General features: G+C 46.6%; 2 protein-coding genes across 2 annotated transcripts; both read right to left on the bottom strand.

Moving 5' to 3' along the window:
• Nucleotides 1-2,302: 2,302 nt before the first annotated feature.
• IGBP1 (immunoglobulin binding protein 1) lies at nucleotides 2,303-21,763 on the bottom strand. The gene is made up of 6 exons (XM_090264687.1): nucleotides 21,461-21,763; nucleotides 20,776-21,069; nucleotides 9,215-9,410; nucleotides 7,596-7,675; nucleotides 6,759-6,871; nucleotides 2,303-2,737 (listed from the first exon to the last, which is right to left on the bottom strand). Exons 1-6 carry the CDS (start codon nucleotides 21,652-21,654, stop codon nucleotides 2,589-2,591), a joined length of 1,026 nt encoding a protein of 341 aa, XP_090120813.1. The 5' UTR covers nucleotides 21,655-21,763; the 3' UTR covers nucleotides 2,303-2,588.
• Nucleotides 21,764-53,581: 31,818 nt separating this feature from the next.
• Nucleotides 53,582-54,460, bottom strand: OTUD6A (OTU deubiquitinase 6A). Its single transcript, XM_090265224.1, has one exon. The coding sequence runs from the start codon at nucleotides 54,458-54,460 to the stop codon at nucleotides 53,582-53,584; it is 879 nt and encodes a 292-aa protein (XP_090121350.1).
• Nucleotides 54,461-60,948: the final 6,488 nt, after the last annotated feature.

Here is a 60,948-nt window from a genome sequence, read left to right as displayed (position 1 = left end):
GGAGGGAGAAAGAGAGGGAGAGAAACAGCGTTGTGTGGTTGCCTCTCGCGCGCCCCCAACTGGGGAGACCTGGCCCGCAACCCAGGCGTGTGCCCTGACCGGGAATAGAACCGGCAACCTTTTGCTTTGTGGGACAATGTCCAACCCACTGAGCTATGCCAGTCAGGCCTGCCGCATCTTTTAAAGCAGCCTTAAGATATAACTAAAAGTACAAACAGTCGGGAAGCACTTGGAAAATGCAAGGAGCACAGCTTCTTCCTAGCGTGAACTTGAGGAAATCATTCAGCTTCTCTGGGCCTGTTTTCTCGTCTGTAAGATGGGGACAATGCTACGTCTTTTGCAAGGTCACTGTGAGTATTTAATATATGTGAGAGAGCTGGGTCCAGTGCCTGGTCTGCAACCGAGGCCCAACACCTGTCCATTTGCTTTCTCTCCCCAGGGGACAGACTGCCATCATTCAGCACTGGCGAGCAGAAAGCACTTATTCTTCAGTTGCCCCGTTCTGGTATAATGGCAGCCATTATTCTTTGAATTCTCACAACCCCAATGGGACACCTCATCTACAGACACCCCAGAGACAAGGGAGCGGTTCTGAGAAGTTTTATTGCCCAAGGTCACACAGTTTGGAATTCTTTTTATCCTCACCCTAGGACATGCTTATTGATTTGAAAGAGAGAGGAAGGGAAACATCCAACCGGGGACTGAATCTGCAACCCAGGCATGTGCCCTGAAAGGGAATCGAACCCACAAGCTTTTGGTTTACGGGACAACACTCCAACTGATTCACATGGGCCAAGGCACACAGCTTGTAATTTTTAAAGCCAGGATTCACATCTCCTTCATCTAGTTTGCTTTTTAGATAATCAAATGTATGAGGGGGCTTAATCATACTGGATCTTCTGGAAGGCTCATCTTTAATAGACTGGAACCAAGGGGGGAAACAGCAACCAGGCCCATTTTGATAATGAACTCAGGGTGGAGCTTCAAGGACACAGAAGAGGCCATTGCTGGAGGCAGCCTGGCAATAATCAAAAAGAGCTAAAAAACAAATGTTTGCTTCCCAAATCCCTGGGGAGTTTAATCTGTGCTCTATGCCTTTCGGGAGCTTATGTAGGGAGGGTGAGAGGGGTCCTTTATTAAGCAAGATACAAATATGTAAGCAGTAGTCTTCTGTCATCTCCCACTAAACACGACCTCCTACTTATCGCCTGACAGCCGCGCACCTCCCACCCTAAAAGCACATGGGAACCGGGTCTCCTTCCCCAACCCCTAAGCTAGACTGCAGAAGCTAGAATAGGCACGCTAACTCATGTTCCTCTTAGAAAATCTAAGTGTACCAAAGGCACATAGAGCCAAAGTATGTTTTTAAATACATATCTTTGTTTCAACACATGGCTGCTTTTTAAGGTATCAACCCAAGAGCTGAGGACATGCCCTGTCACTACTGCAGAAAGCAGGTATCTTTCAGTGTCACCTGTGCTGCCCCGCCTCCACACCTGGTCATCAGCACCTCATTAACCAGCAAAGTGACTGCCACAGCAGTGACCACTTCAGACTGTGCCAGGTATTGCACAGCATGCGCAAGGAGGGCCCAAATGGTAAATGGAGGCCCCTTTAAGAGCTACACGCCCTGGCTGGTGTGGCTCAGTGGTCTGAGCTCTGGCCTATGAACCAAGGAGTGGCTGGTTCGATTCCTAGTCAGGGCACATGCCTGGGTTGTGGGCCAGGTCCCCAGTTGGGGGCGTGCAAGACACCACCACACACTGATGTTTCTCTCCTCCTCTTTCTCCCTCCCTTCCCCTGTCTCTAAAAATAAATAAATAAATAAATAAATAAAATCTTTTTTTAAAAAATGGCAGGGGGGGGAGCTATGCCTGAGTGGCTCTTCTGCCCAGTTAAGAGTGATGGCAAATCCTTCCTTAAGAGTCAAGGCCCTGGCCTCAGATGCATACACAAGGATGGCTCTCACAGCGCCTGACCTGTCTGTCATCCCTCCTGGCCAAGATGAGGAAGAGCAGCTAGACAGGATTGTTATGACCCATTCACTTATAGCTGTAAACCCTGAAAATGCTGGCTTTGGCGGCTCGCCCCTGGTAGAGCTGTGTAGGGTCACTGTACAGTGCTGAGGTATAAGAGCGAAAGCCCCAGCTCGTCCGTGTCTACACAGCTGAGGCAGGGAAATTCACTGATGAGATCAAAGGAAGACCACCAGGAGCTCACCATAAGCCCACGGACCCACAGCTGACCCCATTCCCCCCACCTGCTCCCCAACCCCCAGACATGATAACAGTTAATGCCCATATTTCTGCCTAGGCCTGTGTAATAGAAAGGACTTTTATTTCTGAAGAATTCATATAGCCATTGGCAATACAGAACCACCTCTCGGTACTTTTTGTTTTTGTTTGCACTTAAGAAACCGAAATACATGACTGGGATAATGCCAAAACGAGAATTGCTGGTTTCTCATCTAGGATACGAATACACACTTAACTCCTTGACACTTTACTGCCTTTGTGGTACAAAGCTAAAGCCAGAACCCAGGTGGGGGAAGCGCTGCACCCCTGTCGTCTGGTCCAGTCGTGGGAAGACTAACCCATGTTCTTTCGGTTGCCATAGCCCCTAGGGTGGGTGTCCTTCCAGTCATCCCACTCCCGAGATCGGTGGAGTGCTTCCTCCTCCTCCTCCTCCTCCTCCTTTTGTTCTTGCTCTTCTTGTTGCTGAGCTGCTCTTCTGACCTCTGCCCAAGGAGAAACACGAGAAAGCGGGCATGAGAGACCGAGGAAACACCAGGGCCTCCGCGGCGCTCCGCGCACAACCGCCTAAGATGAGAACAAGGAGCGCGGCCAGCCACCGGGCCTGGGGCCAGCAGAAGCGGGGCAGGAACTCACACACCCAACAGAGGACATGTTAAATAATAGGAAGGGTGCTCTGAGTGGCTGGCGCATAAAACTTGCCCCTCAGAATGCACTCTATTTGGGGAAAGAATTATTGCTAAAATGGCTAACCGCCCCCCAAAAGGAAAACCCACAAAAAAACAAAAGATTGACTGACCAACGAAACCCCAGCAAACCAAAAAACACTCAAGTAAAAGATATTTGATTTTTTTAAAGATTTTTTTATTTCTTTATTTTTAGAGAGGGGGAGGGAGAGAGAAAGAGGGAGAGAGATGTCAATGTGCAAGAGATACATCGATTGGTTGCCTCTTGTATGCACCCGGACCCGGGACTTGACCCACAACCCAGGCATGTGCCCTGGCTGGGAATCAAACCAGTGGCCTTTTGCTTTGCGGATGACACCCAACTGAGTCACACCGATCAGGGCCAAAAATACTTATGATTTTATAATTTGTGATATGCTAAGGACCAGCAACTGCAGGTGACTTCCTCTCCTCTACCCATTTCCTGTTATATAATTTTGTACACATTTCTTTTTAGAGAGGGAGGAAGGTACGGAGAGACAGAAATATTGATTTTTTTGTTCCATTTATTTATGCATTCATTGGTTGTTTCTTGCATGTGCCCTGACCAGGATCGAACCTGCAACCTTGGTGTATCAGGACAACACTCTACCCAACTGAGCTACCAGGCCAATGTGTCAATTTCTAATTTGTCTGACAACCTGATTTCTAATTTGAAAGTTTATTGTGTTTACACTTAAGATAATTACTGATATGGGTAGACTGGGATCTGCCATTCCACTATTGGGTTTCTGTTCATTTTTGTTGTTGTTGTTGTTCCTCTGTTTATTCTTTCTTGCCTTCTCCCTTTTCTCAACTGACTTTATATCTTTGTTCTGCATTATTTTTTAAAAATAAACTTTATTACTTAGAGCAGTTTTAGGCTCACAGCAAAACTAAATGGGAAGTACACAGTGTTCCAATAAACCCCTGCTTCTACATAGCAACAGCCTGTCCCACCATGAACATCCTGACCGGAGGGACACTTTTGTCACAAGAGATAAACTAAACCTACACTTATCATTATCACCCAAACTCGCTAGGATGCATGAGGGCTCACTCTTGGCATTTACGTTCTGTGGATTTAGACAAATGTCTAACCACACACATCCACCGTGACAGTACCTACAGCACACTTTCACTGCCCTACACACCCTGTGCCACATCTTCATCCCTCCTTCTCCTCTGACCCCTGGCAAACACTGACTCTTCACTGTCTCCATAGTTTTGCCTTTTCTAAATGTCATATAGTTGGGATCATACGCGGGGGGAACCAAAAAAACCCGGAATTACCTCCTGGAGGGCGGGCCCTTGTAGTACAGGCTTCCCCCGCTAGGCAAGTGCTCTAGGAGTCCATCTGTATTGGTGTACCAGCTGGTGTCATTGTGAGAGGCTGCACTCAGCTTCAGTGAGTTGTTTTGAACTCTTTCAACGCATGCGCCCATTTCATGATGGGTGATTTACGAGCGCACCTGCCCACACCGCGCTGAGTGTCCAGCAGTTTTTGATCAAAAACAGCATGACCCCTGTGCCCCGCGCTCCCTATTCAACTGATCTCAGTCTAAGCGACTTCTTTTTTGTTTCCCTGGATGAAAAAAGTCCTCAAAGGGAACCATTTTGCCGATGTGGAAGAGGTGAAACAAAAAACGGCAGAAGCACTGAAAGGCATCAAAATTTACGAGTTCAAAACTGTTTTGAGCAGTGGGAAAAAAAAATCTCAATAGGTGTATTGCATCAAATGAAGAGTACTTTGAAGGTGACTGAAGTTTAATCAGGTAAGAATAAATACACAATTTTTTATAAATAAATTCTGGGGGTTCTTTGGGTCCCCCTTCAAAGGCTACTGTATATAGCCTTTTCAATACACATGTTAATGTGTATTTAAGGTTTTTCCATGTCTTTTCATGACTTGATAGCTCATTTCTTTTTAGCAAAGAACACTACTCCATTTTCTAGATGTACCCCAGTGTATTTCTCCATTTATCCATGGAGGACATCTTGATTGCTTCCACCTTTTGGCACTTAGGATTAAAGCTGACATAACACTTTTTGCACAGCCCTGTTGTTTTCAAATCATTTAGGTGAATACCAAGGAGCACAATTGCTGGATTGTATGGCATGAGCACCAGCCTGCGAATCAAAGGGTCACTGGTTTGATTCCCAGTCAGAGCACATGCCTGGGTTGCAGTCCAGGTCCCCGGTTGGGGGCACATGCAAGAGGCAACCACACATTGATGTCTCTCCCTCTCTTTCTCCCTCCCCTCCCCTCTCTCTAAAAATAAATAAATTTTTTTTTAAAGTGTATTGATTTTTCATTTTAGCAGCAAGTTAAATGATCTAAAACCAGAATTCCAAATTCTATTTCCTCTGCACTGGGCAGCGGCTGCACTCCCCATTCAGCTATGTGAGCCCTCCCTAAGGTGCTTGGAACCTATCTTGTGCTTATGTAGCTTAAGGGTGAGTCTGAGAAGTGGGCAGGATTTTAGAGAGAATTAGGACTCCTCTGTGGTTCTCTCCTTTCTGAGACAGTCTTCACTTTTTGGTTGCTACAGTCCCTCTGAACTCAGTGCTCATTCCACAACCAATAAGACCGCACGTTTCTAGCCATGTTTTAGCTCCTCTCACATCATAGCACCTGCAACCTGCCCATGGGGGAAGAGGAAACCCTTTCAAAGGACCACACTTCTTTTCTCTCTGCTACATTTGAAACAGCACTGGAACCTGGAATATTGAGGCCGGAGTCAAATTCTAGCCTAGCCCCTTTTTCGGTATGTTGACTTTGCCTAAGTCCATTCTCAGACGCCATTTCCTCATCCTAACATGGGGTTAAAAATGTCTGTTCTTTGGTTTTATTACCATCAAATGAGCTAATACACGAGACAAGGAAACTGAGGCTCAGAGGGGCCAAGTGATGTCCTATCAGGTGGTAGGAGCACTGGGCTACCCCAGCTCTGCTTGCGCCTTTTCGGTCAACACCACACTGCTTCTATCTTTCTGATGGCTGCCCCCTTCTCCATCTTTCCCTCCCAAAGGCACCTCCAAGTATCTGCTATGATCTAATGACCAAGTTGGGCACCAAGAAAGAATCCAGTAAGTCAAAATTCCTGCCCTCAAGAAGTTCCAAATGCCACCCCTTTCTTGTAAGGGTTGACTGCCCTCCAGTCTCTGCCTGCTTTCAGCTGCCGCCCAGTGCCCTCAGGTAGCTGTTCTGTTATAGTCTGTCCAGTTTGTAGTTGTTAACCATAGGAGGGGTTGACCCAATCCAAACTCCTCTGCCAATACTATAACGGAACTGCTCTCTGTGGATTTTTGGTTTTGCTATCTAGCTGCGCAGTGTTTTTATGCCGTGATAGTTGGAGAGATTTGAAAACTACACTTCTCCACTGCCATTCTCCCAGAATCATCTGCTATTTATTTTACTAATAAATGAAGTAAAATACTGTCTTGAGCCCTGGCTACTGTGGTTCAGTGGATTGAGTACTGGCCTGTGAACCGAAGGGTCACAGGTTTGATTCCCAGTCAGGGCACATGCCTTGGTTGCAGGCCAGGTCCCCAGTTATGAGACGCACAAGAGGCAACCAGACATTGATGTTTCTCTCCTTCTCTTTCTCCCTTCCTCTCCCTCTAAAAATAAACAAATACATAAAATCTTTAAAAAAAAAACAGCCCAGAGTGTTTCTGTTACTCAGAATCTTTGTCCAGATTACTTCTGCTCCTAAAGGACAGCAATACTTGGTCAGAACTGAACTGCTGAGGAGTAAGGATCCCGTAATGGGACCACCGTCTTCCCAGTCCTTCATACCTGAATTTGTCTTCGGTACTCCCTGATCTGGTATAACTCCCAGCTTCCGACGTTGGTCATACCAGTCATTCACTGTCATAGTCGCCAGACCTGGATAACCAGCTCCAAATACTCTGCAAGAGTCACACAGTATTAAGAACACTCAACATAAATAGCACTGTTCAAAAGCCTCTTCTCTTGAGTGACAGAGCCGTGTTCAGTTCACCCTCCTGCCCCTAACCAGCCAGCTGCTGGGGATCTGTGCGAACCCCTATGACGATATGTAAAAAGAGGCATGTGAGAAAGGGCATGCAAGTCAAGAGCTTTCATGACAGATCAAGAACCCCGGCTCATCTCCCGGTAAGCAACCCCGGAGGCCAATGCCCCCCAGAGCAGTGTGGATGCTGTGAAAGGGATGTTTGTAGTTAGTGGGTCTAAAAGGTTCGCAGAGAAAGGAGACTCTCCTGCCACCCTATGGGAATGTGTCTCAAGAACCCAGATGGGCAAACATGTCCTTTGGAGAACTGTCACTGAAGGCCGTGATGGGGAACGGTTTTAAAGGGTCCAATTCTCCATTTGATTCCTCTCTTTGTTGTTTTTAATTGCTCAACAAAGTGACTAATTTTCACTGGTTTCCTTTGGAGCCTCTTTTTAAGCTCATGTTTGTGAGAGAAATGCCTGCTGAAGACAGAGAGAGATTCCTAGAAGAGACAGTATCCCTTCGATGAAAGAACAGCCTCCCAGGTGAAGCCATGATGATCTTTCAACAATGCCCCACTGTGTCCATTACCATGCACTGCAAGTGAACTGCAAAAGCGAGGTGCTTGCAAAGGCACCCCACTTTTCAGCGCTACCTACTTGGCTTGGGCGGCATCCCGAGTGAGAATAAAGGGTTTCATTGGAGGCCTGTCCTGAGGAGTTGAGCGAGAAGTTGACGCCTAAAAAGGAAATTAACTGTCAGAAGTGTATCTGCCTTTTGCCCACCCTGCTCTGCAGCCTTTTAGGACTCCGGGTGCTCAAAAAGCCCTGGGTTCAAAAGGCACTTACTCCCTCCTTGTCGGTGCCTGACATACAGCAGCAGAATACTGATGATGGGGATTGCTTAGCTTTGCTGAGGACACCAGAGTACCTTGCTGCGAGAAAAAGAAAGCCCTCCCGGGAATCATCTTACCATAAGGGAAAACGAACTTGGCTTTAAAGTGCCTCCCCAAAGGGGCTGCCCAAGGCTTCCTCCACGTTCCACCTAAATCCCTTGAGCTGAATGGTAAGCCCCTGTCCTCAGCCTGGCTTTCAGTGTTGCCGTTCATCTAAAACTCCTTCCAACTTTAATTCTGTGATTAACTGTCAAGAATCCCCGAGGGGGCTTGAGAAATCGATGTTGCTAAATGCAGAGGGGAGAACGAGCTAGTACTTTCCACGTGTAGGTGTACAGAAATGTTCCCAGGAACCCTGGCTGTCTGGGTACGCAATGAAACAAAGTCCGCTCATAGGAAACACCATCATTTAGTTGGAGCTCTATCACTTCCAGAGTTGATCTCAGCACTAAATTGAGAGAGCGTGGGGGAAAAAACCCAGCAACAGAGATGGGGCAGGGGAGGACCGGACCTCACTAAGATCTGCTCCAGGGGCCTTATGGCTTCTAAATACCAATTGCTCATTCTTTGACCCTTTCACAAGAAGAACTAGGTTGATGTTACCCTGAGGCAAAAGCTTCTGGGATAATTAGTACAAGTCAAATTGGGAGGTTTCTCGGAGGACAAAAAGGAACGCCCATGACCAGCTGATCGATTCCATTCAAATCATGTTCTATCAGAACCAAAAAGTAAGTGGCAGCAGAGCCTCATCTTTGGAAGCAGCGGCTCCAAAGCAGGGTTATGGTCTTTGCAGACGGCTGAAGAAGCTGCGGCACAGCCCGTTTTCTTGACCCGCATGTGCAACGCTCCGTGCACAGCGTCCTCGCCGTTTCTCACACTTGGGTCAGCTGAAGGCGGGAGAGTGCATCGCTGCACGGGGTTAAATTGGGAGTCTTCCCCCAAGCCACACTCATTCTTTGGCTTTACCATCTTTCTACTCCTCTCTTTCCTCCAGGCCCGCTCCTTTCTTCTCCACTCCCATCCTATTCCGCTTCCCCTTTGTTGATCATAGGCAAGCAGATTTTAAAAGCTTATCTGCCTGTGCCTTCCCATACCCAAAACCAATTTCTACTTCAGAGGACTCTCCCCCCCCCCCGCCACTGCATGGCATGTCACAAATTTACAAATGACCAACGTGTGTTACAGGTTAGAGCGCACTGGGGGACGCTACTGTGAACTGGAGAGAAAGCCACCCTGGCGAACCTTCAGCCTTCTTCCACTGATCTTAACAAGGACAGTGATTTTATGGAGACTTAACAGGATTTTGGTTTGATTGTTGTCCTACAGAACATTCAAATCTCAGACAGCTGCCTTCTGAGCTACAGAGGCAGTGCCCAGACTCACCTCTCTGGGGGCGTCTTTTCCCTTCAGGATCTTTATCTCCTGGTCAATGCTGTCGATCTCTTCTAAGCTGATGCCGACCCACCTCCGCAGGTGCAGGAGGTAATACTCACGAACACGCTCATCGTCCGCTCCTTCACTCTCCACCGCAGCTTTCATTGCAGACAACCGATGTTCCAACTCCTTCTTCTGCTTGTATCTGGGCCATGGGAAAGCATTACCCGTGAACTTAAAAATAAAAGAGGGAGTCCTTCGAAAGGCCACAAGATTTTACCTTTGCAATTTACCAGGCCGGTCAGTACACTGACTTCCACTTTGGCAAAAATATAGATTCTTTACCCCAGAACTTGCCAGCGAGGCAGTTCTCGTGAGACTATAAGGCAAGGAACGGATTGGCAGGGACTGAGAAATACACCTGAAGCCAGAAAAACAGACGCAACCTGATCTGAGGAACTCCTCCCATCATCTTTAGAAATGGAGTGCCTTCGTACTTTAAATCAACCTTTACTAGCTTGGGTGCTGAGTACCACACCATGTCCATTTTGGAATTCTAGCGTCAGAGAAATACAGAATCTCAGGGGTCGCTTACCTGCCATTGATGCAGGAATTCTTTGTGAAACAGCCTAAAGAAATGACCATCTCTTCTTTTGTCCCGGGCAAAACATTCTCAGCTCTTCTGACTCATCTTAATATAATTTAAAGTATAACCACCCTGCCTACCTTTTTCAGGATGCATTCTAGTACCTCATGTATCATTCATTCCACAAATATTTACTGAATACCTGCTGTATGACAGGCACCGTTCCCAGTGCCAGTGACACAGCTATGCATACAAGAGTCCTTGCTCTCCTGAAGCTTTCACTGTAGGAAAAGACAGAAAAAAAACCAACAGCAACAGATGAGGACTCGGTTGGTGATAAGTGCTATGAAGAGGCAAAAATCAAGGTAATATGGATAGAACGGTGGCACAAAAGTAGGGGTGCTGTTATATACAGCGTGATGAGGCGAGACTTCTCTGAAGAGGTGACATTCAAGCCGACTTCAAAGAAATAGGGAAGCAAGCAATGCCAAGATCTGGGTCTTCTTGTTTTATTTTTACAAGAGAAAATTGACGTTTCATACATGCACATGGGGAATTCAGATACACATGTAAATTCCAAAGATGGTGAGGCGACATTGGGTATATAAGACATGTTTGGAGGAAGGAGAATGGAGGGGGGACAAGGTATTTAATTCCAGAAGTGAGAGCGAGCTATTTACATGTAGTTGAGGAAGAGCGAACACCCATGGCAGGAGAATCCCCCTGGGCGACTCAGAAACCATAAGACACAGCAGAGGAGCTAGCCAATAGGCCCTGCCCGAAGCCCTCCTATTTACTGTACTTCATTCAAATGAGGCTAAGGCAGCATGCTCGGACCTCCTTCCTGAAGCAGGTTCTCTGTCTGAATCTCTTGGGCAGGAAAGGTGGGAGGGCCAGGGTGGAAGGAGGCAGAAATCAAAGATTCTGGGTCTTGTTTCTTAATACACAGCTTAAAATCAATACACCCAAAGAGGCAGCTTCAGAGTGGTGAAACTTTGCTTCCCTGTGAGGGTGTTGGTTCTAACGGGGGAAAGCAAATACGGAGGTCCTGGGTGGAAGAGGGCCTGGCCTGCCATGTTTGAGAAGCAAGCAAGGAGGCCAGTGTGGCGGGTGGGCAGGGAAGAGCCCTGACAGGCAATGGGGTCAGACAGAAAGCCAGGGCCACTGTTTGCAGAGCCCTGTTAAGGAAGAAGACCCAAGACATCAAATGCCATGACATTCTGAGTGCAATGGAAGAGCCGTCAAGAGGCTTTTGGACAGAACACATGACAGGAATACTGGCAGGAAACCTGTTTTACGTGCGCCTCTCTGGCTGTGTGTGGACTCGAGACTGAGGGGGCTGGGAGGCAACGGGGACGCAGGGAATCAATTCAGAGGACACTGTCACAGTCCAGGTGATAGAGTGACTTGCAAAAGGGAGTTGGTGAGATACAGATGTATTTATAATATAAACAACTTCCGGCCAAGATGGAGGCTTAGACGGACATGCTCAGTCTCCCTCTACAACTAGAGAGGAATACAATTACTTCAAAACAAAAGATAACTAGAAATTCCAGAAAATAAAAATACACGGAAGTCCAACGTACAAAGTTATAAACCAGCGGCGCCCTTTGGGCAGATAAGAGCGAAAGTAGGCGGTGCTGTTTGCGGTAGCACCAGGGAGAGCAACCCCAGCTGCAGTCGAACCCCACCAGCTCCCGACCCCAACACTGGGAAAGCAGCCACCACATCGCCGAACAGTGAGGCCCAGAAGGTGGGAGGACGGATCCCAGTCTCCTAGCGGAATAACTGCAGGAATCCATCTTGGACCCCCGCCCCCACACAAAGCGCCACAGCGCTGCGAAATACGTTGCTGGTCCGCCGCCGGTCGCTGGGGAGTGACGACAAAGTGCCACAGCGCGGCGAAAAAGGTTGCGGATCGGCGCTGGTCGCTGGGTCGTGACGAGTACACAGGCACTGCCCCCTATAGCCGGCCCAAGAAAACAAAACGCATCTGTCAAAATGAGGCAGACAACTATAGAAATCCCGGTGGCACAGCTCACCAGGCAACAGATGAGGAATCTGACAGATGAACAAATAAGAAACCTGTCAGAGGCTCAGTTCAGGGCCATTGTTATCAGGTGGCTTACAGAATTAACAAAAGATCTGGATAAAGATGAGAAAGAACTGAAAAACACTCATACTGAAAGGAACAAAACCACATACGAGACAGATGGTGAGGAAATAAAATCCAGAGTTCAAATCAACAAACCAGAACATAGAGAAGGAACAAACAGTTAACCAGTGCAGAGAGAGGAAACGGGAAGCAAGGATGAGAGGATCAGAAACCTCTGGGACAGCTATAAGAGCTCCAACATACAGATGGATTGGATTACCAGAGGGTGAAGAAGAACTAGAAATTGAAAAATTAAGTGAAAATATAATAAAGCAGAACTTCCCAAACTTGGGGAAGGAAATAGACTTACAGGTCCAGGAAGCACAGAGAGTTCCAAAACAACTGGACCCAGGGAGAACCACACCAAGACACATTATAATCAAAATGTCAAAAGTTAAAGATAAAGAGAGAGTCTTAAAAGCAGCAAGAGAGAAGAAAAGAATCATGTACAAAGGGGTCCCAATTAGACTATCAGCTGACTTCTCAAGGGAGACCCTGCAGGCAAGAAGGGACTGGCAAGAAATATTCAAAGAAATGAAAACCCAAAACCTACAACCACGAATACTCTATCCAGCGAAATTGTCATTCAGAATAGAAGGGCAGAGAAAGTGTTTCCAGGACAAAATAAAACTGAAAGAGTTCATTAGATCCAAACCACTATTATATGAGATGTTAAAGGGACTGGTTTAGAAAAAGGAGGATCAAAACTATGAAATCTAAAATGAAAACTGCATCACAAGAACCAACAACAGAAGCCAGGGAATTGAAACAGAGGCGAACTAAACAGGCAGCGAGAGTGGAAAAAGAACTACAGGTATGGGGAGCATATTGGGGGGAGGTCAGTAGGGAAGGGGGAGAGGGAGGGAGATGGTATAGGAATTAAGAAACATCGTAGGAGGGAATGGAATAAACAGAGAGAGGTTGAGAAGAACTATATGCACAACCAATGGACATGGACTAAAAGGGGGAGACAAGAAGAGGGAGGGGGGCCACCGGGTGGAGGGGAGCAGAGGGAAGGGAAATTGGAACAAATGTAACACTGTAATCAATAAAACACATTAAAAAAATAAAAATAAAATAAAATATAAAACAGGATTTGTTGGTTTATTGAATGCCAGGGCTTGAGGGAAAGAGAGGAATCCAGGGAAAACTCCTTGGTTTCCAAGAGAAGTATCCTGAAATACCCATGTCTGGAACCCCACTCCAGACACCCAGAATCGGCTGCTCCTCTGAAGGTGCTCACCCAGATCTGGACCTCTTAACCTGAGGTCCATGAACAGAGGGATTTTTGTGGGGTTTTTTTTGGCCGGGATGGGGGGGGGTGTTGAGGGGCAGCAGTGGTCCTTGAATTCCCTGAAATTTTACATAGAATTCTACAGGTATGGCCCTGGCTGGTGTGATCAGTGGGTTGGGCATTGTCCCACAAACCGAAAAATCTCCAGTTCAATTCCCAGTCAGGGCACATGCCTGGGTTGTTGGCCAGGTCCCCGGCTGGGGGCATGAGAGAGGCAGCCAACTGATGTTTCTCTCCCTCTCTTTCTCCCTTCCTAAAAATAAATAAATATAAAGAAAAAGGAAAAGAAAAGAATTCTATAGGTATGTGTTTTTCTTTCCCCCCAGAAACACTTTGTAGTTTTTATCAAATTATTTAATGAGGTCCTTGACCCAGGACCAGTCAATAACCACTGCTCTGGAAGCATTCTTTATTATAAAAACCTTTAGGCTCTTCTGCTCCACTTACCCAACGAGTGGGCCCTTTACGTAATGTCACCAATAACTGTCACAGCATCCTCATAGGTAGCCTTGTGAGTGAAACACTACAAGGTCAATTCCTAGTTCATGAATGTTATCCCAGCTATCGCTTAAGAACATTCAAGTCTCATCCCACTCCTACCCCCCCACCCTCTTCCCTGGGAAAAAACATACCAGGGCCTTAGAATGTACATAATCCCAGGTAAATTCTGAGTTAAGTCTCCTGGTCCTTTGAAAAAGGTCCTTGCGCTTCCCGTCTCTGCATGAGACTGGGCACTGCACTCTCTTTCCTTCTTCTCTGCTTCCTTGCTCCTCACACCGCTCTTTGTCATCCTTGGGGCTTCTGGTCCTCAACGCCTGTTCTTTTCGGGCACTGTTTTTAATCCTTTGAGTACCAACGTCGCTGGGAGGGATGCTGACAAATTTTCCCAAGTGCCAGCGTTGCTGCCAGCGACTCTTTTTTCAATGACTATAAATGTAAATAACAATGGAATAATTCGTATTTTATGTTCTGTTCTCTTTTTTTGTACCTCAGGTTATATACTGATATAATTTTTTCTCATGTTGATCCAAATTTCGAATTACGCATGGTGCTCAAAGGGGTTAAAAACCCTTTTGCCTTAGCAAAAGAACTCGTTCTTCTGATCAGAGCTTATTTGGAACTCCAGGAAGTAATAAACATAAAATCTACCTTGGTTAAATCAGAGGTGGGCTCTGTATACCCCGCTGCCGCAGGCACTGCCATAGAATCTCTGGGCTCCAAGGCATAGATTTAAAACCACTGCCCCAGATTTCCATCATGTCCTGTTTCCCATGGGGAGCTGTTCCATGAAAACACTCCCTTATCACCCTAGGAACCCCGATGCCTGTCACCCTTCTGACTCTGGACAACTGTCACCATTCCCTTTTCCCATTGCCAAGCTGCTGAAGAGAGCCCATGAATTACAAGTTTCTATCATATGAGTCAGCTACAAGGTGCCTGCTCACACTTCAGCTGAGTGGTCATGCGTGCTCAGCTGTCCCTTTGTTCATCTTTTGTGGGTCCCGTGCCACCATCATACCAGATGGCCAGCAGGTGTAGGCTTCAATTTCCCTCTTTACCTTAAAATCTCTGTAACTTCACCTTTCCTCCTTTCCTCTTGACTGTATGGGGCTAATGCTGCCTTTAAAAAAATTTATTTATTTAGTTTGAGAGAGAGGGGAAGGGCAGGAGAAAGAGAGGGAGAGGAACATCAGTGCGAGAGAGAAACATCAATCAGTTGCCTCTCTGGTATGTGGGGACCAAACCTGAAACCCAGCCACGTGCCCTGACCAGGAATCAAACCAGCAACCTTTCACTTTGCAAGACGACACCCAACCAACTGAGCCACACTGGTTAGAGTGCGGATGCTGTTTTTTGTAGCCAAGGCGATATCTTTACCTTTCCACTTTTGCTCTAAATATTGTCCCCACCCATGTTTTCCTAGGCCTCACTCCATCAATTACCCTCCCTGTCATTAGCAGTTACAATTTTTTACTCTCCTGGCGCCTTTCCCCCATTCTAGAAACACCTGCCGCAACCATGTTTTGTTTTGTTTTTTCTCATTGCTATAGTGGAAATGGCACCTGAGCTGGGAATTTGAAGACTTGAGTTTAAATCCTACCCTGCACTTACTAGCTATGTAACTTGGACAAGTCAATTCTCAGAGCCCACACCCTTACCTCTAAAATGGAGATAATATTTGCTGCTTAGGATTGTTAAGAGAATCAAATGGAACAACACACATGGGAAGCGCTTTGTAAGCAGCGATGTAATGCAAATACTGTTAGCCGATAAGAAAACTGAGGCTAGGAGGGGTAGGTTAGGTTTGAGCTGTCTGGGAAACATCCATACAGGGTGTTGGAGGTCTGAGTCTGAAGGCCAGGGGAGGTCTGGGCTAGTGATGCAAATATGGGAGCCATTAGCAAAAAGATCACATTGATTTCTCATCCGTCAGGCATTTAAAGAAAAAGTTCAAACGTCAAGCTTTCTAGCCAAAGAAATGCAAATCAAAACAATGAGATACTTTGGTCTGCCCCATTGGATTTTCTAAGTGTTAACATCCAAGACCCGTGCAGTGGAACATACTGTGAAATTTGTTATAGAAAGCAATGCGGTTACCATCAAGTCTTAAAATAGTTAAAATCTTTGATCTGGTCATTGGTCCTTCCAGAAATCTATCCTAAAGAAACAGTGACAGACTTCCGGCCAAGATGGAGGCCTAGACTGACACGCTCCGTCTCCCTCCACAACTAAGAAGGACTACAACTACCACAAAACCAGAAATAACCAAAAGTTCCAGAAAATAAAGCTACATGGAAGTCCAACATATGAAGTTATAAACCAGTCGTGCCCGTCCGGACGGGTAGGAGGGGCGAAGCCGGGGCAGAAAGGTCAAGCTGTGCTGGCGGTGGCAGCTGCAGCGACAAGTGGCGGTAAGCACAGACACCCGTATTTAGGGGGAGGCAAGAAGGGCCTGGGGAGCAGCCCTGGCTGCAGACCAAAGCCATCAGCTCACGATTCCAACGCCGGGGAAGGCAGACCCCCACTGACTCGGACTGTGAGGCCCAGAGGGTGTGGGGATGGAGGAGGAAGCTCCTGGTCTCTCAGCGCAGAGTGACAGCAGGAATCCATCTTGGACCCCCGCCCCCATGCAAAGCACCACACTGTGGTGAGACGGGTCGCCCAGTGGTGATGAGTGCATGGGGCTCCGCCCCCTACAGCGAGGGAGGTGTGACAGCCCTGCCCAGGAAGCAAACACTGCCAGGATGGCAGGGAAAATGATAGAGATCCCAATCACGCAGCTGACCAGAAAGCAAATACATGAATTAATGGACGAACAGATAGATAACCTTTCTGAGGCTCAGTTCGGAGCTATAGCTATAAGACAGCTTACAGAAATAAGAGTGGGACTTAAGACGGGGAAGGCATGAAGGCTAGTCCTGCTGAAATGAATGAAAACACATACGAGACAAGGGAAGGTGAGGGAAGGAAATCCAGGGATCAAATCAACAAATCGGAATATAGGGAAGGAACAAACAGTCAACCAGTACAGAAAGAGGAAGCAAAAAGTAAGAAAAAAGAGCAGAAGCTCAGAAATCTATGGGACACCTATAAGAGAGCAAACATCCTAATCATAGGGTTGCCAGAAGGTGAAGAAGAACTAGAAATTGAAAAATTATGTGAAAAAATAATGAAGCAGAACTTCCCGAACTTGGGGAAGGAAACAGACTTACAGGTCCAGGAAGCACAAAGAGTTCCAGAAAAACTGGACCCAGGGAGAACCACTCCAAGACACATTAGAATCAAAATGTCAAAAATTAAAGATAAAGAAAGAATCTTAAAAGCAGTAAGAGAGAAGAGAAGAATTATGTACAAAGGGGTCCCAATTAGACTATCAGCTGACTTCTCAAGGGAGACCCTGCAGGCAAGAAGGGACTGGCAAGAAATATTCAAAGAAATGAAAAGCAAAAACCTACAGCCACGAATACTCTATCCAGCGAAGCTGTCATTCAGAATAGAAGGGCAGATGAAGTGCTTCCATGACAAAGTAAAACTGAAGGAGTTCATCAGATCCAAACCACTGTTATATGAAATGTTAAAGGGACTGGTTTAGAAGAAGGAGGATCAAAACTGAACATTAAAATGAAAACTGCATCACAAGAACCAACAACAGAAGCTAGGGAATTGAAACAAAGGCAAACTAAGTAGGCAATGAGAGTGGGAAAAGAATTATAGGCATGGGGAACATACTGGGAGGAGGTCAGCGGGGAGGAGGAAGGGGGGAAAGGGAGGGAGATGATGCAGGAATTAAGAAGCATAGTAGGAGGGAGTGGAGTAGACAGCAAGATGTTGAGAAGAACTATATGCACAACCAATGGGCATGGACTAAGGGGGGGGGACAACTGGAGGGAGGGGGTCACTGGGTGGAGGGGAGCAGAAGGAAAAGAAATTGGGACAACTGTAACAGCATAATCAATAAAGCATATTAAAAAGAGAAAGAAACAGTGACAGATGCAGTTAAAGATGTCTGTTCATAGCATTACTTAGAAGGGCAAAAACAAAAAACCAAGAACCATAGTCTAAGTATTTGACAATAAAAGATTAATCCAAATACTTATGGTATAACTATGGGATGAAATATTACATAACCATTAAATACCATGGTTTCAAAAGACACAGTGAAATGCTCACAATCTCTTAGGTTATAAAAAAAAGGTAAAAAACTATATTTACAGCATTATTCCAAATTTATTAACTAAAATAACTACATATCTGGAAGGAAACATATCAGAAAGTCAAAAAAGATCATCTCTGAGTGGTAGGATTAAGGCTTATTTTAATTAACAAAATATTCCTCTGTTTTTCCAACTTTCTACATTGAGTATTACTTTCAAAATCAGAAAAATCTGTAATCTTTCTTTTTTTACTTAAGTTTTTTAAAAAGATTTTATTTATTTATTTTGAGAGAGAGGGGAGGGGAGAAAGGAGGGAGAGAAACATCAATGTGTGGTTGCCTCTCACACACCTTCAGCTGGGGACCTGGCCCACAATCCAGGCATGTGCCCTGACTGGGAATTGAACCAGCGACCCCTTGGTTCACAGGCGGGCACTCGATCCACTGAGCCACACCAGCCAGGGTTGTAATCTCTGTTTCTAACCATCCATCAAGGCTCATCTTAAAATCTGTTGCCTCCTGAAATCCTCAACATCCTTCCAACCACATGTGATCACTCCCTTGGTCTTTCTCCACAATGTTACTTGTTATCTCTATGGCACATGTGGTCTCTCTCTCTCTATTATTATTATTTTTATTTTTGGTGTATTAGAATTATTTGGATACCAAACTCACTGTTTAAACGTCCGTTTTCGTGCCAGTGGGCTGCCCTTACTTTCTTACAAAGGACATGATGCTGAATCACATTTCCTCAAAAATCATTCTCTCACTCACTAGTCCCTGACCACGCTTTGTTATTCTTTATAGCCCTCACCACCTGAAATTACATTATTATTTAGTAGTTTAATGTCTCCTCACAAAAATACAAGCTCCATGAGGGCACAGGCTTTGTCTAGTTCTCTATTAGCTAGAACAGTTCCTGGCACACAGGAAAGGCTCAATAAATATTTGTCCAATGACTGAATCAATTTCCAGCTGTCTAGATGAGGTCTCTCCTGAGTTTCATGCCACCAAATACCTCTACTTGGATGTCTCCTAGGCACCTTAAATGCAACACATCTCAATACCAAATCTGCTCTTCCCCTATCCCATGCTCTGTTTTTCCTCCTCTATTCCCCATGTTAGTGAGTTCCGCAGCCACCCACCCAAGTCAGCAGCATGGACATCGTCCTTGCTGCTTCCTTCTACCCCATCTTCCTCAACCATCTGATCACCAAGTTTTCTACAGACTCAGCCCTCCTAAATCAACATACCGCCATCCCTTCTGCCACAGCATTGCCACAGTGAGGCCTCATCACCTCTGTGAACTAACAGCACCTAGTCTGCTCCCTCACACTGGTTCCTGACTACAACCAGAGTACGTCAGTTGAAATATAAACATGGCCACATGACTCTTAAAAAAAGAAAGAAAAGAAAAAAACCCAGTGGATCCGAATCACTAAGCAAAGTCTAAGCTCTTTAACATGGACTAGCAGTAAGCGACATCTATGGAACATCTACTTATGTGCCAGATACTACGCTAGCGGTGTATGTGCTTCATTTTATTTATGCTTCCAAACCCTATGAGCTAGGTAGCATGTTACTTAGATTTCACATATGAGGCTCAGGTGGGTTAAATGAGTTACCCAAAGTTCCATGGCTTCTAAGTAAAGCTGGGTCTCAAACCCAGGGCTCTGGCTCCACAACCTGTACTCAGGCACAAAGATATAAACAGCAGCTGACTTTGACTGCTTACTGCTTTTTTTTTTTGTATGAGAAAGGACCTGCTGTTACCTGATTTTACAGCTGGGGAAATTAAGGCACCGAGAGATTACGCAGAGTACCCGAAGTCAGAGTGATTGCATGGCGGAGCTGGGACTCAAACCCTTCCCCCGCCCCCATTCTTAGCAATGAGATTGTTCCTTCACCTTCCTGTGCACCCCAAGCTCTCCTAGATTTGAACGATACAACATTCGCCAGCATCATCCCTCCTCACCTCTCCATTACCCCCCTTGTATTCTAACAGCACCTGATTGTGTAGTCATTCCTCACCCCAGCACAGCTCTTTAATGTCCCTGTAGCTAAGGCTTTCTCTGCTGCCTAATGCCCTCCTTTTCCTCTTCCTCTAGCAAATATTCCTATTCATCCTTAAACCACTCATCCCAGAAGTCACCTCTTCCAGGGAGCCTTCCTCGCTCTCCTGCTCCCTCTTTGGTTAGGTGCCCCTCCTGTCTGCTCTCACTGTACCTTGTACATCATTCTATCACATCATTTTGTACTGAGACTGTTTCTACGCCTCTTTTCCTCACCAGACCATATGCTTCTCGGAGGCAAAGGCAACTCCTACTCATGGAAAGACTCGTACTCAGTTTGTACCTCCGGCATCTAGTGTAGTTCCTAGACACACTGAGCACTCCTTAAGTGCTTTTTAAAAAACGAAACTGAGAGCAAGCAACTTGTTCAAGGTACATGATGAAGCTGTGCCAGGCCTGAGAATAGTTTAGGATCTTACACACCTGATCCAGTACTGTTAGAACAGAGCTTCTCAATCAATGGATCCTAAAGGGACCACAGCTACAGGATATTGTGCCCTTCAGAGGTGTTTGCCCCACTGTACCATATGAATATTGCTTTGCTGTGCTGTGGGAGTGACTGGGAGACACTCTACTAAACTACATTGCTGCTGCTGGAAATGATAAGGAGTCTAATGCTTAGGTATGATCACCTCAACAAACATAGAGCATTCTTGAAAAACTCAGTAGTTTGCTTGCACTAGGGCCTATGCCCAATAAAAACCAAGAGTAACATACACCACTGTCCACGCCCGCCCCCCAAAAAACATGCATCCGCCCCCCAATAGCACTGCCATTAGCCAGTTTTCAAATTACAGCTATTGACCCACCTCGCTATTTTAGCCTGTCTTTGAGATGCCATAGCAATGAGGCTAGGACGGGCCATGGAAGAACTAGCAGCGTTACTTTCATCTGAGTTGTTCTTGGTTTTCGGCAACTCAAACTCTGCCACGTGATAGTGTTGGCACTGAGTTAGGAAGAATAAAAAGTGTTCTCGAGCCCACTGCAAATGATCTAGACGCTTGCTGGGGTCGACTTGTTTCATGGCGAGCGCTCCTTGAAATGCGGGCACCATCAGATACTTCAGGTCGGTGGAAGCAATCTCTTCCAAATCTTCATTAGGGCTGCAAAGAGCAAAGAGGAGGCTGTGAAGCCTGGTTGGTCATTCAAACGATGGCCCTTGCTTCCTGGGGGCGGGGCGGGCTGGGATGGGAATGAGGCAAAGGGAGGAGGCACGGGGAACAGCGGCCGATTTTCTTCAATGAAAACTGGCTGAGCGGCCGGCCACACCCAATGCCTCTGCAAACAGCCGATACTAGGTAACAAAGCCGGGGGATAGTAACAGAGTGAGTGCTCGGGAGTGAGGTGGAGAATGTAAACAATATACACGCGATCACAGTGGGAGGGAGGCACGAAGGTCGCCAGTCTTAAAGGTCTCCCTCCACCCAGGCTCCATGGCTCCACCCTTGGTAACCGTTACCACCTTCATTGTCAGCTATCACCCCCTCCCCATACCTGAACAAGTCAAGCTGCGATAACATCTCGGCAGCCTTCTCCAGGAGGTGTAGTCCTTTCAACACCTTCTCTTGGACTACCCGGGAACCGGAGGGCTCCGCCGCTACCTCCACTTCGTCCACAAGCCGCTGGCTGGTGTCGAACAGCTCGGGTAGCCTAGGCGGCAGCAACTCTTCTTCTTCGGCTGCTGCCATCTTACGGGAGGGAGGAAGCCAGAAAACCTCACTTCCGGGTTTAAAGGGAACCTTGGGAAGAACTGCGAGAACCTATGAAACCGGAAGTGGTACTACCTTGGTCGTCGTCCCCAATTGTTCCCGAAGCCCCAAAGGTCCGCCGGAAGCGGCTGTTTACCCACCCTGGCAACCGTTTCCAACTGACTCGTTTGATCAGCCTTCCCCTTACTAGGGGGAACAGAACCCTAGGCGCTTTGTTTAGGGCTTGATCCTCGTCGCCGACGCGGAGCTAAGCAGCTCCGTGACCCCGAGGACTGGCTGGGACCAAGCGGAGTACAGAGCGAGCCGCCGCGCGCTTCCGGAAGCGGTCCGCTACGAGCCCCGCCCCGCCGGGCGCGAAGTGCAAGTAGCGCCCCCTTCTGGCTTCTGTCCGTCCACAGCTGGAGCTCCGGGATCCTCCCACCCAGTCATCGCCCACCCACTTCCCCTTTAAGTCATCTACCTGCACACATATTTTCTTTCAAGTTTTCCCATGTGAAAACTTCCTTGTCCCACCTCCCAGCCAAGTCACAGTTCTGTGCATCTCTCTGAGAGCACCGACAACATGTATTACCGTTAGCGATTGACAAATCTACCTCTCTTTCCAGAATGAGCCTGATTAATTTTTGCACCCCTCTGGCTAGCTCAGAAAAAGAAGTGATCGGTTTGGAAAGCAGCCCAATTATGCAGAACTTGCGCTGTTCTGTATGTAGGTATTCGCCACGTGAGGCTATCAAACACTTGAATGTGGATATTTTGAATCGAGATGTGCTATAAATGTGAAACAGCGGATTTTGAAAAATTATTACAAAACAAGAATATAAGATCTCAATTTTTACACGGAGTACACTGTTGAAATGCTTATAGTTTTGTATATATTGGGTTAAATATATTAACATTAATTTCACTTGTGTCCTTTCACTTCCTTAATGTGCCTACTAGAAAACTTATATTTACATATGGACTCACATTTGTGGCTTACATTTTATTTCCACTGGACAGTGCTGATGTGAAAATATAATTCGGGGAAGTCGTTGCTTTGAACAAATCAATATAAATATATACTCATTATCTTAGGACATACCCCCAAGTCCTAGGAGATTTAAGTTAAGTAGAATGCACACCGCCTGCTCTGGAAAATAAGCTTTTAAACTAAATGTTGCTAAGAAAAAAATTTTCACGTAAAAACAACTAGAGGGCAATACAGGACAGTATATAACTAGTGGATATGTCACATCGCACAGGCTGTTGGAAAACTACAAAATGACAAGTCACTCTATGCCAGGAATTCAGAAAGCTTCTTAGACATTATATGCTGTCACAGAACTTCAAAGTTGGAAGGGGACCTCAAAACTCAGCAGAAAAAAACTGACACCAGAAAGGTTCATTCACTTGCACAACCAGTTGCGGCCAAGCCAGTGTCTTCTAAATTCAATCGTTTTTACTCCATCCATCTTAAATTGAGCTGGCTTTAAAAAGATAGACAGGACCTTTGCTGTGGGGCAGAACAAAGCCCTTAGCTATAAAACCGCTACCCAAGAGGGAGAGGAGAGTGGGACCCAAGCGTAGGTTGATAAAGCTTCCCAGGTGATTCTAATAAACCTTCCCTGGCAAACTCTCTCGCCACTTTAGAAGCGGGGGAGGAAGGGAGGCTCTGGCAAATTACCTGGTATTTGGCCTGTCGGCACTTCAAATGACTCTAGGAAGCTGAACTTTGAGGGTCAGTCTTGGCCAGGACTACAAAGAAGAAACATAGTGCTTGTGGAGGAGCCTGGGAAACAGTAATAGTGAGACTAAAGAAAATTTGTTCCCGTGCATTTGCTTGGATTAAGACATAGCTGTAGTGTTGTCTAAGAGAAAAAAAAAATCCAGAATTTGAATTTGATCCTGAACTTTGTAAGCCATTTTTCCCTATGGCTTCCAAAATGACAGTCTTTATGGGAGTTGCCAATTATTGATACTTTCAGAGTGCATATTATATATTCAGATTGTCATAAGTATTGCATTGCATCTTATTTTGGGATGATGCCAAGATTAAAAAGTGGTTAAAAAGTAATTAAAATTCGTTGTTTATTGTGTTACTATGTGGAAAACATTTTACTGCATTCAATTAAAACATCCTGTTGTGTACGGAAATTTTTATAAAATCTTAGTTTAGGGGAACCAAAAGGGCCCTTAGAAACCATGTAAGTATAAGGGTACTTAAACTTTTTGCTGTAGCAGAACTCTTTTTCCAAACCAAGTTTTTGAAGGGCTGCTGTGTTGGAAGTGGATGTACACAGAAGCCTGCCAACTCAGCCCATCTTTTCCCTAACCCGCTTAGTGGCACCCAGGACACCAAGGCAGGGTGTCTGAAGGACTCAAGGGCCCTAAGTAAGAGTATAAAAAGCTCTAATCTAGCACAGCCCCCTCATTTAGCAGTTGAGGAAACTGAGACCCTGAGAAGTTAGGTGACGTGCCCAAGGTCACACAGCTAAGACTCACTGGGCACCAGTACATAGAGATGGGATGAGGAGAAACTAGAGTCCAGGAGAATAGTAGAAAGCTCTAACAACTAGGTGAGGGACAGAGACAAGGATCACGGTGACGCACAGAGGGTATGATGGAAACACACAGGATGGAAGCCTCTCCAGGGACTTCACAGAAGTCCTCTCAGAGGAGATGATACCGAGACTCAGTCGTGAATGGTGACAGCATAGGTAGGGAACCTGAAGCACTTTGATTATTATTTTTTAAGATTTTATTTATTTCTTTTTAGAGAGAGAAAGGAAAGGAGGAAGAAAGAGAGGGAGAGAAACATTGCCCCCAACCAGGGACTTGGCCCACAACCCAGGCATGTGCCCTGACTGGGAATTGAACTGGCGACCTTTTGGTTTTCAGGACAACACCTAACCCACTGAGCCACACCAATCACGGCAACACTTCGATATTATTGAATGACCCCTATGTGTGAGACACTGTTCTAGGCCCTACCGTGAATGAAACAGACACAAGTCCTGCCCTCATGAATCATGTAAAGCAAGCAGGGGCTGCTGCGTACCTATTTGTGTAGCAGTTATTTCTAAAGGACTTAGATAAACAATGTCTTGACTGTGCCCATGGTAGCTCTGAGAGAGACGCTGCACTGAGTCCTCACTTAATGTCGTAGGTAGCTTCTGCGATGTTAAACAAAACAATGTAACGAAACCAATTTTACCATAGCCTAATGGATATAAACAAGAGTTAAGTTCTTAGGGCATCTCATCAACGTTGAAAGGAAATGAAACCATGTAATTCAAGAACCTACTGTAGTAGATATACTGGTCCAGCCTTTCCCAAAGTGTGGAGGCATACTGGTAATGTGAGAGACGAATTTATGTGGCACACAGGGGAACACTTAAATAGGCCTAAGGGAATCCCTAGCAGCCGTCTAGCATCAGAGATAGAAAGCTTCAGCCCTGGCTGGTGTGGCTTAGTGTGGATTGAGTACCGGCCTGCAGACTGAAAGGTTGGCGGTTCAATTCCCAGTCAGGGCACATGACAGTTCCCCAGTTGGGGGCGCGCAAGAGGCAGCTGATCAATGTTTCTCTTGCACATCGATGTTTCTCTTGCTCTTATTCTCCCTCCTTTCCCCTCTCTCTAAAAATAAATAAATAAAACCTGTAAAAAATAACACACCACCACCAAAAAAACCTAAATGACGCTGAAGGAGACAACCTTATCAGAGGACCTGCTATTGTATGTAACCTTTTGGAACTGGCTTTTTTTCACTCAGCATAATTCCCTTGAGGTTCATGCAAGTTGTCGCAGGTATCAATAGTGCATTCCTTTTCATCCCTGAGTAGTGCGTGGTGTGGCTGTATCAGTTTGTCTTGCCACTCACCTGATGAAGGACATCTGGGTCGTTTCCGGTTTATGGCTACTATGAATAAAGCTGCTATGAGCCCCCTGGTTTTCTGTGTGTGTCCATAAAATATGTCTTTGCCAGAGCGAAGGTTCCCCATTTTGCTGAGGTCCTATTTATCCACTTTTCCTTTTATGGATTGTGCTTCTGGAGTCAAGCCCGAAAACTCTTTGCCTAGCCCTGGGTCACAAAGATGTTCTGTTTTCTCTAAGAGTTTTATAATTTTATGTTTTACATTTAAGTCCGTGACCCATTTGGAGTTCACTTTTGTATAAGATGTGAGGTTTAGGCCAAGGTTTTAAAAAATGTGTGTGTGTGTGTGTGTGTTTATTTTTGTCCAGTTGTGCAATTGCTCTGGCACCATTTGTTGGAAAGACTGTCCTTCCTCTGTTGAATTGCTTTCGTACCCTTGTCAAAACTCAGTTGGGCCGACTTGTATGGGTCTGTTTCTGGGCTCCCTTTTCTGTTCCACTGGTCTATGTCTCTGTCCCTACCCATACAGCACAGCATGGACTTTTGAGACAGAATGCCTACTGTCCCTTGTCAGCTTGGGTGATGCTGGGCAAGTTATCCTCCCCTGGCTTCCCTGCTCACTCAGTACATGGAAGAGGCCTTCAGAGCCCCACAGGAGCTAACCCCTACCTGCCTCTCTGCTGACCTCCCATCGCGCCGCCCCTTATTCACCTGCTCCAGCTGCACTGCTCCTCGGTCTATCACATCTGCTCCTGCCTTAGGTAGGGTCTTCCAGCTGTTTCCTTATCCCGGAACTGTCCCCTCACAGGCATCCCCACAGCTACCTCTCTTACCTCCAAGTCTTTTCTCCAGTTTGGCCTTCTCGGGGAGGCATATTTAAAATGGCAAAGCCTCGGCCTCCCCTTTCTGCGCATGCGGTTTCTCCGTAGTATTCATCACCATCTAACACACTGTGTTTTCTGTCTGTCTCCCACTGCGAGAATATGAGCTCAGAGATAGCACGCATTTTCTTCTTCTTAAGGTTTTATTTATTTATTTTTAGAGAGAGGGGATGGGAGGAAGAAAGAGAGGAAGAGAAGCATCACTGTGTGGTTGCCTCTCACATGCCCCCAAATGGGGACCTGGCTCACAACCCAGGCCCGTGCCCTGACTGGGGATCGAACCGGCAACCCTTTGGTTGGCAGGCCGGCACACGATCCATTGAGCTACAGCAGCCAGGGCCTTTTTAAAAAAGTATATTTTAATGTTTATGCTATTACAGTTGTCCCCACTTTTTTCTCTTTTGCCTGTCTCTACCCAGCACCCCTTCACAAGCAACCCCCATACCGCTGTCCATGTTCGTGCATCACACATATATGTTCTTTGGCCAATTCCTTCACCTTCTTTCATCCAGTCTTCCCCCTACTCTCCCCTCTGACAGCTGTCAGTCTGTTCCATGTATCCATGCCTCTGTTTCCATTTTGTTCCTCAGTTTATTTTGTCCATTAGATTCCACATATAAGTGGATCATATGGTATCTGTCTTTCAGTGACTGGCTTATTTCACTCAGCATAATGGTCTCCGGCTCCTTCCGCGGGTAGCAGGCCTTTGTTTTGTTCCCTGCTGTACTCCCAGTGGTGAGACAGTGCCTGATACGAAACATCTTTGTTGTGTGAAGGAAGAAATCAACTGGAGAGCTGGGTAAATGAAGGAGTGAATGAACGAAGGCTGTCAGCCAGGGCCCGGCTCGCTTGAGCCACGGCTCCACCCTTGGCTTGTGCTTCTCCAAGGCTGACCACCAGGTGGCAGCTGGAGCCTAAACTCTGGCCCCACTTGCTCCTCGGTCTTCTCCCTAACACCTGTCATTGTCTTGCCCAGGACTGTTTGACCTCTTTCCAAGCATGGCCAGGGGCGTTTGTGTAAGCTGTTGAAGTAGGCAGCGTCAGTACCTGAAACTTTGCTTGATTTTCTTTTTAGAAGGTACGAGTTTCTTTCCTGTCCTACCCTGCTCTGTCTCAAATGGAAGAAGCCAGATGCCAGATACTGGCCAGTGGTCTGCCCCAAGGTCACTGCATCCTCAAGGACATCAGGGCATGTGACCCTAAAGAGATTTCACTTGTTCTGCCCAAATTTAGCAAGCCTCTCCCAGAGTTACTACACCCCTTAAACCGGTAAAGACTAGGTACTTAAGTATTAGGGTTAATGAAGCCTTTGAGTCAGCCTGGGTTTGGATCGCCACTATGTCCTGAGTGATGTTAGATAACCGACCTAGATTCTTTAAGCCTTAGTCTTCTCAGTTGTAAAATGGAGATAATGATGGTACCAGCCTCACAGGGTGGTGTGAAGATTCAGTGGGATAACATGTCTACATTAGCAGAGAGCCTGGTAGAGAATACGGCTCAACTGGAGAAGAGTCTGGGCGGGGGTGGGGATAAACAATACCGGTAATGACAACTGGCCAGGGAGTACAAAGAGGGTGCTGCCCAGTTGACTAGAAGGCTGAAGCCAAGAAATTGGGAGATAGCACTGGCTGGTGTGGCTCAGTGGATTGAGCACCAGTCTGCGAACTAAAGGACTGCCAGTTCGATTCCCAGTCAGGACACATGTCTGGGTTGCAGGCCAGGTCCACAGTTGGGGGCGTGTGAGAGGCAACCACAGTGATGTTTCTCTCCCTCTCTTTCTCCCTTCCTCCTCCCTCTAAAAATAAATAAATAAAATCTTTTTTGAAAAAAGGAAGAAAATTGGGAGACGGAGGAAGCCTTCACCAGAGATCATATTTCAGCTGCAGCTTGTAGGACAGGTCAAACTCTGCCAGAAAGAGAAGGGTGAATCCATGAGGGGTATTCCAGTCACTGTAAGTAGCTAGGTATGACTGAAATGCATGTTTGTTTGTGGGGGAGTGATAGGATTCAAAAACAGATAAGCAGGGGCCAGATCACAAAGGGCCTGCAACCTGGGAAGGAGGCTGGACTTCATCTGGCAGGCAGTGTGGAGCCATTGAAGATTTTCAAGCCGGGAACTGGAGAGTTACAATTGCTGGCTTGGAGGTCCAGCTGCCTTGAAGGAGGGCAGAGACTGGAGCCGGGTGAGAGATGCGCTGGGCTTAGATTAGAGAAGTTGTAGTGTGGATGAAGACCAAAGGATGAAGTGCATGATTTTTTCCCCTCAGAGGGAGAAATCAGCAACCATGTTTTTCTAAGAGTTTGCCTGGTAAAGAGACTTAGGGCCAGAGAAGTCATGCTACCATTTTTTTAAAACTATGGGTGAGCCCTGGCTGGTGTAGCTCAGAGGATTGAGCACCAGCCTGCAAACCAAAGGATCGTCAGTTCGATTCCCAGTCAGGGTATGTGCCTGGGTTGCAAGCCAGGTCCCCAGTTGGGGATGTGTGAGAGGCAACCACACATCGATGACCCTCTCCCTCTCTTCTACCTCCCTTCTCCTTTCTTTAAAAATAAATAAACCAAATTTTTAAAAAGGAGAAGGACAAATAGAATACTTATAGATGTGCACTTTGTGTCAAGCTCTTCATAGATGTCACTGTGTTGTGTCTCCACAACTATGCTATGAGGCAGGTATTAGCATGGTTATGTTACAGATGAGAAATTGAGGGCCGGGGAACAGAACTCGCCTAGGATTATCAGACTAGTTAGTGGTGAACTCAGGAATTGAACCCACCTGTTTTTACCTCAGACCCCATTGTTACCCAGTAAATTATGTTTGGAGTCAGGGGGACAACGAGGAAGCGTTGGGGTGGGAGGAGAACCTCTCTGGTTGACCCTTTTCCCAAGAGAAAGGGCTAGTGTCCTGACTGGTGTGGCTCACTGGGTTGGGCATTGTCCTGCAGACCACGAGGTCACCAGTTCAATTCCCAGTCAGAGCACATGCCTGGGTTGTGGGCCAGGCACCCGTTGGGGGGCACGTGAGAGCCAAGCACACATGGATGTTTCTCTCACACATGGATATTCCTCTCCCTTTCTTCTTCCCTTCCCCTGTCTCTAAAACTAAATAAATTATATATTTTAAAAAGATGGGCTAGAGGTAGATTTCTCCTGTCCTGAATGGTGTTGCATCGCCAAGCAAGAGCAAGGAGGGATAGGCAGCCCCCACCCAAGGAATCCAGAAGCTGATTCATTGTTGCCTCACCCTCCTTTCTCCACCCAGAGCTGGTGAGCCCCGGGGCCAGACCTCGAGGGGGCAGACTCAGGTCTGCTAACCCCTGGGATGAGCCTTTTCCCCTCTCCGAGCCTTTTGTTGTTTCAGCTTTCAAAGGAGTCTCTGAGGCCTCTTCTAGCGCTAATATTGAAGGACTGTATCGATAGTATTGTATACAGTAGGATCGCCTGATTCATTCAGGGATAGAAACAAATTTCCTGTTGCCATAGAGCCAAGGGCTTTTTGAAGTAGAAAAAGATGCGCTCCAGGAGGCAAGATAAAGAGTGGAAGGGGCATGGGGTTTGAGTCAGCCCAACTCAGGTTAAAATCCTCTATACTGGGCAGGTCACTTTGCTCCTCTGAGCTTCTGTCATCATTTGTAAAGGAGGAACAATCACCCTTGTTTCTTGGAGTGAGGTGGTGTATGTCACAGTGACCTTTCTTTATCAGCAAATGGGGGCCAGCTCTTCCTCCTTAATTCCACCCTACTTTCTCTGGTTCACAGGACATAGTTCTTGATTGATGAGAGAGAGAGAGAGAGAGAGAGAGAGAGAGAGAGAGAGAGAGAGAGAAACATCGATTTTTTTGTTCCATTTACTGATGCATTCATTGGTTGCTTCTTGCAGGTGTCCTGACTGGGGATCGAATCCACAACCTTGGTGTGTTGGGACGACACTTTAACCCACTGAACTATCCGGCCAGGGCCCCAAAACCCTTTTCTCTCCCTGACCCTGACAGCCAGGCTGAGTGTTTCTGCCAGGGCCTTGGCTTCCAAACTTTGCTGGTAGTGGTCCGTGGAGTGTAAAACAAATCTGCCTCCCTCACGACCTTCTAAAAGTCCAAGGGGCGCGGGGGTGGGGGCGTGCGCCTGAGGCCAGACCAAGGCTTGGGCTGTCAGAGCAGCCAGCTGAAGCATCCCACAAGGGCTGCAGGGGGCTCTCACAGGCCTTCAACCAGCTTCACTGGCTCTGCTCCCTCATCCTGACATCCAACCTTCTGGACCATAACCATCTGGCTAATGACAGAGTGCTCCAGTCCTTGTGTCACCTTCAGGTCTGGCCCCCTCAGCCAACTGCCTCCATAGCGACATGGCTGCTTGCTAGGTAGTCAAAGTGGGATTTTTGGAGAGCCAACATCTCTCAGGCAACCACATGACTCCCTGGGCCCGGGGCACCATCTGGGATCCCCTTTGCAGCTGGATATCAACCTGAACAACTACATTCTGGGAAGTGGCTGGTTGGCTGCTGCTGCAGGAATTCCCCCCCGGCCAGGAATTCACAACAAGTCTGCCTTCCACCTCCCCAGCCTGTGGGAGCTCCTCATAAGTCCCATCAGCAAATCAAATGTCAGGTCTCAGGACTCAGTCGTAACTGCTGGAATACCTCCCCGCATCTCCCTGGCCAATACCGTGTCCTCTATCTGAAGCCCCCTGGACTTTCTATAATCAAACCCCGTAGCCCCAGCTTAGGGGGTTGCCAGTACCGAAAGGTGGAACCTGGCCGGAAGTAGCCACAATAGAACATCCTACCTGCATAGTGTCATCTTGGCATATCCCACTTGACCTAAGTAGGCAGTATCCCCAAGTAGCTTCTTTGCTAGGCTTCCTGCCCCTCAGCACCTTGGCCTGGCCTGGACCTGTTGTGAGAGTGGGATGGCCCACTGCCCCATGGCGTCATCAATGTCCTTCTGCCCTTGTTATCTCTGGGTCTCTAAGGAAACACTATTCAGTATTTGCCTGTCTGGTTATTGGAGATTATGCCAGGGCTAGAAGCTATGAGCTTATGGGAGAAGTAGTTGCACGTGTGTTGGAGGCATGCTGCCATGGGAGCGGAGCACCTCAAAAGAGCCCCCTCCAGCTCTGGCTGGTGTGGCTCAGTGGATTGAGCACTGGCCTATGAACCAAAGGGTTGCTGGTTCAATTCCCAGTTGGGGGCGCATAAGAGGCAACCACACACTGATGTTTCCCTCCCTCCCTTTCTCCCTCCCTTCCCCTTTCTCTAAAAATAAATAAAATCTTTTTTTAAAAAAGGAAGAGTGAGAAAGAGAAGAGAGACACACTCAGAAAGAGAAGAGGGGGGTGGAGAGAGAGAGGGAGAGAGAGAGAGAGAGAGAGAGAGAGATCCAAGCCAGCATGAGCAAGCATGAAATTCAGGGTATCTGTGGAGTCTGGAATCCTTTCCCACCTGAACGGTGATCTTGAAGACTTTTGGAACAACCTAGAGATCAGCACCCCAGATTTTCCAACGGGGAAGCACTCCGGAGGCCAGTCAGTCGCACACCTTATAAGCAGCCTGATTCTGGTTTCTGTCCTATCAGCTGCCCCATGAAAGTGGTTCCCCCAGGTCTTGGTCAGCAGGCTGGGTGTCACCGGGGGCACCCAGACGGTCACTTCTCCAGCCACCATGGGAGGAATCTATGTGCAGGCATCACTGGGGAGGCCAGCCCGCAGGGAGCGGGCCGGTCTCACAGACCAGGGTGATGCTGAGGCATCTTAGACTCATTTCCTAGATAGAAATCACCGGTGCCTGAATTCTGGGGGAGCTTGGACTTGCTGCCACATATTGTCCCAGCAATCACCAGCTTCGGTCTATGGCTCCCTGAGCTCTTATTCTCAAAGAATCCTTATGAAACAGGGGTGGGGCTGGGGCAGACCCCGCAGGAGAGGATCCAAGGGCAGGCTTGCATGCACAGAGGCGTACCAGAGAGAAACAGCCGAAAGGCTGCTCAGGCACAAAGGGCATGTGATGAACCGAATGAACAGGTAATCAAGGCAGAATGAATAATCAACGAACACACCTACATCATGTACAAGAATAAAGATAAATGCATACCTGAGAGCAGTAGGGGAGCAGAACAGGCAAAAGCAGAGCCAACAAATGGGGGAACTCTTCTAACTCATCAGGAAAGGCTCTCTGGCTAAGGTGGAATTTCAGATTGCTGAGCATGTCCACTCTCTCTGTAATGTGATTAACATTGGTTTAGAAATCCGTGCTGTATTTCAAGTGAGTGCTGTGCTTAAAATGTAATTGCATTGGGCCGTGTAGTTGACACTCTTGAAATGAGAGCAGCTTGCACGCAATAAGGAAATTTGTTGAGAATGGAATTTGATTTCTAAGCCAACCCATAGAAGAGCAGTTGCAGTCTGAGCCTCTGACGGATGGTTCCGTCAGGGCTGCCTCTTTCTTCACACCTCCTGATCATTCTGGAACTCTTCTCCAACACTCAGCAAGAGGGGAGCTTCCTGACCTCCAACTCCAGAAGCCGCGTTTCTCCTGGCAGCCAGAGCCTGAGCTGTTGTGACTCCTGACCTCGCGCTCTGCTACACATCTGCCAGCCTCAGACTGTACGCCAGGAGGGGGCACTCACTGGCTTTGTCTGCCTCACCCAGGCCTTAGGGCCTTGTTCTGAGATCTGAAACACCCAGGGCTGGTGCTAGGTTCATTCTGGCTTGCTCTCCTTTGTCAGAACCCAAAAGAGCTGTTAGGATGGCTGGCTCATTCTCCCTCTCTACTGTGGTGGGGGCTGAATGGCTACTCAAGATTCTGTCACCACCTTGTTAGGGGTAGTGATGAGGAAGGAGAGAAGAAGGGAGGCGGGCCCTGGCCTGTGTGGCTCAGTTCGTTGGGTGTCTTCCCACAAAGCGAAAGGTTGCAAGTTCAATTCCCAGTCAGGTCACATGGCTGGGTTGTGGGTTCAGTCCCCCCATCGAGGAGTGTGCGAGAGGCAACGATCGATGTTTCTCTCTCATACGGATGTTTCTCTCCCTCTCTTTCTCCCTCTCTCTAAAAATAAGTCAATAGCCCTGGCTGGTGTAGCTCAGTGGATTGAGTGCCAGCCTGTGAACTGAGGGGTTGCCAGTTTGGTTCCTGGTCAGGGCACGCGCCTGGGTTGCGGGCGGGGTCCCTCGTTGGGGGCATGGGAGAGGCAATTAGTTAATGTGTCTCTTACACATTGATGTTTCTCTCCCTCCCTTTCTCCCTCTGTTCTCCTCTCTCTAAAAAATAAATAATACAATCTTTTAAAAATAAATAAATAAATAAAATCTTTAAGAGAGAGAGAGAGAGAGAGACAGAGAGAGAGAGAGATCTCATTTCAGGGTGTCCCAAACCTTTCTCAGAATGGACTCTGGCCGGTTAGCCGTGGCCTTGCCATTGGGGGTTACAGAGGAACATCCCGCCTTCTGTGATCCAAGCTAGACTCCTAAGGCCGACAGGGACCACAGGGATTACCTGGTCAGTCAAGAAATCACTGGAGCACATACCCCATGCCAAGCACTAGGCTAAGTGCTGAGGTTACAGAGCAGAACAAAATGAGCCTTGTCCTTGCCTCGGGAGGTTCCAATCTGGTGAATAAAAGCCCTGATACTGAAATGTGCAGTCACTTCAGGACTTGAAGGCAGGCAAAGAGCTCAGGCAAAGTGCAGGTACTTGTCTAGGCCCGGCTTAGCAGTCTGGGAGGCTTCTGTGAAGATCTAGTACTGAGGATAGAGGTCTATAGGAGGAGTAGTTAGCCAGGCAGAGGGTGGGTGATGGGGATCTGTCAGGGCTCAACACAAGTGGCAGCCAAGTTCAAAACACTTCATGGACTAATTAGCTTCACACATAAAAACTGTTCCTTAGGCCAGCTGTCTTGCAAATGACTACTTTTGGTCACAAGCTGACTGGGTTGTGGCAGGCCTGATGTGGAGATATGACCCCCCCCCCCCATCAAACGTGCCCATGGACCGAGGATCAGCTACGTGTTTGACGCACAGCATGGGCAGGCAGAGAGCAGCTTTACTTAACCATCTGGTCTTGTTTTTGTTTCTTAGGCACGGCGTCTAGAGGCCTCCAATTTGACACCCACCCAAGGGACAGGGCTGGCTTCAGTGTATCTCAGCTTTCCTTCGTAAACTATATTCTGCCAAGCTAAGGGAAGGGAAGAAACACTGAGCACATACATGCTCTGTGTCAAGTGCTCTGACAAATACCTCATTAAAATCTCCCAGTACAGCCCTGACCAGTGTGGCTCAGTTAGTTGGGCATCATTCCACAAAGCAAAAGGTCACCAGTTGGATTCCCCTTCAGGGCACGTGCTTGGGTTGCAGGTTTGGTCCCTAGCTGGGGCACATGCAAAGGGCAACTGATTGAACCCTGGCTGGTGTGGCTCAGTGGGTTGAGTACAGACCTACGAACCTAAGGGTCCTGGGTTTGATTCCCAGTCAGGGCCCATGCCTGGGTTGTGGGCCAGGTCCCCAGTTGGGGGCGTGCGAGAGGCAGCCACACACTGATGTTTCTTTCCCTCTCTTTCTCCTTCCCTTCCCCTCTAAAAAATAAATAAATAAACAATCCCAGTACACTTAAGAGGTAGGTACCTCTTTGGTTTAACAGATGGGGGGAAATGGGGAAACTGAGGCACAGAGCAGTGAAGTGACTTGCCCAAGCTCACAGAGCTAGAACGTGTGGGAGTTGGAATTCCAATCTAATGGGATGGATTCTGAAAGCAAGCTTTTCCTGCAAATTCAACACAGCCTCAGCAGTATGTCCCAGAGCAGACCAACCCCTCCGGGTCCTGGATCCTGGAGATGGAGCTTCATGCCCAGCTGGGGGTGTTAGTGCCAGTCTCATCACACCTGTGAGGATCACCTGGCACAGACCTAGGCCTCTGTAAGTTTCCATTAGCTGAAGGATTGCTCCAGCGCACAGGTGCAATTTGAGGGGTTGTGCTGAAAGGGAGGCTGGTATAGGTCTCATTTGGTGTCCACAGGGGTGAGACCCCCTCCGTGTGTCCACAGCAGGGTCTGAGAGGGATGATGCCCTGGAGCATTGGAAGCAGCTCTGGCGCCCCCCTGGGGGAGGCAGCTCCTTCTCCAAGCCCTTTCTCCTCCCTGGGATCCTTGATGTTTCCCACCCCTGGATCATTTGGCTCTGAGCCCACACTGTGCGCAACCATGGGCTGCCCCCACTCTTGACCATTAGCGTAATTGCTTTTGGAGAGGTATTTGTGCTTCTGTACAAAAGAGTGCGGGGGTGTGAGGAAATGAAGCACAACATCCTGTCTCTTCTGTAGAATAAGCTGGGTTTTACTCTCCAAAGTCTGTTCCCAAGGGGAGCATCGGGGTCGAGATGGGTTTTATTGTTGATGATTCTATACCTGGGCTTCAGTTCTTTTTGCCCTACTATCATTTTTCTTACTAGAGAGGCCTCATGTGGAAGAACAGTGCTTATACTGAGCATTGTGACCTGACCTTGGAATAAAGGGTTCTCACTTGCCCTGGTGGGTGTGGCTCAGTGGATTGAGTGCCGGCCTGCAAACCTAACAGTTGCTGGTTTGACTCCCAGTCAGGGCATTTGCCAGGGTTGTGGGCCTCGTCTCCAGTTGGCTGTGATGTTTCTCTCTCACATGGATGTTTTTCTCCTTCTCTTTCTCCCCTCTGCCCCTTACTCTCTCTTTAAAAAAATTAATTAAAAATTTAAAAAAGGATTCACATTCCCTGAAGACTGACTTCCGTCCAAGAACAGGTAAATTTCTTGTTTAGGGGACAAAGCTTGCCTGGGAAAAGAAATGCTAACTCAAAAATGTGCTTGGGAAATTGAGAGGGCACTGAGGCGCTGCTGGGTGGGAGGTGGCAATGCTGCATCCAGCAAGTGTATCTGCCCCTTTTTCCCAACATTTCCTCACTTCCTGTCTCTGTGTCACACTTTGGTAATTGTCACAATACTTCAGACTTTTTCATCATTATTATCTCTGTTACAGTGAATCTGTGAGGTTACTATTGTAATTGTTTTGGGTGCCATGAACCGTGCCCATAAAAGCCCGTGAACTTAATCGACAAATGTGCTGTGTTCTGCTTCCCAGATGAACCATTCCCCCATCTCCTCCGGCCTCGCTCTTCCTTGAGACACAACGATATTGAAATTAAGCCAATTAGTAACCCTGCAATGGCTTCTGAGTGTTCGAGTGAAAGGAACAGTCACATGTCTCTCTTGAAATCCAAAGCTAGCACTGATTAAGCTCAGTGAGGAAGGCATGTTGAAAGCTGAGGTGGGCCCTGGCTGGTGTGACTCAGTGTATTGAGCAGCGGCCTAAGAACCAAGAGGTCGCCAGTTCGATTCCCAGTCACGGCACATGCCTGGGTTGCGGGCCAGGTTCCCGGTTGGGGTGCTTGAGAGGCAACCCCACATTGATGTTTCTCTCCCTCTCTTTCTCCCTCCTTCCCCTCTCTCTAAAAATAAATAAATAATTTTTTTTTAAAAAAGAAAGAAAACAAGCAATGGTAGGCTAAAAGCAAGGCCTCTAGCGCCAAACAGCCAAATTGTGAGCACAGAGGAAGTGGAAGTGTTCTTGAAGGGGATTAAAAGTGTTACTCCATTGAATACATGAATGGTGAAAGAGTGAAACAGCCTTATGGCTAACATGCAGAAAGTTTTAGTGGTCTTGATAGATCAAACCAGCCACAACATTCCCTTCAGCCAAAGCCTCATCCAGAGCAAGACCCTAACTCTCTTCAATTCTGTGAGGGCTGAGAGAGGGGAGGAAGGAAAGGTGGAAACTGGCAGAGGTTGGCTCATGAGGTCTAAGGAAAGAACCGGTCTCCATAACGTACTGGTGCACGGTGAAGCAGCAGGTGCCGATGCAGAAGCTGCAGCAAGTTACCCAGAAGGCCTAGCTGGGATAACGAACGCAGGCGGCCACACTGAACAACGGGTTTGTGGTGCAGTGGAGGAAGGCGCCATCGAGGACTTTCACAGCTGGAGAGAAGTCAGTGCCCGGCTTCAAAGCTTCAAAGGACAGGCTGACTCTCTTGTTGGGCGCCAATGCAGCAGATGACTTTAAGTTGAAGCCAATGCTCATTTACCATCCTGGAAATCCTGGGACCCTTAAGAATTGTGCTCAGCCTGTTCTGCCTGTGCTCTATAAACAAAACGTGGATAACAACACATCTGTTTACAACATGGTTTACTGAATATTTTAAGTCTACTGTTGAGACCTACTGCTCAGAAAAATGGTAACTTTCAAAATATTACTGCTCATTGACAATGCACTTGGTCACCCAAGAGCTCTAATGGAGTTGCTCAGTGAGATTAATGTTGTTTTCATGCTAACACAACATCCACTTTGCAGCCTGTTAGGTTTGTGTCCGGAAGAAGGGAGGAGTCGGGTGGACCAGTTCAAAGCCTTTACTGAGGGAGGTTCAAGCAGGCGGCTGAGTCCAGAGCAGCCTGCAGCATCAAGGGAAGGGACAGAGGGATTTTTACTGGCGTGGAGCAGACCCTCCAGGGGGATGGGTCACCCTGCTGGTCGGCTCCAGAGTCCAGGATATAGGTGTTTGCGAAAGAACAATGTCTCCTGATTAGGGATGGCTGTCAGGAGACCTATGGTAAATGATTAAGGGAGAGAGGAAGGGGTAATGGGGGTGTAGTTAGCTCTCAGCAGGACGCCGGCTATACCTTAGTCGCCTCTGTTAATAGGGAACCTTGTAGGCAGGTGCAGAGTGCATGGCCGGTGTCGCAGACACCCTTTGTTTCAGCACAGATGGTGGCTCAGGTCCTGCGCAACTGCAGGCCACCGTTTCCAAGGACACAGTGACCACTGGCCATAGACTGTTTTGCAAGGCCTGACTCGGGTGGCAGGTTATGGGGCAGGCAACATGGGGTCTCTGGCCCTAACACAGCCCATCATTGATCAAGGAGCAGTTTCAACTTTCAAGTCTTATTACTTTTTAAAAAGATTTTATTTATTTATTTTCAGAGAGAGGGGAAGGGAAGGAGGAAGTTAGAGAAACATCGATGTGTGAGAGATACATTTACTGGTTGCCTCTCACACGCCCTCAACTGAGGACCTGGCCCGCAACCCAGGCGCGTGCCCTGACTGGGAATCAAACCGGCCACCCTTTGGTTCTCAGGCTCGCATTCAACCCACTGAGCCACATCAGCCAGGGCTCAAGTCTTTATTATTTAAAAAATATATTTTGCAAGGCTTTGGCTGCCAAAGATAGCGATTTCTCGGATGGATCTGGACAAAGTCCATTGAAAACCTCTGGAAAGCATTCACCATTCTAGAAGCCATTAAGAACATTCATGATTCATGGGAAGAGATAAAAACACCAGCTGTTAACAGGAGTTTGGAAGGAGTTGATTCCAACCCTCATGGATGATTTCGAGGGGTTCAAACCGTCACTGCAGGAAGTAACTGAGGATGTGGTGGAAACAGCAAGAGAACTAGATTTAGAAGAGGAGCGTGCAGATGTGACTGAATTGCTGCAATCTCATGATAAACCTGTAACGGATGGGGAATTACTTCTTAGGGATGAGCGCGGAAAGCGGCTTCTGAGATGGAATCTACCCCTGGTGAAGATGCCGTGAAAATGGCTGAAATGACAACAAAGAATTTTAAATATTACATAAACTTAGTTGATAAAGCCCCAGCAGGGTTTGAGAGGACTGATTCCAATTTTGAAAGTTCTACTGTGGGTGAAATGCTATGAAACAGCATTGCATGCTACAGAAATGTTGTTCTGAAAGGAAATTGATTATAAGAAATTGCCACAGCCACCCCAACCTTCAGCAATCCCTGCTGTATTCAGTTAGTAGCCATCAACATTGAATAAAACCCTGACTGGTGTTGCTGAGTGGATTGAGCACCAGCCTGTGAACCAAAGGGTCACTGGACCGATTCCCAGTCAGGGCACATGCCTGGGTTGCAGGCCAGGTCCCGAGTTGGGAGCATGTGAGAGGAACCAATCAATGTATCTCTCACAAATTGATGTTTCTCTCCCTCTTTTTCTCCCTCCCTTCCCCTCTCTCTGAAATTAAATAAAATATTTTTTAAAAGCATTGAATGAAGACCCCCAGCAAAAAAATCACAATTTGCTGAAGGCTCAGGTGATGGTTAGCATTTTTTGGCAATAAAATATTTTAAAATTAATATATGTATATTGTTTTTTAGATATAATGCTGCTTGCTGCGCACTTAATAGACTACAGTATAGTATGAACACAACTTTAAATGAACTGGGAAACCAAAACATTTGTGTGACTTGCTTTTGATATTCATTTTATCGCAGTGGTCTGGGACCGAACCTGAAATATCTTTGAGGTATACCTAAAGTGCTTAGAGTAATGCCTAGCACATGGTGTTTACTATAATAATTATTAGCCATATACATGGTAGCTATTATTATTACTAACAATACCCAACAATCTAGGGTCAGTCCTCATCCTGAAAATCTGTGACCTTCAGTTCTGTATGACTTCCCCTTCTTTGTAGTTTTTAATATTATTTATTGAAGAGTAATACATATAAACAAAAATGCTTATTTCATAAGGGTACAATTCCGTGAGTTCTTCCAGTGAGTATACTTGTATCACCAGTGCTCAGATCAAGAAATGGGGCAGCCCTGACCAGTGTGGCACAGTGGAGGTTGCCAGTTCGATTCTCATTTGGAGCACATGCCTGAGTTGCAGGCCAGGTCTGCAGTTGGAAGTGTGTGACAGGCAACCGAGCAAGGTTTCTCTCCCCCACTTTCTCTCTCCCTTCCCCTCTTTCTAAAAATAAATACATCTTTAAGAAATTTAGAAGGACAATCCATTTTCTCATAAATTACCTATTTGCTTGTATGGCCTTATTTTACAAATTACTGTGCAGCTTTACCTTTCGAGTAATTCCTTAAAATATGAAGCTGCTTTTAGGATAAAAATTAGTTTTTAAATTTTTCATTGGAATTATTTGGTACAATGATTTTCAATGTTTAAAGAAAAAATTGAACTTTTAATCATGGTAGCTGTTGTGTATAGTTACCACCCCACATCACTGAAATATTTAAAAATTTAATATTTAAAGCAAGCCTGTTTGAGAAAATGTTATTCATTGAAAAAATTCCCAACTGATTGTTTCTCCATTACAAAAATGGAAATCATTTGCTGTTTTAAATGATTTACTTCCTTATTTAAAGAAAGCTATTTTTTAAAATCTTCATCTTAGGATATGGTTCTATTGATTTTAGAGAGAAAGGGAGGAGAAAGAGACACATCGATTGGTTGTATCCTGTAAGCAGTCCTGACTGAGGATCAAACCTGCAACCTAGGTATGTGCCCTGACCAGGGATCGAACCCACAACATTTTGTTGCATGGGATGACACTCCAACCAGCGCAGAAGAAAGGTATTTTATTAACATCTAAAACACTACAAAATTGTTTTTTTAAGATTTTATTTATTTTTAGATGGGGAAAGAGAGGAAGAAAAACATCAGTGTGTGGTTGCCTCTCGTACACCCCCAACTAGGGACCTGAACCGCAACCCAGGCATATGCCCTGACTGGGAATTGAACCTGAGACCCTTTGGATTAAGGCGCAAGCCTGCACTCAACCCACTGAGCCACACCAGCCAGGGACAAGATCATTTTAATGAGGCTCTTATCACCCTCCCTGTCTTTGTCTCTGGGAACTTCCCTGCTACCTTCAAAGATCAGTGAGGGGGATATAGTAAGGCAAAATTTTGACCTGGCTCAAAGTAAACAAAACAAAACAAACCAAAATAACACAGTAAAACAAAAAGCTGATTTTCAAAGCTTCTGCTAGTTTCCTGGTGTCACTGGGGTTTAGTAGTTCTGCTTTGGGACAAGGCCTTGTAGTTAGCAGGCCTTAAGGGTCTCTGCATCAGTAGCAGAAGAAACATCCCAGTGCTTTGTAAGCGATGCAAAACTCAAAATCCCTTGTGCGTCTCCATTCAGGAAAAATGCATATTGCTTTTAAAAGGTGGAGTTAATCCTGGCTGGTGTGGTTCAGTGGACTGAGCACCAGTCTGCGAACCTAAAGGGTTGCTGGTTCGAAACCCCGTCAGGGCACTTGCCTGGGGTGTGGGCCAGGTCCTCAGTTAGGGGTGCGTGAGAGGCAACCACACATTGATGTTTTTGTCTCTCCCTCTCTTTCTGCCTCCCTTTCCCTCTCTCTAAAAATAAATAAAATCTTTAAAAAATAAAAATAAAATGTGCAGTTAAGACTTTATTATCTCCGGGAATCATTGCTCTCCTTGAAACGGGTGGGATGTGTATGTATCAAAGAGAGAAGACCAGGAACCCTGGTCAGATAGGTAGTTGCTGGACAACTACAGGACGTATGCAGAACCCATTATGCCCCTCAGGGAGTGCCAGAGCCCTCAGGGCTCCTTCCTGTTTTCTTATCAACTGAATAATTGCAAGGTCCCTGACTGGCTTGTGGAGCTACTGCTGAGTGACTGCTGACATGCACTTGGCTTGCTACTGTCTTTGTTTACTTTGCATTTTATATTAAAAAATGTTAACTATATTAATTGGAATAAGCAGTACAACCACACCCTAGAGTTGGCTGCTGAGTTTGCATCCTTGGAGTTCCCATGCTGCTCCCACTCACATAGTCCTTAGCTGGGCTCAGAGGTACAAAAAGATTGCGTGCACAGAGGTTGTATACGTGGAACTGGGGCTATTTTGCTTGACTGGTAATTTAAGGGATTTTTTAAGGGCCTATGTCAGTCAACTATTTCCTGAATAACTCTAATCAGAAACCAGGACATCACCTGTGACCCTGCCTTCACCCTTACTCCCCACATAGGAAAAATGGTAATTGTAATCCCAGTGTCCACCACTTTGGTTCCCTCTTGTCTCCCTGCGACAACAATCCCAGGCCAGGTCAGTGTCACCTGCCATGGATTTAAAAAGCGCCTCTTAAATAATCTGGCATCCAGCCTCTCTCCTTGCAATCCACTCTTTCCCTCAAATGCCATCAGGTAGACACCTTCTCCCTAAAGCGTAGCTCTGCTATGTCCTTCCTTCTGAAAAACAAAGTTTTAATGCATTTCACCGCCTCTAAGAGGAACATTCCAACTCCTCAATCGAGAATTTTTCCAAGAACTTTGATCTCGCCTCCAATTCCAGGAAGGTCTTATTATTAATTGGTGATTTCCCATGGTGGCCTCACTTGAGCAGGCCGACTCTCACTGCAGTCCCCATCCCCCCTCACCCCCGTCCCGCAACAGCCGCAAACCGGCCCAGGCTCCACGTTCTGCGACTCACGTGTACAAGAGAGCAACAAACCGCGTGCGCTCGCCAAATCCAAGCTTTTCACTCGGATTGGACGGGCCTAAGCCCCAGCTTCATCTTGAACCAATCACTGTGGCCAGGAAGAAGCGGTGCTTTGATTGGCAGGCCCGAAGGGGGAGGATGCTGGCAGGGACCCCCTTTTCACCTCAAGAAGGTGACAGAGGGGTGGCGCCCCCAAAGGAAGGTGGGGGCTTTTGCGGAAATGGAGGGAAACAGGTGTTTCAGATGCGAACCACTGTTGTTTCCTGGCGTCCGGCCCACGGGCACCTGAGCCTGCAGCGCCCTTCCCTGCAGCGCTGTCTGCTCACATCTAAGCTGACCTTCAAGACTGCTCCTTCTCCCTTTCTACCTGCTCCAGTCGGCCCCAAAGCCTGCCCACAGTAGTCTCACTTCATTCCCTCATCTTGGGTGGACGGTCACTTGGGCTCACCTCCGTGGGGCTGCCCTGGACAGCCCCAGCGCATTAGGAATTATTTTGGGGCTCCTGGCTTGGTTTCCCGGGGGAACCCCCAGCCAGCACCTAGGCAGCAGTGCCTGGTATTTAAAGATACTGACATAGTTGTTTCAGTTGAATAGTATACTTAAGAGAACACGCTGTTTTCAAGCCCTTCCCCCACCCCAAGGTTTCAGAAGCACTGTTTACACACTTGCGAATGTGTTCTCGTAGGTCTAGGCTATTCACGAAAACAGGCTCTCGCAGCAACCCTGGCTGACGCAGCAACTTTGCATTTAGAGACAAAAGCCAGAGTCAACAATGCCATTGTGTCTGCACCCCAGGCTACTCCTGCAGCTCAACAACACAGGCAGTCCCCAAACCCCAGGAGACTGATAAGGCCTGGGGGAGGGATCGATGTTATGCAAAAAAGGGTAAAAGGCGCTGGCCTACCAAACTTCCTTTAGGGCTCCCCAAGCTCCCCTGGGGCTTTTTGAGTTTCTTTCTTTTGATAACTGTCTCCCCCTCCCAGCAAAAGCAATCTTGTTTTCTAATAGCCGGGGCGAGATGGAAAGCTACATTCCCATTAGATGCTTGAAGGGCTTGAAAACCCTCTGTGAGGGGTAACTTATCCAGCCTGGGCTTACACACCTTCAATTACAGACAGCTCACCACCTCCTGAGACAGTTCTTGATAGCTTTCAATACCTCCGCTTATCAGTACTTCCTTTCTTAGGCCAAAGCAAAACTGCCTCCCTGTTGCTTGTGGCTTTGTGATGTTCTGGGGTCACACACAGTGAATTCGGAGACAGGTCCTAGGGGTGTGTGTGAGAGGGAGCAAGTGAGAGAGAGGGAGAGGGCGAGAGCGAGAGAGCGAGAGCGAGAGAGAGAGAGAGAGAGAGAGAGGAAAGGGTCCATAGAGACCATGTGGGTACGTGTTTAAAGAGGTTTCTGGGCAAGATTAACACAGGAGAAATAAACATTTTTAAGGGGCACATTTTCCCCATTCCAAGGGAAGTTGGGACTTGATGGTTGAGTAAATGTTAATTTGCAGAGTTCCTTGGGAAAGACCCATTGAAATAAAAAGAAATAAAAAAAAAGGTAAGATGTTTTCTCCCTGAAAATAGATACAATTTAAACCACAGTCAAAACGAAGACACCAGAAAAAAAAAATGCATAAGCTATACCCTGCTCCTCCCATACCCTCCCCCCGCCACCGTGACAGGAAGCCAGTAAACTGTTGTTTCCTGTTTTCCTTCCTTCCTTCCTTCCTTCCTTTCCTTCTTTCTTTTTCTTTCTTTCTTGTTTCCCGTGTCTTCTCTCTTTTCCTCCAAGGGCTAAGTTTCTTTATTCTTTTTCTTTTTTCAAGTCTTCTAAAGGGGAGCGCACGCAATCTGTTTTAGTTCTACTGGTGGTTATTTTGATGATGTTTAAGCATCATGCTTCAGCCTATAATCCTCAATCCTTCAACTTCACAAGTGACAGGGTATCTTGGATTCACCCTCTGCGACATAAGAAAATTGTCACGTTTACTCTTACCTCCCAGTCTGTGGTTCTCCAATTTTTGTCCCTGTCTCTTTGGGATAATTAGGACTGCTTTTCCAATGCACAGCTTTTCTTCCAAGGACTGTAGCTGCCTGTCAGAGGGTCACTTCAAAAACACCCGGGGCCCAGTTTCACACGTGAATGGATTATTTGAAATTTTCAAGGACATGATTCTTATGCTATTTAAATTATTCCAGAGCAAAAAGAATAAAGAACATTGTTCTGATGTGTTGAAATTATTTTTTCTATTTTTAGATAAGATACAGATTAAATGTTCTGCATAAAAATTCAACAATACAATAAACAAAATGTGGTGTATAAATGCAATGCAGTATGATTCAGCTTCAAAAGGGAAGAACATTCTGACACATTGCAACGTGGATGAACCTGTCTTATAAGCCAGTCACAAAAGGACAAACAGTGTATGATTCCACTTATATGAGGTACCCAGGGCAGTCAGACTGAGAGACAGAAAGTAGAATGTTGGTTGCCAGGGGCTGGCGGAAGGAAGAATGGCATTACGGTTTAATGGGTATAGATTTTCAGTTGGGAAGCTAAGAAACTTCTGGAGATGCGTGGTGCCCATGGTTGCACAGCAGGTGAAGGTAGGTAATGCCACTAATCTGTACACTTAAAAATGGTAAATTTGATGAGATCTATCTCCACAATAAAACATGCAACTGTATAGAAGTATACAGTTAAAAAAAAAAAAGCTCACCCATTTCTCTTAGCAATATTTTTTTCTGATATAGCTCTTGGGGCAAGGGAAAGAAAACATAAACAAGTGGGACTACATCAAACTATAATAAAAAGTTTTTGCACAGCAAAGGAGGCCTTCAACAACATCAAAAAGGCAACCCACTGAATGGGAGAACATATTCACCAATGAGAAATCCAATAAGGGGTTAATATCTAACATTTATAAAGAACTTATACAACTCAAAAAAAAATCCAATTAAAAAATGGACAGATGACCTGAATTGACACTTCACCAAGAAGAACATGCAGAAGGCCCATAGACATGAGAAGATGCTCAATGTCACTAATCAGAGAAATGCAAATTAAAACCACAATGAGATATCATCTCACGCCTGTCAGAATGGCCATCATCAAAAAATCACAATGAAAAAGTACTGGCGAGGATATGGAGAAAGGGGAACCCTAGTGCACTGTTAGTGGGAACGCAGACTGGTGCAGCCACTGTGGAAAGTAATGTGGAGTTACTTCAAAAAATTAAAAATGGAACTGCCTTATGACCCAATGATTCCACTTCTGGAAATATATCCAAAGAAACCCAAAACACTAATTCAAAACAATATATGCATCCCTATGTTCATTTACAATAGCCATACTATGGAAGGAACCCAAGTGCCCAATTGGATATATCCATCAATACACAATTGGGTATATGATACATATATACAATGGAATATTACCCATGTAAAAGAATGAAATCTTACTGTTTGCAAAAGCATGGATGGATCCAGAGGGTATTATGCTACGTGAAATTAAGCCAGACAGAGAAAGACAAATACCTAATAATTTCAGTTGTATGTGGACTCTAAAGAACAAAATAGAAACAGACTCATAGATGCAAAGGGTTGAGGGTTGGGGGTTCAGTGAAAAGGGGAAGGAATTAAGAACTACAAATTGGCAGTTACAAAAGTCACGGGGTTATAAAGTTCAGCATAAGGAATATAGTCATTAATGTTGTAATAACTCTGCATGGTGCCAGGTGGGTACTTAAATTATCATGGGGAACACTTTGTAAATTAGATAATTGTCTAACCACTGTGCTGTACACTTGAAACTAGTAAAAATAATACTGAATATCAACTGTAATTGAAAAATAAAATATAACAAATAAAAATAAATAAAAGCTCATCACCTTCCTCCTTCGACCCACCCATCTCTACCCTGCTCCCGTGAAGAAACAATTCATATGAATGACCCAAAATGTATTCAACTCATCCTTACTGAGGATATTTAGGTTTTATCTAGATTTTTGCTTTGACAAACAATGCTGTAATGAACATCCTTGAAATACGATGTTACGTGCATATCTGTAGTACAGGTCCCTGGATTCAGTAAGTGGTGTTGGGATAACCGGCTAACTGCCATAATTGGGGAAAATCAATTTACATCCTTATCTTATGCTTAAGTAACTCCCAGGTGGATAGTTTGTATTAAACATAGCTTACTATAAAGAGAAAGCATCAGAAACCTGAAAGGAAGCATTCACAAATATTGATCCAACTTTGGGATGGGAAAACTTTCTAAGCACCATAACAAGACAGAAACCATCACGAAAAACATTAATGGAGAGATCCCATTACAATTTTAAACTTCAGCATCATGTGCAAAAAGTCAAACAACTGAAAGGCTAATAAAGAACTGGAAAAAACTAATTTTTTAAATATCCGAATAACAAGTGGAGGGACCTGTTAGAAATAGATAAGAAGCCCTAGCTGGGTGGCTCAGTTGCTTGGAGTGTCGTCCTGTACATCAAAAGGTTGTGGGTTCGATCCCTGGCTGAGGCTCATATGGGAGGAAACTGATGGATGTTTCTGTCTCACATTGATGTTTCTCTTTCCCTCTCCCTTCCTCTCTAAAGTCAATAAACATATTAAAATTTTTTTTAAGTCCACAAAAAAAAAAGACAAAATTACCCTTACAAAATTAAGCAAAGTTCAGGAAAAGGCACTAAATGAAGAATTATTTATTTCTGCATGAATGAAAGAGACATGCTAATAAACACTTGGAAGAATATTCTACCTTGCCAGTAATCAACAAAAGGTCAACTAATACCACATTTTTCATCTAACAAATTAGCAAATATGATAGTTTTCAGTGTTGGTAACTACATACAAAAATACCACTCTCAGGCCCTGAGACCAAACTGGGCACGCTTCTGGCGGGAAATATACCAGTATGCATTAAAAGCCTCCCCTTCTGACCTAGATCATGTCTAGAAATCTTATCAAAAGGCACTCATCAGAAATACGAAGACTCAGCTACAAGGATATTGCAGTGGCATATGTATAATGGGGAGAAATTGGTAACAATCTAAATGTCCAGTAATTGAATAGGATATATAAATTATGGCACATTCACAGGCTAGAATGCAGGCACTAAAATAACCATTGAAGACTGTTTAAGGATACAAGAAAATGCTTAGTGTATTGAGTAATAAAAAAAATAGGTCGAACAGAATGATAGCAATTTCATTTTGTTGTTGTTGTTGTTTTAAGATTTTATTTATGTATTTATTTTTAGAAGAACAGGAAGGGAGAAAGAAAAACACCAATGTGCGGTTGCCTTTCACATCCCCCCAACTGGGGACCTGACCTGCAACTCAGGCATGTGCCCTGACTGGGAATCGAACCGGCAGCAATTTCATTTTTTAAAAACATGTATTTGTGTAGAAGCCAGTAAGGAAGAGACGGACTGGTCTGAGGAGTCCCTGTATGGAGGCCACCGTGTCCCATGAGGGCACGTCGGGGAGAGCTCTGGTGGTTTCTGTTTGCCCACTGTAGCCCTGGGTGAGGCTCTGCTTCCCCTGCGGAACCTGAGGGAAGAGGCTGCGTGGCCCCAAAAGTCACTGTGGACCAAATCAGGGGATGGTTACTGCCACAGCTAATGCTGCTGTGTTCCTGGACTCCTAGATAATGATACAATAGCTAACGTTTACTGGGCACTTCATATGAATTTTCATTTGATGTACCTGATATCCGAAGCGATAGCTCTAAGAGAGGCAGTAACTGCCCCATGTACCGGATGAGGAAGCTGAGGCCCAGGAAGATTAGGTCACTTATTCAAGTCAGAAAGATAGGACGTGGGTGAGGGAGCTGGACTTCGAACCCAGACAGATGTGCCTTATTTTTGGCTGCTAAGAGCAAAAAAAGGGGAAGGGACTGGATAATGAATAAATGAAATATAGTAAGCCAATGAATGAAAGCTGCTTCTGGAATTGGATCCCTTTGGGAACAGTGTCCCATAGCTTTTGCACACGGAATTGCCCAGAACGCTATCTTCCTTGGTGACCGTGGTCACTGGTACAAAATGGAACAGACTGCAAATCCCTCAGGTCTTGCCAGGTCCCACAGTGCAGGCCCCCTCTGGGTCTGTGCTCGCAGCCCAGTGAAACTGTGGCCTGGCTTTTAACTCTTCCCTCCCCTTGCAGAGGAAAGCAGACCCCGTGGAGTCAGCTGGGACTGGCCCAAGACCGGAACAGCTATTTCTCTCGTGTGTAGGGACAAGCCTGTAAAATGGAACTCGCTGTCTTTGCTTGTTATCTTCTGCCAAAGAATTCCTTGAGTAGCACTAGCTGCTCCCCCGTTCCCTCCACCTTTGTGTGCAGAGAACCCCCAGAAGCCTTGCCCTGGCCAGTGCCTCCTCCCCTAGCCAGCTGCCATTGCCTAGTCCTTCCCCCTTCAAAAGCCAGGAATCCTTTTTTAATCCCATACCAGTTTACGCCTTGTACCAGCCAGGCCCCTGGTCCTTGTCCCCAGCCTATTCCCCCTCCCTCACTCGTGCCCGCTTCCCTAACCCTGCCCCTCCCCCCTTTTCCAGGCAGTCCCCAGCAGCTTAGGCTTTCCCCGTCAGAAGCCCTTAACCTGCTGGTACTGTGGAACCCAGTCGTGCCCCCTGACTTAGCCAGGCTCTCTTCATCCATTTATGCCTTCCTCCCCAGCTGGGCCCCCTTCCACAGCGCAGCCAGCTCCCCTTCCCCTGCTAGGCAAGCTTCCTTTATTCACACCTGTATCCCCTGCCCCCGAGCCAAGCCACTCTCCAGTATCACCTTCTGCAGCGACCCTCCCCAGGCTCCTGTCCCAGCGTGTTAACCCTTCCCAGCCTGTGTCCAGGCTTCCTGACCCAACTGGAATTTTCCTTCCCAGCCTGTGTCCCCCTTCCTCCAGCTAGACCATCCTCCTCAGCCCACGCTCCCTTGTTCAGCTCCGTCCCCTTTCTGAAGACGTCATCTTACCCACCTGTGTCTACCTCTCTGGCCTCTAACCTCTTACCTGGGAGTTTCCCACCCTGTGGCTCAGCAGGGCTTCCTGACCATCCTACTCCCCTCCCCCCTCCCCTGCATTCCCTTCCCAAGCAGGCTTCCACCACAGCCTGTCCTCTACCCCCTGCAGGATCCGTCCTTCCCTGCCCCCCACCCTGCCCCTCACCCAGCCGGGCTGGTTCTCCAACCTGAGATCCTGTTCACAGCCTCCTGAGCCAGGCTACCCCTGCCCAGGCAAGGCCCTTGGCAACCGTGCCCCCTGGCCCACGTGCGCCACCTTTCCCAGAAAGTGCCCAGGCTTTCCCATCTCAGCCAGAGCACTTTCCCAAGGAGTTGCCCTCCCTCCGCCCCTCCGACAGCTAGGTCCCTCTCCTCAACCACGTGCCCTCTCTCAGCCAGGATCTTTCAGGGCACGGGCCCCCTTCCCAGGCAGGCCACTTCCCCAGCAGCAGGCTCTCTCTGCCTGCGAGGTCCCCTCTCCTGGCCAGGTTCCTTAACCTGCCTAAGAATCGCGCCCAGCCTGCGCCACCCCTTCTCAACATTCCAACCTCCCCCACCTGCAGGTTCCTTTCTTAGCCAGCGCCTCCCGCCCAGACCCTGTTCCCCTGCGGGAGCCCTTACTTACCTACCTAAGCAGGCCAGCCTCCCCGCTGCGGGCTTTTCACCCCGGAGGCTCCCATCCCAGCCGGTCTCCAGTCCTCAGCTTGTGCCACCTGTGCGGCCTGTGGTCCCTTTATAAAGACATGGACATTCCCACATCCAGGTCCTTTCCCCAGCTGAAGTCCTTGTGCCCAGCTTATGCCCACGTTCCCAGCCGACGTCCTTCCCTGGCCCGGTCCTCTCCCCGCCAGCTTTTCCGCCGCTTACAGTCAAGGACCCTTTTCTTATCCTTTGCCCCCTAAACTCAACTAGGCCTCGGTGCCTTGACCAGTCTCCTTCTCCTTCCCTAACCAGCCCCTCTTATTACCCTCTTCCTAGCCAGGCCTCCTTCCCCACCTTGTGTGCCCCAGTGCACAGCCAGGTTCCCTTGCCCAGCCACGTCCCCAGTCTCTGCCTGTTCCCTCTTCCCCAAATATTCTCCCTTGGCCCCGCCAGAATGATTCTCCACCTAAGTATGTTTTCCCTGCCTGGCCCCATTTGCCCACCTAAGCTCCCATTCCCAGCCAGGACCCGACCCCCCACTTCTCCCTAGTCCCTGCCAGGCTCCCTTTTCTGTACCATACAGGCTTTGTCCAGCCTGCGCCCCTACGTGGCTAAGTCCCCTTTCCCACGTGGGCCCAATGCCTCAGCAAGGACCCCCTTCTGCAGCCTCTGCCCCCTTCTGGGACAGGTCCCTTTTCCCAGCTACGCCCCCTTACCATGTCGCGTCCACATTCTAGCCTGGCCCCCTTCCTCTGCCTGCTCCAAATTTCTGAGCCTGAGGGCCCCCCGTACTGGCCAGCTCCCCTCCTCACGTCAGGGCCTCTTTCCCCCAGGAGAAGACCCTCTTTCCTTCAGCTCCACTTACCAGGCAAATTCTTCTCCCCTGGTGATGCAAACTTGGCCGAAGCACTTCCCCCCTCAATAGCCACGGACCCCACCTTTAGCATCCAGTGTTCCTTTCAGCCAGACCTCTTGCCCCCAGTTGCCCCTTCAGGCGCTTATCTCCCCTCTCCCACACCTGCCAGCAGGACCCCCGCCCTCAGAGTGTGGCCTAGTTCCCTGACAGCTTCCCTTCTCCAGCCAAGTTCCCTCTTCCGCCCTGCACAGCCCACCCCAGCTGGGCCACCATCTCCCGCTAGAAGCCCTTCGCGGACCTAAATGCCCCTGCCCCCAACCTGGACCTCTGCGCTTGCCAGGAATCCTCAGCAGCTAGGCCCTCTTTCCCAGCCTGTGCCCCCCTATCCAGCTAAATCCCCTTATTTATAAAGGTCCCCTAGCTCTTTTAACTTGTCACCCCTCCCCCACCCAATGCAGCCCACTCCAGCAAAGCCCCTTTCCCATTTTTTGAGTTGTCACCAGCCTTTACCTATGCACCCCGTGGAGACCCCCTTCATCCACTTCAGCCTGTGCCCCCACCCCAGCCCAGCCCATTCCAGTCTCCTCTCCCATGTCCCATTCATCCTCCCAGGCTGACCCTGTCCCCAGTGTTCACCCTCCTTCCTAGCCAAGTGCCCTTCTGCGGATGCTGCCTCCCTTTCCTGGCTTATTCTCCCTTCCCCAGACAGTGTTCTCATCCCTGGAAAAGGGTCCCTTCTCACAAATACCTGTTTCTCCCAGGGACCTCCTCTTCTTAACCAGCTGGCTACCTCAAATTTACCTGATACACATTTACACAGTGGGTGATCGATAGGGCAGGATTTCCATTTCCACATTTGAATTTTAAAAACATCCCCCACCCCTCGGTAAGCCAGTGGCACCTGTTTCCCTCCAGAAATGTAGCCTTGGGCTGGAGAGTTTTTGGAAATGGGAGTTCCTTTTCATGCACAGAAACTGGAACATCCTCAAGTGAAACCATTTCACTATGCTTTCTGCAGAGTGAAAACCATCGACTCAGGACAGCCTTAAATTAAGATAAGGTTCCTCCCTAAATTCTTCTCTGGGAAACACTACACTCCAGGCCACCACCAAGACAGCAAGCCCATTCCTCCCCCCCAGAGCCTCCTGGGCGCCCCCCTACCCCTCCAGGATTCCTTTGCTGATGCTTATCCTGGGATACGAAGTCTGTATGAACGAAGTCGAAAATATAGAGATACCGAGCATTTTTTTTAACTGCTTTTATTTTTAAACAAACTGCACAACTTTTAATCTTAGAACATTTGGGGGGTACAAAGAATTTTTAAAGCACTTTTCTCACTGAAAACACAGGATCTGAAGACAGGAATTTCTTAGTTGTTTACTGAAAACCATGTCACTTTTACTATTCGTTTGCTTATTATATTGCTCACAATTTTTTTAACCTCACGCCAATCGTAGATATATAACAGAACGGAACAACTACTTGAAAAGTCATTATCTGTACGTTATCTTTCCTAAAGGGAATCACATTGAGACCTCACATCTTAGAATAAACCTTACCTAGCTTATCAGTTTGCATTTATGTATAAACTTAGCACTTAAGTTCTAAACACTATTCCTTAGCTTAGCTTAACACTTAACATTTAAGTTCTAAACTTAACACTATTCCTTAGCTTAAGACTTACATCTAAGTTCCAAACTCAACACTATTCCTTAGCTTAACAGTTACATCTAAGTTCTAAACTTAACACTATGACTTACAGTTTAGCTTAACACTTACATTTCAGTTCTAAATTTAACAAATCCTATTAAAGCTCGGCAAATTCCTAAACAAATAAAATTAATCTGCGACCGCAGCAGTTTCTATGAAAAGAAAATACTAAAGGAGCTCTCCCCAACAAGTACACAGATGCCAAGTTTACCCAGGTTATCCAACATATTCCCAGACTATCCGAACATGCCGAACTAAACAGAGTTTCTCTCAAGTTAAGGACAAATCAAACCAGGCTTTCATTTTTACCCCCCGATTACTTGTAACACAACCAATTCTCCTCAGGGAGGGGAGCAAAGACCCTTAAGGGCACGATGTCGTTGGAAGTTTTCAAACAGACTCCCCCCAAAAATGGTACCATACAGATCCCGCGAAGGAAGAGAAGGAGAGAGAGAGAGGGAAGAATGACGAAGGTCGAAAAGCGGAGCGGGGGTGATTACTTTTGAGTAAAAGAGAGAAAAGGCAGAGAAAGTCCAAGGAAAAGCGGAGCCTACTTAGAGGCGGCGGCGTTCCGGCCCCGGCTCCGGCGGCAGCGGCTCCAGCGACGGTCAGAGGCGCCGGGACCAGCAGCGGGACGGCGGGAACGACGGCACCGGCGACCGCGGAGGCCTAGAAGAAAGGCGCGGTGGCGCCCCCAACGGCGCCCTCCTCGAGCGGCTTCACGGAGTTGTAGTGCTCCCCGGAGCTGCAGACGTAGTGCATGTAGACGAGGATGAGCGGCTTCTCGGCGTACTCCTCCCCGACGACCAAGACGGGCGCCTCGATCTGGATGACCTCGATGGGGGCGCGCAGGACGTGCGACAGAGCCCTCAGCTCCAGCTGGCCTCCCCACGCCGCGTTGTGCACGATGTTGTCGCAGTAGCTGACGAAGTCGTCGGCGTTGTAGGGGTCGCCGGTCTCGGGGTCGCTGAAGAACGGCAGGAATTCGTCGAGGTGGTTCTTCATGTAGTTGGCGGTGTAGCTCCGCAGGGACTCCACGGTCATGGAGACCGTCAGCTGGTCTAGGATGGCGCGGTACATGCAGTGGCTGTCGGCCGGCATCTTCTTCATCTCCAGATTTCTGGCCTCGAGGATGACCGCTAGCCTCTCCTCCTCCTCACGGCTGTAGGCGGCCAGGGAATCTGCGCTGGCCGACGCCGCCATCTCCTGGCGTTCTCTCTCTTGCACCGCCCTTCTTTCGCGCCTTTTCTGCGCCTTCGAGAGGCGGGGAGGCTGGTTCTCCAGATTCATCTTGGCCAGCTCCTCAGAGAGGGAATCGAATTTGCCGCTGTGAGGTAAAAATTGCCGGAACTTCTCCATCTCCCGCCGATGTTTCTGCTCCAATTCGGCCTCAAGGCGGGCCACGTCTAGGAGCAACTGCTTTCTTTTCTTTTTGTCCTCCTTTGCCACCGCGTCCTTCATGCTCTGGATGCGGTCCTGCAGCTCTTTTTTCTCGCGGAGGTGGCGGCGTTCCACCCGCTCCTGCTCATGCAGCAAATCTTCGTCCATGGTGACGAAAGGCAGGCACCAAACACCAACGTTCACAGACGGCGAAAGTTCTGGAAACGGTTCAGACTAAAGTCTCTAACCACCAGACTAGCGGCGCACCGTCTGCGCCCGCAGACGGCCGCACTGGGCTATTTAAGCCCCCGGTTGCCCTTCCCCCTACTCATAACCCTGGCTGCCATTGGTCACTGTCTCCATGGCCCAGCCCAGAACCACGCCTGGCACTAGGATTGGCTGGGACACCCTGAGTACGCCCCCTGTAAACCCTGTAGCGTGAGTGTTTCCGGTTTAGCAGGGTTCAAAGTTCGGCCTGTAAGATCCATCCGGCCTTCGCTGCTTACGTGCAGCGTTTCCGGCTTTACAGGTTGTGGACAGCGATTACGATTTAACAGGTTATGGGCAGCAATTACGATTTTGCAAATTTTGTGCAGCGAGGTATCTTTTGCAGGTTAGGTGCAGCGATGCAACCTTTGCAGATTATGTGCAGGGATTCGGCTTTTGCAGGTTATGTACAGCGATTGCGCTTGTAGAGTTTTTCGTGGACTCTTACTCGCTACTTCATCTCCAAGCCTGAACACAATGCAGACACTGGTGGTGCATGAGAACCACACGACAAATGTTGTACCACCAGCCGAATGTGCCCCGACACTGGACTTTCTTTGCATTCACTCCTCCAAATGTTCAGGAGGCAATGTGGCTTTTTCCACTTTTGCAAATCCCTTGACTAGCGAACCCTTAATTGTACCTACTAGAACACAGACAATTCCTTGTGTTCCTGGGAACACAGAGTACTTTGAGTTTAGGTCTCAAGCCCACTCTGTCCCATCTCAGTGTAAAAAGGCAACAGTCACTTTCCTTAAAGTCATTCACTCCAATGACTCAGACCTCTGGGCTTGTGCCAACAGAATATATATGCCTACCCTGAGCTTTTTTGTCTCTTGCTTCCCCAGATTCCAAAACGGGCTCCCTAGAATGCCCAGGGAACACTTGTTTATGCTTATTTTGAGTCTTTAAAAGTTCAAAAAACTAAAATAAATTAAAAATTCAAAAACCCTAAGCTCTTTCCAATATGCTCTCATCTTGTTGCACTCTGCTCGCTCATCTGTATCTGGATTTCCCAAACAGGAAGTTGCTTGCGAGAGCCTCCTGCTTGGTACGGATGAGAAAGTGGACATTTGTCCAAGCTGTTGCATATGTCAAAACCTCGTCCCTTTTCATGGCTAAGTAGTATTCTATGATACTTATTTACCCATTCACCTGTTGAAGGATATCTGGGTTTTTTCCAGTTTGGGGTTACTATGAATGAACTGGCTATACACATCCATGTACAGGTTTTTGTGTGACTGTACACCTTTTCTCTAGGGGAAATGCCCGGGAGTACAATTGCTGGGTTGTATTCTAAGTGTATGTCTGGTTTTTTTTAAGAAACTGTTTTCCAGAGTGGCCATAACCATTGGACTTTCCCACCAGCAGTGTATGAGGGATCCAGTTTTCCTGCATTTCACCAGTGTTTGGTGTGGTCCTAGTTTTTCAATTTTAGCCGTTCTGATGTGTGTGTAGTGACATCTCACTGTGGCTGTAATTCGCATTTCCCTAGTTGCTAATCATACTCCTTTTTTCATGTGCTCGTTTGTCATCTATGCCATATCCTGGGTAAAATGTTTATATCATCTGTCCATTTTATAATTGGACTGTTTCTTACTGTTGTTTTGAAAGGTTTTAAAAAATATATTCTAGATACCAGTTCTTTGTTGGGTATGTGGTTTGCAAACGTTTTCTCCCACACTGTAACTTGTATTTTCATCTCTTTACCTGGTGTTTCTCAGAGTGAAAGCTGTAAATTTTGATGAGGTCCAGTTTATCCATTTTTCCTTCTGCGAGTTGCATTTTGGGTGTCAAATCCAGCAATTTTCAGCCTTTCTCATCTCATGGCACACATAAACTAATTACTAAAATTCTGTGGCACACCAAAAATTATGTTTTGGGTCGCTCTGACAAAAAAAGTAGGTATACTTTTGATTCAGCGCATGGGATGGCTATTGTTGTGTTGCTGTTGTCTTTTCTTTTTTTTTTAATTTGATAATCTAAGGGAAAAGAGGTCAGTGCCCCTGACTGGATAGTCAGGTGTTGCATGTAATAAAAATTCTTGCAACATGCCGGTTGAAAATTGCTGGTCTAACCTCAGATCTCAAAGATTTTATTCTGTTTCTTTTTTTCTTTGTTTTTTTTTTTTTTTTTTTTTAATAAAAATCAAGTTTTAAGTTTAAATCTATGATCTAGTTTGTGGTTATTTTTGTGTAAGGTTTGAGGCTTAGGTCAACCTTCAGTTTTGTTATTAAGATTTTATTTATTTATTTTTTAGAGAGAGGGGGAGAGAGGGAGAGAGAAAAGAGAGGGAGAGAAACATCAATCACTTGTTTGCCTCTCGTGCGCCCCCAACCAGGGGCCTGGCTCCCAACCCAGGTATGTGCCCTGACTGGGAATCAACCCCTGACCTTTTGCTTTGCTTGCAGGACAAGGCTCAACCAAGTGAGCCACACAGGTCAGGGCCAAAGTTCGGTTTTGAGCTTATGGTTGTCCATTCGCTCCAGCACCATTTGTTGGAAAGACTATGCTTCTTCCGTTGAATTGGTTTTGCACCTTTATCAAAAATCAGCTGGGCAGACTTGTGTGGGTCTGTTTCTGGGCTCTGTATTCTGTTCCATTGATCTCTGTGTCTGTTCTTCCACCAACACCATACAGTCTCTCCATCACTGTACCTTTGTAATAAGTCTGGAAGTTAGGTAGACCCTTTCCTTCGAGTTCATTCTTTTTTTTCCAGAATAGCTTCAGTTATTGTAATTCCCTTGTTTTACCATATAAATTTTAATGTAACCTTGTTTATATCTACAAAAAAATCTTGCTGGGATTTTCCTAGGAACTGCCTTAAAGCCGTTTGTCAATCTAGGCAGAATTGACACCTGGGTATGTATCACCATTTATTTAGATTTTCATTGTTTTCTTTCATGAATGTTTTTATAACTTTCAGTGTGTAGGTCTGGCATGTATTTTGTTAGATTTACACATAAGCATTTCCATTTTTGAGTGATTGTAAGTGGTATAGTTGTAATTTCAGTGCCCACATGTTCGTTCTAGAGTATAGAAACACAGTCGACTTTTGTATGTTTATCATGCGTTAACCTTGCTCAGCTGACTTCCTATTTCTAGGAGGTTTCCCCTTTTTGTAGATTCCTTAGAATCTTCTGTTTAGAGAGTCATGTTATCTCTGAAGAGAGGCATTTTTATTTCCCCTTTTCCAACCTGTATCCTTTCATTTCCCTCTCTTGCCTCACTGCATGGATGATACCTTCAGGCATGCAATGCTTGAATAAGAGTGGCGAGGGCAGCTTAGTTTTGATCTAGGGGGACAGCATGCCACCATTCACTATTGAGTATCATAATAGTTACAGGTTTTTTGGTGGATGTTCTTTATCAAACTGAGGAAGTTCCCCTCTGTATTTTTCTGAGAGTTTTTAACATGCATGGTTTCGAATTTGGTCATTTTTCTTTTCTTTCCTGCATTGATTGAACTGTTTGTGTGATTTCGTTTTTAGCCTGTTGATATGACAGATTATATTGATTTGCTGCTTAAGTATTGAACCAGTTTTATACTTGGTCATGGTTTATGATTCTTTTGATATATTGAAAAATGCTGTTTGCTAAGATTTTGTTACGGATTTTAAAGTTGACATGAATGAGAGATACTTGGTCTGTAGTTTTCTTCTGAGGTACTTTTTTGTTTGGTGTTGGTACCAGGGTAATCCTAGCGTTAGCAAATGAACTTGGAAGTGTTTTCCCCTCTTCTCTTTTTCTGGAAAAGACTGTTCAAAATCAATGTTAATTCCTTCAGGGTTGTATTTTCTCCCTTTTGCGACTTGCTCTTTGTCAGTCTTGTTAGAGATGTGTCAATTTTACTGATCTTTTCAGAGACCCAGCTTATTTCATTGATTTTTCCCTATCGCATTTCTGTGTTTCCATTCCATTGATTTCTGCTCTGTTTTCCTTCCTTCTGCCTGTTTTGGGTGCAAGTCACACTTCTTCTGGTTCTTGAGGGTGGGAACTGAGATTATTGATTTCAGATTTGTCATCTTTTCCTAATGTATGCATTTAGCACCATAAATCTGCTTCTCACTGTTACTATTACTTTATCTGTATCTCACAGGTTTGGATGTATTGTATTTTTATTCTCATTCAGTTTAATATATTTTTCATATTTTCTCGAGATTCTTTGGCACATGGGTTAGTTAGAAGTGAATTATTAATTTCCCAGTGTTTGGAGCTTTTCCTGTTATTGAATTCTACTTTGATTCCTTAAGTTGTTCGTTTTTCTTTGTCTGACTTATTTTACTTTGCATAATACCATCTAGGTCCATCCATGCTGTTGCAAATAGTAACATTTCATTCTTTTTTACACATATATTCTGTAAAAGTACCACAACTTTTTTATCCATTCATCTACTGGTGGGCACTTGGGCTGCTTTTGTATCTTGAAATTGTAAATAAAGCTGCAATGAATATTGGGGTGCTTATGTTCTTTCAAATTAGTGTTTTGGGTTCCTTCGGATATATTCCGAGAAGTGGAATCTCTTGGACATAAAGCTGTTTAATTTTTCAATTTTTCAGGAATGCCTGTACTGTTTTCCACAGTGGCTGCACCAGTCTGCATTCCCACCAACAGTGCACTAGGGTTCCCGTTCCTCCACATCCTCGCCAGCATTTGCTGTTTGTTGGTTTGTTGATGATGGCCATTCTGACTGGTGTGAGGTGATGTCTCATTGTAGTTTTTACTTGTATCTCTCTGATGGCTAGTGATGTTGAGCATCCCCCTTGGAGGAATCTCTGTATGTCCTCCTTGGAGAAGTATTTGTTCAGGTCCTTCGACCATTTCTTAATTGAATTGGTTTTTTTTTTTTTTTTTGGTGTTAAGTTTTATAAGTTCCTTATTAATTTTGGAGATTAAACCCTTATCACATGTATGGGCGAATTTGTTCTCCCATTCTGTGGGTTGTCTTTTCATTTTGCTGATGTTTTCCTTCTCTGTGCAAAAATGTTTTAGTGTGATGTAGTCCTACTTGTTTATTTTTTCTTTTGCTTCCCTCGCCTGAGGAGATATATCAGAAAAAAATATTGCTTAGAGAAATGTTAGAGGTTTTACTGCCTATGTTTTCTTCTAAGAGTTTTATGGTTTTGAGTGTCAACATTTAAGCCTTTAGTCCATTTTGGTGGAAGAAGGTGGTTTAGTGTCATTTTCTTCCCTATAGCTTACACTTTATTTTTTTAGAGCAGTTTTAGGCTCACAGCAGAACTGAATGGACAGTACACAGTGTTCCCATAAGCCCCTGACCCCACACAGGCATGGCCTCTGCCACCATCAGCATCCTGCACCAGAGTGGCACATTTGTCCCAACCGATGAACCTGTATTGACATATCATTGTCACCCAAACTCTCTAGGATGCGTGAGGGCTCACTCTTGGCATTTACGTTCTGTGGGCTTAGACAAATGTCTAACCACACGCATCCACCGTGACAGTACCTACAGCACACTTTCACCGCCCTACACACCCTGTGCCACATCTTCATCCCTCCTTCTCCTCTGACCCCTGGCAACCACTGACTCTTCACTGTCTCCATAGTTTTGCCTTTTCTAAATGTCATATAGTTGGGATCATATGATATGTAGTCTTTTCAGATTAGCTTCTTTGAGCCATACGCATTTACGTTTCCTCCGTTTGCCTTTTCATGACTTGATAGGTCATTTCTTTTTAGTAATGGATAGCATTCCTCTCTGCAAACCGCATGTCTCTCCCTTTCACTCCTCTTTGCAAACCGCATGGATCTCTCTTTCCTTCTAAAACTGCATGGTGCCCTCCTGCCTCCTTACAAACCGCATGGTGCTCTCTGTGAAACGGCTGCCGCCTTGTGTTTAAATCCCTGATGGTGGCCTGTGTGATGCAGTGGGCAGAGTAACCAGTTCTCACCATTCAAGAACCTAGCGCAGGCCCCATACGCCCTTTCGTCACCATTCCATGGTCACAACCCCTCCCATCTCCTTGGGGCCTTGGAAGAACTGTAGCCATTTGCATAACTAAGACACTAGCTACCAGCCATGGAAATGCAAGGCATCTTAAAAGCCGTTTCCTTCCCCCACCCCCCAAACCGCAGGCTCTGGGGAATTCTGGGGACCGTGCTCTGTAACAGCGGTGCATACACTGTGCGTTTCCACCAGCAGTGAGTGAGGGTTCCTGTTGCTCCCCATCCTTGCCAGCGTTTGGGTGTTGTTAGTTTTGGGTGTTGGCCTTTCTGATGGGCGTATGGCACTTTCTCCCTGTTTTAGCTCACAGTTCGCTGATGACAAATGAAGACTCTCTTCCTAGGCTTACTGCATTTGCCTAACTTCTCTGCAGAAGTGTCTGTGGAAGTCTTTGGCCCATTTTAAAACTGGGTTTATTTA

The sequence above is a fragment of the Furipterus horrens genome, unplaced genomic scaffold (assembly GCF_987537825.1).
Source record: "Furipterus horrens unplaced genomic scaffold, mFurHor1.1.pri manual_scaffold_17, whole genome shotgun sequence".
Lineage (NCBI taxonomy): Eukaryota > Metazoa > Chordata > Mammalia > Chiroptera > Furipteridae > Furipterus > Furipterus horrens.
Note: the sequence above shows the minus strand (reverse complement) of the source record. Positions and strands in the feature narration are given on the sequence as shown.

Excerpts from the sequence above, each read along its gene's own strand:
- IGBP1 (XM_090264687.1), bottom strand. The coding sequence starts at position 21,654 with ATGGCAGCAGCCGAAGAAGAAGAGTTGCTGCCGCCTAGGCTACCCGAG. Across the intron at positions 21,070-21,460 it reads TCGCAGCTTGACTTGTTCAG|CCCTAATGAAGATTTGGAAG; the intron begins GTATGGGGAGGG and ends TGCTCTTTGCAG. Across the intron at positions 6,872-7,595 it reads CGGGATGCCGCCCAAGCCAA|AGTATTTGGAGCTGGTTATC; the intron begins GTAGGTAGCGCT and ends TGACTCTTGCAG.
- OTUD6A (XM_090265224.1), bottom strand. The coding sequence starts at position 54,460 with ATGGACGAAGATTTGCTGCATGAGCAGGAGCGGGTGGAACGCCGCCAC.